Source organism: Populus nigra, chromosome 9 (genome assembly GCF_951802175.1).
Source record: "Populus nigra chromosome 9, ddPopNigr1.1, whole genome shotgun sequence".
In the NCBI taxonomy this organism is placed as follows: Eukaryota; Viridiplantae; Streptophyta; class Magnoliopsida; order Malpighiales; family Salicaceae; genus Populus; species Populus nigra.
In genome coordinates, this window is record NC_084860.1 from 12,210,233 (window position 1) to 12,282,321 (window position 72,089).

Sequence of the window (72,089 nt, forward strand, 5' to 3'; positions counted from 1 at the left end):
TTCTCAACTTTGACCTCAGATTTCTCTGTAATGTTTTGAAAGTAAATGAATAAGAAAAGGCTACAAAGCCTCGGTGGCTTAAAGAGTAAGTATTATTAAATGAAAAGGTAGAGTAGTAATTGAATAAAAAGATGATAAATATAAATAGAAAGTAAAAAAAAAAAAAAGGGATCTGAAATTTTAAGAGAGCAAACCGGCAGGAGAGAAAGGGGAAAGAAGAAAAAGAAAAGCAAAAAAAAAAATTAGAAGAGAAATAGAAAGGAATTGAAGAAAATAAGTTTAAAGGTAAGATTTAGGTTTATAAATGTATAAATGTGTTCTTTGAACTTTAAATTTCGGTTTTGATGGATGTTAGAATTTTGAAAATTTATGTTTTGAGTTTAATTGATGAATTAATTTGAATGTTATGATGTTGATTGTTGTGGGTAATTGATTATTTAGTTGATTATGAAAAATTATAGGTAAAGATAATGATTTTGAGTTACGATTTGTGTAAATGGTGAATTTTGGGTTAAAAATCTAGAAAGAACAATAGGTTTTCTGTTGAAATTCTGAGTTTGAGGTTGAAGATGACAAAATTTCGGTTTGGTCCCTTAATTTGTGAAAATTACAGGTTAGTCCCCAAACTTTGAAAAATTATAGATTGGTCCCTGGAGCATATTCCGAGATTCTAGACAGAATAAAAGATTAATTATGGGCAGAATTCCTATATAGTTATGAAATTTTAACACTTTCAATTTGGTCCTCCAAATTGACCCTAAAAATTTAGAAAAATTCCAGAATGGTCCCTGGAGCATAATGAGATATTCTGGACATAATTGAGGATTAATTATGGTCAGAATTTCAGTATAGTCATGGATTTATGATATTTTTAGTTTGGTCCTTCAATTTGATAATTTGACAAAAGTTACATTTTAACCCTTAAAAATATGATAAATTCCAGATTATTCTCTAGCTGTAATATTAGCTTTTGCATATTGGTTTGATAAATAATTGAGGGTTATTTAGTGAATTATTACCAATTTTATTATTTGTTTTATTATGTATTAGATTTCGGGAAAACCGTTTAATTTTGGGTTTTTTGAAAATAACTAGTTTAGTCTAAAAACATATAGGGTTATGGAATACACTTTAGATAAGTGTATTAAATAGGTTATATATTCTTTTAAGTCATTCTTAAATATGTCTCCTTTGTATTCAGATAATCCTGATATTCTACCGGCGGGACGTCAGTAGGATTTTCTTTGGTGTCTGCTTTTGATTTTTGTTTGCTTTCGAGTCAGGTGAGTAGATAATTTTCTATATGCATGAGAAATAGTATAAATATTTGATTTGTTAATATGAATTTGATCATGCTTCTTGATAATTGGTTCAAGATTGGTCATAATCAATTGTTGAATATGAATTCTTGACATGAACCAATATATATTTTGAATTAACTTCTGAATTGATAGAAAATATTTATCAAGAAGCATGATTCAATTGATATTAACAACTCAATTATTTATAATATTTTTCATGCATATGAAAAATTATCCACTCACCTGACTCAAAAGCAAACAGAATTCGAAAGCAGATACCGAAAGAAATCCTACTGATATCCCGCTGGTAGAATATCAGGATTATTTAAATACAAAGGAGACGTATTCAAAAACAACTCGAAAGAACATACAACCTATTTAATACATTTAACTAAGGGTCCATTCTATAACCCTATATGTTTTTTAATTCAACTAGTTATTTTTCCCAAAAACCCAAAATTCAACGGTTTTCCTGAAATCTAATCCATAATAAAACAAATAATAAGACTTGATAATAATTCACTAAATAACCCTCAATCATTCATCAAACCAATCTGCAAAAGCTAATATTATAGCTAGGGAGCAATCTAGAATTTATCATATTTTTAAGGATCAAATTGTAACTTTATCAAATTGGAGGACCAAACTAAAAATATCATAAATTCATGACTATAGTGGAATTATGTCCATAATTCTTCCTCATTTCTGTCCAAAATCTTTAATTATGCTCCAGGGACCATTCTGGAATTTTTCCAATTTTTAGGGTGAAATTGTATTTTTTGTCAAATGGAAGGACCAAATTGAAAGTGTTAAAAATTAATAACTATACTGGAATTCTGCCCATAATTAATTTTTTATTCTGTCCAGAATCTCGGAATATGCTCTAGGGACCAATCTGTAATTTTTCCAAAGTTTGAGGACTAAACCATAATTTTCACAAATTAAGGGACCAAACTGAAATTTCATCATCTTCAACCTCAAACCCAGAATTTCCACAGATTACCTACTGTTATCTCATGATTTCTAACACAAATTCACCATTCAAACAAAATCATAACTCAAAATCATCATCTTTACCTACAATCTCTCAAAATCAACTAATTAACTCATTACCCACAACAATCAACCCATAACATTGAAATTAATTCATCAAACCACCCAAAATACAATCTTCATAACCCTAACATTCATTGAAACAGAAATTTAAAACTTAAAGAACACACATTTATACATTTAAAAACCTAAATCTTACCTTTTAAACTTATTTTCTTTAACTCCCTTCTCCTTCCTTATCTTTTTTTCTTTTCTCTTCTTCTTCTTTCCCTCTCACGATTTTCTCTCTAAGAACACATTTTCTCTCTAAGAACACAGCTCTCTTTTCTTTTCTTTTTCTCTTCCTATTTATATTTATCAACTCATTGTTCAATTACTACAATGTCCCTCATTTATTTATATCTACTTCTAAGCCTCCAAGAGTTTTGTTGCCTTTTCCTACTCATTTATTTATAAACCTCACTACTTGCGTCCCTAATTGACCTGGAACTTTTAATTTTATGCAATTTCACCCCTACCAAACTTCAATATCAACCCCGAATTTCAGTGCATTTTTCATTATAATCCTTGGTTTTAGGTTTCTTCAATTTAACCTCTAATTGACCATTAAACTTTCAATTCTATTTAATTTCACTCCTGATTTCAGTCAATTAAATCCCCAGAGTTCAGTGCCTCTTTTTAAAAAGTTCTTGGTTGTGAATGTCTTTAATATAACTCCTAATTGACTATTAAACTCTCAATTCTCTTTAATTTCACTCCTAATTTAAGCCAACTAAATCTCTAGAATTCAGTGCCTCTTTTAAAAATATTATTGGCTGTGAATTTCTTCAATTTAACCTCTAATTGAATATTAAACTTTCAATTATTTTCAATTTCACTCCTGATTTCAGCCAATTAAATTCTGAGAGTTCGTGTCTCTTTTAAAAAAATTCCTAGCTGTGAATTTCTTTAATTTAACTCCTAATTGATCCTAAACTTTTAATTTTTTGCAATTTCACCAATGATTTAAATCAATTGACTTTGTAAAAATTAAGTTTGATCCTTTAAAATTCTAATCCTCTCAATAAAGCTCAAATTAGGCTTTTGAACTTAATTGTTTACCGATTAAATCCCTAATAAAATTAATTTGACTTATTTAAAGTATAATTAAATCATTACATTTAGTTAAATCTTTTAATTTGACCCAAATTAATTCTTAAGCTTTTAATTTAGCCAATAATTAAATCAAATTAGCCTATTAAAAATCTAATTATGTTCTTAGATTTAATTTTTTATGCAAATTTATTTAATAATGATTTAATTTGACCTTAAATCTATATTATCAATAAAATTTTAGATACAATGATACAATTAGACTCTCAATTTATTCAAAATCACAACTTAAACATCCTTTATATTGAAATCCTCCGTGACCTACTTTTGTCAAAATAATAGTCTTCTGAATATTATTTTTTATTTTTTATTTTTTATTTTTTTTATTTTAAAAGAATAAAAAATAAATTTTAGAGGAATAACCTAAAATTAAGTTATAACAATAAAGATATTACAAATTTAACATCAAAATCTAAAATTATATTTACATAATTTGGGGTGTGGCTCGGAGACAAACCGTTCTTCACCACGTAAATACTTCTTCTGGTCGTTTCTTTCTTTTTCTTTTTCTTTTTTCTCTGGCTTATCATCATCCGAAAACAAATCCTCTTAGCGCCAAATCATGGCCACTCATATAAACAAGTTATGGCCAGTCCACCTTAACAGACCATCACATGATAGATTGTATTATTGTAATCCACGTAAATACTTCTCAAAGGATAATTAACTTTCAATCACTCTTCATGATTTCAGTAAATAAATGAAATCGAAAATCCAAAAGGAAAACCATATCATTATCTTGATCATTTTTAACTAGTTTTAAGGAACTTGGACATTATCTGGAGCTGAAAAGGTCAATTTATAGCAGAATCGAATCAAAATCTATATAATGTCACCCTCCTTTCTATTTCAGAAAACAAAACTACATGCCAGCATGAGAGGGAAGAAGGGAAAACTATGGTTGATGCAAAAACAGTCAGGTATACACAAGTGGGGTAGGTATCATAAGGTTAAAAGCATGGTGGCTATTTACAATTCAACTAACATGATATGCGGGGGAAATCAATCAAAACTCAACACCACTATTTATCTGAACAGAAAAGGAAGGTTGGCCAACATTAGAGAGAGGAGTATCGAGTCTCACAACCAGTCCTGAGCTCCCCACATTACCATTCCACTTAGACCTGCCAATCTGCAATAGGAAACAAAAAAGAAAGGGATGTTAGGTAATGATGAATAAATAACACCCGCAGTACCATATTTACCTGCAATCATCATCGTCTATATGTCAGGATCCACGATCCATTAAACATTACCATGACAAAATGATATTATAAACAAAAATACAAACCGTTTAATTGAAAATTGAAGTACAAGTTCATTGTTTGTCTGGTTCCACAACCATATTAGTTGCAGCACATCAGTTGTTAGAACGTACTCACTAAAATTTAGCCCTTCCATCTTGATGTAGTGCAACTAATAAGTGCTGATGAGACACCAGTTATATCTATGCACTCAGCATCTATTAAAAAAGTTTTATTGTTGTCACAAAAGAAATTCATATTTTCTTATTCAATTGTTGCTTTCATAAAGTAGTCTGTATACAAGACATTTTAAGAGGTAGGAGAAGATTCCCGATATTAATGGCCTCCTGATGATATCAAATTAGAATTTGACTTGTGGGATTTCATAGATATTTCCTGAACTTTCACTCTCGTGTCAACCTGTGCCCAAATTTTTCAAAATATTACATGTCAACCTGAAAGTCTCACTTAGGAGATGACTTCAGATTGATTGCCTTCCAAAGGTAAGAAGTGTTTAATAGCTTCGGGGAAAAACTGCAAATATCAACATGAACTTTCTTTACAGGCAAAAAGAAATTCATTTTAAGGACCAAGAAGCATCTGAGGGAAGGTAGCATCTAATAGAACTCCATTAATGATTATGATGGTGTAATGAAAACAAAAAAACAAAAAAAAAGAAGCAAAACTTCAAGATCATCGTTGATTCCATCATGCAAGAGGCCAAAGGCATGCATAGCAAGACTGTAGGCAATGAAGAGAATCCCAGAATGAGGCGCATATGGCATAGATGTGAATGATAATGAGACATGCAATCCAAAAACAGAGCGTGTTTACAACTATTTTGTCCAGCAAATGCATGCATCTAACAACACAGCATAGCTCCACAGCGAAACATGGTGAAAGATGATGATAGGACAAAAATCAGAACAAGATCTCCTCCTCATTAAGGCATCCATTGTCTATTTTTCTTTTCTTGAATTCTGTTGGTGGACATTTGTGATCTCTTTCTACTATGTTCCAGAGTTGTTTCTCAGATGCAAATTGGCAACCAAAAGATTTGGGGCAATTAGATCCAGAGTATAATACTCCAATATTGCTATTTGAAATCAGAGAAAGCTTGGGGTGTTCTGGATTGCAAAGGAGATTGAATAGTACATAAATGTAGAAGATTCTGTACTTTCCAAATAAACAGGAAAATAAGAGGATGATAATTTAGGTTTGGGAAAAACTGAAGGTACTTGAGAAAAAGCATTCAAAGAAAAGGAGGTGATTTGTTTCTGATGAAAATGGTTTTGCATTTTTGCACACAAGTAACCAATTGAAAATAGCTTCTTTGTTTTTTTTTAGTTTGTGCACGAGTTCACTCCAGAGGATTATGACAAAGGACTGCCAAATATGGGAAGATTAATACTTGCACAATCAGGTGTACCAGATACAACCAGCAAAACAGGATGGTGAATTGATGGTTTGTCTTTCAGTTCATTGCTCTTACAGGGAATTCTAACGTTCTAACCTGTCAACTCTTTGATAACAGTTGGACTAGCAAACTGTACCCCTTCATTTTAATGTGGATTATCGGGTTGGAAGGGAACAGCATATTTCCAATGGCATGAAGGGTGCATGAGATTAACCAGCATTTCCTTAGATTCTTTCAGTCTCCATGAAGATAATTCCCAGTACTTTCCATTGTTATCTATATTTTGGGATTCGTTATCCTACCATTTATTTGATTTTCAAGAACAGCTAGGTGCAAACTTCCCATGTACCCATCCTGGGTCCCATTCTGTCAACTAAAAAAGAAAAGGATGGACCAAGAAACCAAAGATTCCACCAAGCAGAGATGTATAATCCAGATAAAAAGATATGGATCAACAGCAGATAATGGAACATCACAGCTTACCGATAGTGATGCAAATGCAGAAGGGTGCGTCGTTGCAGCACAGCCGCATATCAGATTCAGATGGTCATTCACTGAGTGAATCAGTTCTGCATGCAAACCAGGATTGCTTCCACCAAAAGTGGGGCACAAACTGACAAGATATCATTAAGAGAAGAAAAAGGTAATTATATTTACTTCCAGTACCATAGAAGGTGAATAAATTTGCTCGACTTAAAGATACAAAACAAGTGTGAAGTGAAAGTACAAAAGTGAAGGAAGGGAAAACAGGTTCTGCAAACATAGGACCATGTATTTGAATGATAACTGGCAAATGTATTTTGCCCTCAACAAGATCTACTTTGTTTTACCAGTATTCATGCTTTTTCCAAAGTCGAACCATTTGTGAGCATGAGATAATTGATATCAGGGTACCATCAGGTCTAGGGAATATCAACAAGTTGACTAAACCCAGTGGTCATGACCCAATAAAACAATCATGTCTTCTCATGGACGCTTAATTGTTTATGGTGGAGAAATGCTGATTAAAACAACAAAGATTGATCATAAAAAAAAAAACCAGGTCCAACCTTTGTTTGGCACCATCAAGAAATGCAGACTGGCCCTGGTTTGTGATTGTTTAACCAAGTACACACGAAATGTGTTACTTTTTTCCTGTTGACCAAATTCTTCTGATGCCACTTTATAAGAAGCAGAAAAATAATAGTTGCACTGTCAGAGTCTAATGCAGCATGTTAAATGAATGATATAGAACAAGCAACTGGGATTAGCTCTGAAGAAACGTTTTCTACTTCTTTCTGGCTTCAGTTTACTATTTTTGGATGACAACAGTGTTCAGTTATCTCTCGATGAAATTATCAATTAGTTTTGAGGGAAAACAGGTGTGCAGTTTAAATGTAACATAGCATCAAAATTACCAAATGCACCAGTTATGCTATCATTCAGATCTTCAGGCATAATGACGGCTCAAACTGGCAGTCATAAACACAGAGGACACCTTTTTTTCAGGTTCAACACTGTTGCTTCAGCAAGTCACCAATGCAGGTCATTCAGGGTTTTATTATTTCTGTTTTCCTATTCTTGTATTTCTCCTTTTTTTTTCCTTATTTATGGTTAGTTCATTGAGTTCACTGGTTTCTGTAGATTGGTCCAGAATTACATATAAACCATACCAAGCTACGAAAGGAACTGCAGGATAACCTGCAATGCAAAAGCTCACAATATAAATAGCAGGATCGGCCTCAGAAACCATGTTTGTTTTCACGGTTATTGAAGCACTTCAAAATTAAAAGGCCAGAGTCAATAATAAGGCAGCTACTCTGCTTGTATCTTCACATGTATGGCAAAACAAAGAGTGATCATAATTTTATTAAACAAATATGAACATTAAAAGTTACCTGAACTGAACAGTTGGCCTCACCATAAGACCAGATCTCTGCCATGCTAAAGAATGTGCAAAACCCAATGTAAACGATTTGTCAGGCCATTGTACCATCGGTGTAATGCGTGTTCCCCACTTATTCTGATAAATTATTCAAAACAATAGGCTTTAGTCCCCACCAAAATGAATGCAGACAAATCCACTGGTATACCCTGAAATCATCAAGTACTCGCTGACAAGTTCAAAACCTGACCTTATGAGAGAAGCTGAATCTCATTTCTCCAGGATATTGCCCCTGAGCTTGGAGAAGACCTCCGCAAAGAGGTACGATAGCACTGGTAGACAGTCCTTCACCAGATACATAGGTCAATTGCCCATTTGGAAACTGTAAATCTACAAAAGACTGCATGATGAAAGAGACAAGGAGAAAGAAGACAAGAAGAAAGGTCAATGAGAAATCAGCTCCACAAATTTTAAAGATTTAATGCAACAAAAAGACATATTGACTGCTCTTCATGCTTTCATTACAGAGGTTATTGCTTCTGCACTCAACTGGATCACCAGGCAATCGCAAAGCCATGTATAACACTTTTGGGAAAGGTTTCTGCTTGAGGACAGGAGGAGGAAGGATTGCAAGGCTGCTCGGATATTCTTAGTTTCCTTTTGAAAATAATTTCCACAAGCTATCCCGCCCCCCACCAAAAACTAAAATCTGAATTTGGGATTCAGCCTAGTTAAATAGAGAGTTAAGTTCCATTCACATCCCTGCTTTGCTCCACTTCCCCTTCCTAAGGAATTTTTACTTCATATGAAGAAGGGGAAATGGCATGATGCTAGTTGAATCTCAAGACAATGAAAAGGCTACAAATTTTCCAACTATGAAACTTTGTCCACTGATAAAAATGTTCTTTTTGGGAAAGATGAAAGAAGAAACTTTGTTAGAATGGGAAGAATTTTTAGAAGAGACATTCAATAGAAAGAACCAAAAACAAGATAATTTATAATTCTGTTGAATACCAGCAAATAACTTCTAAAATTCCTTAAAGCCTTGTAATATTAAGAGGCTAGGAACACTATCCTATCCCACAAAAGTTGTCAGATGCCTCAAAGCCAAAGCATCATGCTTACTGTTTCCCCTTCTTCATTGAATCCACAATATGTATAATACAGCCTATTGCTTTTGGCTGCCCACACTTAAGCCTCTAGATACAAATATGAAACATAGACTGATTCTGATGCCTTTCATAGCTTAGAAGGAGCTACAACTTACACAAGCTAAAGGATTGAGACAGAGCATTGACATTAACAACCACCTTCTATGCTTTGACCACACAGCTGGACACAGTGAATGCATTCCAGTCTGACAAAGATACAAGAAAAATAGTGCATTAGAAGAACAGATTAATAAAGCAGTTATAAAGAGATATCCAAATGCAAAATCTAATATAGTACAAGGGAAAACCGATTCTCAATGAAATGTTCTGTATCAAAATAACAAAAAAAAATTGACATGTCAAATAAAGGCAGGAAACCATGATCAAGAACAGAAGATGTTAGGATATGGAAGCTAGAAGATAAAGACTAGGAAGATGGGATATCAGCATATGCACCAAAAATCAACCAATGTGACAAAAAACAAATATAGAAAAAAGGTTACCATAAAGCTAACAAAATTACATAGGGAACAAAACGCAATTAATAGGAATAGCTGGAAATCAGTATAGCAGCTGGGATTGAGCAAGCAAGAAACATTTAGTGAATACATAAGTTCACTTGTCTAAAGCCCATGCCCATTTCTTGTCAAGCTTCAGGTGAAATCTAAAGGTTAAGAGCACATAAGCTTGCTGTATAGATGAGGTTTACCAAAGAATATCCAAAAGCTAGGGAGAATATTGTAACACTTCTATGACATCTATTTTCACACTTCAATTAAAATAAACAGAAAATTGGGCATACCTTCCTATCATAACCATACCAAAGCAAGTGTTGCTTTGAAAGATGCACAGGCAGAAGAAAGGTTGAATCACGCACAATCAACAGAGGTCCAAGCTGGACAAGGAACATGGATGAATTATCATTTCTTGATGTGGAACTTCCATGTGATGCCTCTACTCTCCATAAATCTCCCCTTGCAACCAAAGAACCCTCAATGTTGTGAGTTCTGCTGTCATAAGTTGAGGTAATGTTTATGGTCCCCTGCATCCAGTGGAAATGAACCATAAAAAGAATGCACAAACGGATTACAATTAAATTCATACTGAAATCCTTGAATTATGTTCACAATGGCATTAAAAAAAAATTAAAATAGTGAGACTTAATTTCCTCTCTAAGGGTTTCTTGATGTTGTTCAAGCCACGCAAAATTTCAATACCAAGGAAAATTCTGTTTTTGACACATTGTGAACCTCTCCTTCAATTGCCTACAATTTGCCTAGATCCCATCAAATAAATGTGATTGTGACCTTGCTATAGAACCATGTCCAAACAGTAATTCTATATATGATCAACCACATTATATAAGGACAACTATTATGAAGAACCAATGAAAACCACAAGGATATTATATTCCACTCTAAACTTTTCAAGTCACTCAAGACATTAACTTAAGTATACAGCACAAAACAAAAGTAGATCATTAATGAGATCACAACAAATTGAAGGTCCCTAAAATGAAAGCAAGCCAGCATTTGTAAGACAAAGCTAGCAAGGAAGTAAAAACAAAACTAAAAGAAAACACAAATATCAGGATGAGGAAATTGTGATGCAGGATTTTATTTTTATTTTTTGGGAAAATAGATATTTTCCCAAGTTAATTTTATGTTTTCCTATTTTTATTTTCTTAATTTGTATTATTATGTTTTTCTAGTTTTTTTCTCAATTTGAAGAGAATAGTTTTTCTACTTTATTTTTCTTATTCGGTATTATTAGGATTTTCTAAATTGTGTTTTCTATATAAAGGGCTTATAATAGCCTTTTGGCAAGTGAGACGTGGATGAATACAAATTAAATATTTTGGGTGTCACTCCATAGTTATGGTATTCTTAGACATTGAGGGTTTTGACTTGTAACAAACCTAGCTATCAGGTTATATCAAAACCCAATAATTCTTAGTGGTTTTGGTTGGAGGTCATAGAAAACATGTATTAGAGCTCATAAATTTTTAGTGGTTAGTTGTTGTATGTTGTTGAATAACAATGGCTAAAATAGGTCACAGAACATGATGTGTTTATTTAGGAGGGAATGAGGAGGTTCCCTTAAGAAAGAAAGAAAGAAAGAAAGAAAAAGTCCAAGAACTAGTGTGTTGTTTCAGTTGTTGTTATTGAAAATCTTAATGGTAAGACTCACGATGGGGCAGCTCATCAAAGATGTTATATTAGGGACCCATGATGGGAAGGCCAACACAAAGATGTTGGGGATCCATGATGGGGTGGCCCACACAAAAGAATGTTTGTGGTGGAAGACATTTTCTAACTAAGGTCTAAACTTGAGGGCAAGTTCCTTCCAACCTGAGGAGACTAATAAAATAAATATTTTCCTAACTTAATTTTATGTTTTTTTTTATTTTATTATTTCGCATTATTATGTTTTTCTAGTTTTTTTTCCTATTTGAAGAGAACAGTTTTCCTATTTTATTTTTTCTATTCAGTATTATTAGAGTTTTCTAGTTTTTTTTTTCTATATAAAAGGTTGTAATAGCCTTTTAGCAAGTGCAACATGGATAAATAAAAATTGAATATTTTGGGGGTCTCTCCATAGCTGTTCTTAGTCTTTGAGGATTTCGACTTATAACAAACTCCGTTATCCTTCACTACCGGCTGCGTCAAATTACTTCTAAAACGAAGCACTCTTGCCGAAGAAGAGAGATGGAAGGTGTCATCTAATCCTCTTTCTTTTAGACACAGCCCTTGCCAAACGAAATGGCACATTGCTTCAAATGCTCCACTACTAACTAGACTGGACATTGTACTTTGCATCAGCTAAGACTTCTAAAACAACACAGGCTTTCTCAAACAGAAAGTCCTGTTGCTTCAAACGCATCATCGTACTGGATAACGTCCTATATCTGTGAATTTTTTATCAAGGCTACAAAAAGTTGATAATTAACCAAAACATCTCCTCCATAAATAAGAACGAAGACTTATTCCTAGTCGAGTTCCAAAAGATAATATCACTTCCATACAAACAGTTCAATAGACAATTTAGGCTAAAAATCTGTTAGGTGGTCTATTCCTTCAATAGCATTAGAAACTATACACAAATTGCATTATTGTATGAAATGAGCACTTCTACGCTAACAAAACAAACACAACTAAATTCTTAGAACACAATAGCATATAAAAATCATTACCTGTGGTTTGCCAAGAAATCCCACTCCCTTCAAATTAAACCCACCAATTTCCTCTTTCAACAACTCATCCACTCCACGGCTGCCACCGCCACTATTATCCTCCACAAACCCAAAATCCCTCAACCTCTCTCTAACCAAACCCAACTCTCCCTCCAAACATAGCCCCATCTCACTCCTCTTACCATCCATCCTCAACCCAGCCCCCACGCTCTCCTCCTGCTTAAACGGCACTGGTAATCTCCTAAAAAACTGATGCACCAATCCATTCAAAGCCGCACCAAAATCAGCCCCAGCTTGTCCAATCCTATTTCCAATATCCAAAATAGCCGAAACCCCATCTATCCCAGAATTATCAGTTAAAACCCCAAAATCATTTTTACTAAAACCATGTCCCGGAAACTCCAGATCAAAAGGCTTCGATTTTGGAGAGTTCGGCCAAGAAAACGTAGGTGGGTATGTCATATGTGACTGTATAAGGCCTGAAAACCCTTGAGCTAGCCGGTCTGCCAGGTCCTGGCCATGCCTTTGGACCTCTTCCCATGCTTCAAATGATCTTTCTACTGACATTTGGTTTCGAAACTCAAGTATTCATGCGATTTTCACAAATGGGTATTCGACAAATTTACTAAAAACACAAATTTGAAGGTTTTGGAGATTTATTGACAGAAAAAAGGTTGAATTTTTATGTGTTAGGTGACAGTTGTAGTTGCAGAAATGTTCACATGAAATATTAATAAACTAAAAACAGCTTCGATATTGAAAGATTTTTATTCCGAAAAGGGGGAAGACATTTTCAGCTTCAACGATATCAAAAAGACAATTTAAGAAGAAAAAATAAGGAAAAAGACTGACTTTGAAGCCGAAGCTGAGGGAGAAAAGGTCCAAAGCTAGTAATTCAAAAGCTGCAAAATTTGAAGCTTGGATTTACACTTAAAAAACATAGCTTTGAGATCAAGATTTCGTTTTTTGAGCTTTAAAAGAAATGAATTTTGGGGTTTGATTTTTAAGGTTTGCTTTGCTCAACCAGAAGGAATCAAAGTGTGAAGTTAGGGATTTGAAAGAGACAATTGGGGATTTTGTGTGTTTTTTAAACATAAAAAGAGAGAGAGGACCGAAGACGGAAGTTTTAGCAAGGAAATGATAGGAAGGGGTTTTTCACCGGGGAAAATATATTTAGTGTTTATCTGGTACTTCAAAAATTTAGAGATTTATTTTTTAAAATTAATTTTTTAAAATTATTTTATTGTATTAGTATTAAAAATATTTTTTTATTTTGATATATTTTTTAATAAAAAAATATTTTAAAAATAAATCATTATTATTATCTTAAATACCCCGTAGCATTTTTTAATTTAAATTAAATATTAAATTAAAAACAAAATTAAGATATGTAATATTTTACTATTGAAGTTGCACTTTTTATAGTTAAATTTTTTTCTAAATTTTCAATTTAATTTCTGACTTTTTTTGTATTACAATTAAGTGAGTCAATCTCATTAAGAGACAGTGATAGTGAAATTGAAATACAGAGGACTAAAATAAAAAGTAGCTAGCAATTTTAAATTTCATCTAAACATTTAATCGTCTCTATTTTATTTTTTTTTGTTAATAAGTGGTTAGTCCCTCTAGTTGTAAAAAATTTAATTTGGATATCAAACTTTATTTTTTTAATTTTTTCAGTTCTTTTTTCATGAGATAAGAAAGAGACACTTTCTAGAATTCGGTGTATAAAGAAAAAGTCTTTGTTAACACCTATTTCGACTACTAAAATGATTGAAATTAGAGTCAATAGGATCCATTCAATAAAAAAAACTTAAAATTATTGTTTTGAACCTCAATATAGCTTAAAAAACCACATCTAAATTGAGAATAAAAATTTTTATTCGGGTTGATTTTGTGATTTGGATCATTTTTTTTATTAGGTTGATATATTGGTATGTTGATGTTTTAAGACTTTTGTATGGTGTTTTGGGGTTAAAATAGGTTGAAAAAAATTCATAAAAAAACCAATAGGTCCAATTTTTTAGCCATCATAGTGATGTCTGAAATCTAAACTGGCAAACAACACGTCATCTGCACAACAGGCGGCATGTTGTTTGTTTATTTTTTTTTCAAAAAATAGAGGCGGATGATAAGTTTTCTACCCTTTTAAATGAGAAAAAAATTACAGGCATAAGCATGCAAGGTTGGGTTTAAAGGCCTACGCGCCTAGGCTCTTCTTTTCACAAACCTAGGGCGTTAGCCCATGGGTTTACATTGTTGGGCTGTTTTTAAGCTCTTTTTTATTTTTTTTAGTATATTTAGGTTAATTATAGATTTATGAAAGAAATATCGAACCCGGTAAAGTCTATGACCCGGATCGTAAGTTTGACAAGTTACGCCACAACATCCAGTTTATTAATTTTTTTCTTTTTAATACCTTTTTTGTACTCAGATTTAAAAAAAAAAAAATTTCACCATTTGTTATCGATGATATATTTTATTTATTTATTTAACTTAAAAAAAAAACACAATTTGACCCTTTGTTATCAATAATTTACTTTTGTTATCTTAGTCACACACAACTCTCTTGTTTTTTTCTTTTTAAAAAAATATTTTATACAAAACAATTCTCATACGTTTTATTAACATATAAATCTATTAAGTGAAAAATAATTTATGGGATAAAAAAATTATTGAATCTGATGGCGTGCATAACTTGCATCACAAGATAAATTGGTTGACTCAAGTTCACATGTTTTTTTAATTGGTTTTTATTTTTTATCAATTTCATCTTTCAACATTGAGTTAGGTTGAAATTTAGCTTTTTAGTTTTTTTTTAAGATGATCTCCGTAAGTTTTGCAAGTCAATCTAGATGGACATAGATAGATCTAATATGTTTCCATCTAAATATTAGATAAAAATATCATTCAATATGGAGTTGATTTTAAATTAATGGTTAAAATCTATTTTTTTTAGACATGCTGGTAATACCTTGACTTTTTTTACGTTTGAAATAAATATTACTCCAACTCAGGCGTAGTGCAAGCTAATAAACTACTTACAATTAACAGAACATATAAAACGTTGCCAAAATACTATAGATTTTAGTTAGCACACAGACACAAAAGACTATTCATTGTGATAGTAAAATTATGCTTTTTTCCTTTGAAGAAAATTTCGTTTGCCTTAGTTTTGAGAGTGGTTTCATCTTTTTCAAATGTCAATTAGTCAATGAAGATTTGTTAGAGGTTATTTTCATCTTTTTATTTTTTTATAAACAGTACAAATACTTATTTACCCCTACACTAAAAAAAATTGAACAATTGGCCAATGGTATTTATGCCTTTTTGTTTTTTACAAAATTATGCATTGACTTTTATTGTTAAATCTTTTCCCAAAAAGAAATAAAAGAAATTTATTTTTAGTCCAAGAAATAAACTGGATCAAGTTAGATGAAATAAAATTAGATAAATGAAGGGGCAAAATTGGATAAAAAAATTACAAAGTATAAAGTTATTAGAGGGAAATGAGGTGGAATAAAAGATAATTAAACACAAATAGGGGCCAATGTGTAATTAATGAAAAATTAGGGTATAAATATCCATTTCTTCTCCACCCAACCAATGGTTTGCATGAGAAAGAGGGGAGAAATTGTGGTTTTTTCTTCTAAATTCTTGCAAAATTCAACCAAAAGAAGAGAGATGAGGATGTTTAAAGCTTTAAAAAGGAATTAAAAAGGGAGATTAAAGGTTTTGGGTTAGCTTTTGGAGAGTAAATTAAGGGTTAGGGTTTTGAAAAAGAAAGGGGGGAATTGAAGGGGGCTTGATTTCTTAAGCTTTCAACACTTGGAAAATCATCCATTTAAGATAAGAAATACTTTTAAATAGATTAATTGCATTGAATTTAAGTTTTTGTTAATGAATTGTGAATGTCATGTTTTTGTGAGGATGAAATTGTATTGATTATGTAATAGGTTAATGTTATTGAGATTGATTAATGATTATTAGCATGAATTAAGAATGGGTAACAATTTAACGTAAAAAAATTGAAAGAATAAATGCCTCTTTTATTGGATTAGTTTTGGCTAGGGAGAAAATTTGGGTGATTGGAAATCTTAATGCAATTAATTTAGATTGTTGGAGATTTTTTTTATTAGGTGAATATTGATGGATAGGAAAAGAGAGGAAAAATTCAAAAAAAAAAATAGATTAGTCATTAAGAATCGAAAGGCAAAAATTATATTGATTATGGGAAAGGAAATCGGTTAACTTCATGAAAAGAAAAGGAAGAGTCAATTTGGTTGGGTCAAATAATGAGGAAGTTATATAAAGTTGTACCGATTAAAAAAATAAAAATGAATAAAAAAAAGGAAATAGACATTGTTTAGAATGGGAATACTTGATACAAATTAAATGAGAATTCAAGATTTATATGAAAAATAAAATTGAGTGATATGATGGATGAATGCCAAATGATGAGTTGGTTTTATTGATATAGGCTAGGCCATAGAACCCAATCAACAGCAGGGGACCAACTCACATGCACAGACATCAAGTAGGTGTTCAACATCTTGTAGGTAATTAGTTAGTTTCTAATAATGATTTTATTATTTCTATTGAATCTTTGTCTAGAGTTGTAAATGGAAAGAGAAAGAAATTTGAGAAACTAACTCTCTGGTTAAAGAGAATAATGCCTTATTTAATGGACAATTTGAGAAACTAACCCCCTAGTTAATGGGATTAGTGCCCTATTTAATGAGCAATTCAAGAAACTAACTCTCTTGTTAATGAGATTAGTGTCTTGTTTAATGGGAAATTTGAGAAACTTACTCGCTAGTTAATAAGATTCGAGCTCTAGTTAGTAGGAGATTAAGGTAATTTACTTCCCTGATAAATGTGATTGATTCCATGATTAATGGACAATTGGAGAGACTAATCTCTCGGATAACAAAGATTAGTACATCGGTGAATGGACAATTAAGAATCATAAAATTGAATATTGGTGATGAAAAAAAGGAGGGGTGGCTAGGCTAAAAGTGAACATACTACTATTCTCTTATATCCAACATTATAATTGTACTATGTAATTTATATGTTTTATATTATGTTTTAAAATCAAGTATGTTAGTTGGAAATGTATGGCCAAATCTTAAGATCAATCTCATGTGTAACAACTCTGCGTATTTGGTATCAAAACCTATTAGAATATGGGTAGCATTGTTCATACAAAATCTCAAAAACCTAATGAGAAGAGAGAACCTTAGAATTATAGGTGATTACTACTAAATGATGTAAGTCTCGTTGAAGAGTGATGATAGGATAGTAAATTCGTATAACTTGCAGCTTATTTTCTAAATTATCCTTTTAAAACATAGATTCTATTTTTTTATAAAACAACTTCTATTTCAACTTCTACTTTTGATTCTTCTAAAAACAAAAGAATTATAAATAATGAAGAGATTACAATTGAAGATTTTACAAAAAATATAGATGATTGAAAAATTCCAAAAGTTCAAAAGAACCAAATTTACAAACTTCTTCTTTCAATCTTTTAAAAACCAACTTTACAATAGAAACTAAAGAAATGGATATTCAGCTTACTAAGCCTTTTGAAACTATCCAGCTCCGTTCCCAAAAAATTCCTACAAAAACACAAAGACAAAAACTATAAATATATTTATATTGGCCTTGTACAAGTAGGAATCAAATCTTTTACCAAAGAAGATCTAAATACTTCCATCCTAGTTGTACTTAGAGATGTTAGATTCCAAAATTTCCAAGATCCAATACTTAGTTTCATTGAGTCTGGTTTATGTAGTGTTCTTGTTTCTTTTGATTGTTATCCAAACCTAATCATTTCTCTCAAAGACAAAAACATCCTACAAAGTATAATCTTACAAATAAAAACCTATAATAACAACATGCTTGAAGGATCCATTCTTGTAGCCTTAATCTTTAAGATCCATTGCAAAGTCATATTTTCTGCTTCTATCAATAAACATAAATTCTAATATCAGAAAGGTGAAACCTTACTTCTCTAAACAAACCTTTTTAAATCAAATATAGTTGTACCCAAATCTATCCAATGAAAATATGTTATCCTATCAGAGGACTGAATCCTTAAAGGTGTCACCCAACCTGAACCTTTATAACCACCACAACCAAATATTCAACTCAAACAAATAACCCAATATAGTGATGGTAAAGTCAGATTGTCCTTTCATAGACATTCAACCAGTTCTAGAATCTCAGATGAATCTTGATTGCTCCCAACACCCCACAAATCAATAACAATTCTCAAATCTCCACAAGCCATATAAACACTATTCAAAATTATCAAACCCAGGCCTCTAATGAATAAACATTTCAAGAATAAACTTCTAAAATCAATAAACTTGCCTGGAGAAATCTTACTCCTAAAACAATCATTGCCCCTCATATAGCCATTCATAATGAACCAACCATTATAAACCAATATAGATTCAATGCATCTTCCCTCTATGAATAGAAAATAGATGGAATGTCCGAATATAATATCCTAAACATCTTGCAACAAATGACCATCGTTGTCAATGCTTACAAAACCCAAACTGAAACCCCATACAAAGCTATAGTTGAATTCCTTATAACTGATTTTTCTAGCTAGTTAAAACGATGATGGGATTATCATCTCATTGAAACCTAACACCTTGAAATCTTTAACTCCATCCAAATGACTGAAGACCAAATACTTATCATTAACTCAGATAGAAACATCATCCAAGATACAGTCTCAACCTTTATTTTAACCATTTCTCTATATTTTGTTAAAGATCGTTCCCATCTTAAAGATAAAAATGTTGAACTTTTTTCCAACCTTAGATGTAAAAAAAACTTAATGACTTCCAATGGTATAAAACCATTTTTCTTCCCTATGTCATGCCCTGAGAAGATTTAAACCAACCTTTATGAAAAGATAAATTTCTTGCTGGTCTGCCAACCCTTCTAGGAGATACAGTTAGGAATAAGATCAAAGAGATTTTTTTGTCTCTAAAACAATAATTTGTGACTAACTAACATATGATGAGCTTGTTAGTTTTACCGGAAAAAAAAGGTTTTAAGATTTGTCAAAACCTTAAATTTTAAAAACACATTAAGTGGGAGATGAGAAGAACTACATAAAAATTAGGTAGTTTTTATCAACAATTTGACCTATCCATACCAAAGCCAACCTGTAGTAGTTCATGCTCCAAACCCACCACCTTAAAGCCTAATAAACCACCTCACAAAAAATAAGCCCATAAATACAGAAAACGTTTCTATACTAAAACTAAGCCTTACTACAAAAAGACCTTACAAAGCCCACAAAACCTTTTAAGTTAAAATCAAAATCCAAGCCCAAATTTGACCCTAAAAACATTACTTATTATAAATGTGTTAGAAAAATCATACCTCTAGATTTTATCGAATCAATATAAAGCTACATGAACTCCAATTAGAAGAAGAAAAAGAAGTAATTTACCATATCTAAAACCTCTTGATTGAAGCATTTGAGATTGAATCCAACCCATTAGACATTTCTAAAGGACCTTTCCAAATTTATAAGTTAGCACCATCCAGTTCTAGCTTAGATACATCAAACCATACCACTTCAGAACAAATAAATATCTTAATCCAAGATTGAGAATTTATTCTTGAAGCTATTAAAAGACTTAATGATCCTTAATTACAAAAACAATTTATCTAGACAAACTTATGAGTTCCTTTGATAAACCAAAGACACCACACCCTATTCAAAGACAATCACTATTGCCATCAACCAATACAAATACTTATGACGTTACCAAAATTCTCAACAGAAAGAAGAAATCTAAACATTTTGCTATTATCCTAGAACTACAATCTAAAATCAAAACCCTTAAGACTAAACTACAAAACTTCAAACAAGCCCAACAAAAAGACTTTGCTATTTTCCAACACCTTCTTACAAAGTTAGAGAACCAGTCTAATTCTGAACCAAAATTAAAAGATCAAACCCTAGAGAATCATGCATTTTCAAATATTAAGCATGTCCCTAAAGATTTTCTGCATGTTTTAACTCAAATTACTTCAAAAAAGTACATCATAAAAATTACATTAATTTTTTCAAATGATTTTAAAATAGATATTATTGTCTTGTTTGATACATGTGCAAATTTGTATTATATTAAAAAATAAATAGTTCCAAAATAATTTTTACAAAGCACTTCCAAAAAACTTTATGCGACAAATTATACTAAATTAGTCATTAAATAAAAAACTTAAGCATCAGTTTTTAATAATAAGTTTTATCTTAAAGATTCTTTGTTGTTATAAATGATATTAATCATACTATTATTCTTGGCACTCATTTCATTGATATGATTACTCCTTACAAATTTAATGATGAAAGTATTATTTCAAAAATCAATGATTTGAAACTTGTTTTTCCTTTTCTTAGAAAAACAAAAAACTAGGAATTTAAATATGATCAAAGCATGTTCTATTCATACTCATAATATTAATACATTGATTCGAGGAAAGCAAGCTCATCTCATGCATCTTAGACAAGATACCTTTTATAAAAAAAATAAGCAGTAGTTACAAAATTTTATTTTACAAAAAAGAATTTCAAAATTTCAAAGCAAGATAGAAAAAGATATTTGTTATGATCTACCAAATGCCTTTTGGAAGAGAAAACATATTGTTAATCTTCTTTATGATGATAATTTTAATGAGAAATACATTTCTATAAAAACAAGACATATTCAAATGAATGCTAAATTAGAATAACATTATTGACTCGAAATCAAAGATTTAGAGTCTAAAGGTCTTATACAAAAGTCTAGCTCACCTTAGTCATGTGCTGTCTTTTATGTTAACAAAAATTCTGAGATTGAACGAGGCACACCAAGGCTTGTTATAAATTATAAACATTTGAACAAAGCTTTGAAATGGATTAGATATCTAATTACGAACAAAAACAATTTGTTGCAAAAATTACATTCTGCATTCATTTTTCAAAGTTTCATATAAAGTTAGGATTTTGGCAAATTCAAATTCATCCAAAAGATCGTTACAAAATTGCATTTATAGTTCCATTTGATCAATAAGAGTGGAATGTCATTCCATTTGGATAAAAAAAATGCTCATTCTAAATTTCAAAGAATCATGAATGATACTTTCAATGCATATTCAAAATTATGCATAATATACATTAATGATGTTTTTATCTTGTTAAATTCAATAGAACAACATTTTAAACATTTTAAATATTCTTTTATGTCGCAAAGAAAAATGGTTTAGTTATTCCAAAAATAAAGATTTCTCTTTTCCAAACTTGTATTCATTTTCTTCATCATTATATCTCCCAATGAACCATTACACTTATTTAGAGACCCCTTACATTTGCTAATAAATTTCTTGACAGATTCTAGATAAAACCTAGCTATAAAAGTTTATAGAAAGTCTAAATTATGTTCTAGATTTTTATCCCAATATGAGTAGAATAGTAAAACCGATTGAGAAAGAACCATGTTACATGGTTTGATAAACATGCTAGGATTGTTTGATAAATTAAAAAAACAAGTTCAAAAAATTTCTTGCTTACGTATTGACAATCCCTTAGCTCCTAAAATAGTTAAGATAAATGCTTTTGAGTTGGGATATGGGGGTATTCTTAAACAAGTACAAAATAACAAAGAATAAATTCTTCAGTTTACATCTGCGCATTGAAATGATTGTCAAAAGAATTATTCTACTATAAAAAAAAAATTCTTTATATTGTATTATGCATTACAAAATTTGAAAGTGATTTATTAAATCATAAATTCCTTTTACATATTTATTGCAAATTTATTAAAGATTTTTTATAGAAAGATATTTAAAATATTGCTTTTAAAACAGATTTTTACCTGATGACAAGCTGTATTAGGTATTTTATATATATATATATATATATATATATATATATATATATATATATATAAAAGGAGATATAAATTTCATTCTTGATTTCCTAAACAAAGATGTCCTCCAAAACAGGTCCCGATGCCTCCCAAATCCAAAACCAAATACAAAGGCAAAGTCATACAAATAAAGTTTGAATCTCCAAAATCTCAAAAATCACAAAACCTTACAAAACTTTTTGCTTCAACCATTTCTTCTGCAAAACAAATTAAATCCTGGTATGAAGCAATAATTGAAGATGAGAAAGTAGATCGCTCTTTACAGGTACAAAATTGGGTAGAATTCCTATCCAATTCATCAGAATTGCTTATGGCCTTATAAACTATTAGCTAGAAGTCCTCTAAGAAGAAAAATCTTCTTAGGCAGGTAAATCCCTCAAACTAATTTCCAAAATAGAAGCAAGTTCTTCTTCACAAATACCCCTACTTTCTTTTAATCTAAATTCCCCATTTGAACCATCTTAAAAGTTTTCAAAAGAAAAATCTGATTGCATTGAAAAACTAAAATTTCAAAATATTTTAACTATTAAAAATGAATTTTTCCATTCTGACCCTTTCATTGTAGCTACTTAAGTCTTCCCTCCAAATTGGTATTTTAAACCAAGAGATTTATCCAAACCCTAGTCTTACTATATAATAATACTTGAGATAACAGGTTCCACCAGATTCAACACATTTCAAACTTCAACAGAACCTTAATCTCTTGTAAGTCTAAGTTTTGACAACCTTTGATGAATAACACTTCTAAACTTTTCAGTTTAACGTGTGAGAGAGATTCTTGCATTCTTTGGTTCTTGAACGAACTGAATTCGACTTATCAAAGATTAAATGACTTCATGGCGTTTTCGACTTTATTTCAATAGTGTTGATGTCTTGGGACAAGTTTTTATTGTGTCATACTCCTATCAAATTTCTTTCGACTTTCCGGGATCAAATCTCAATCTTGATTATTAATTACATGATCACATGAACACGAGATTTGCATGATTTTTTATATATTTTTTTAAGATACTATTAGGAAGTGGATTTTTTTTCTTTCGGCTATAAGAGCTAAAATCTAGGTCATTTGAAAAATAGCTTAAAAGGCAGGAAGAACAAGAGCAACCAAATGGATCAAAACAATTTATATGTCCATCACTGATTATGCTTTATAAACAAGATGACCATCAGATATAAAATGTCGAATAGAAATTAAAAAAATAGGTGAGAAGCTTATTTATTAATTATATATTTATTAATATTTTTTTTTATGTTGAAGCCTTTAAATCTTTTGAGAAAGAAATTTGGATGACATAAACATTAAGTTAGAATTTTGCATGTGTTAAATAGTGTTATGAAACTCTTCATAATTATAACCCAAGAGTTTAGTAGAAGTTGAATAAGCTCATCTCTAGTAAGTCATTGAGGGACTAAAGTATATGTTAGAGTTTGTCATACTTCAACATTTAGCAAAAAGTAGTCTTTTATTGGAAAAAGAGTCAACAAGATAAGAGCATGATTTTAGACCCAATAAGAAAATTAAGTAAGAAAAGTGTCTAAGTGTTGGTTATCATGTGGGCACCAATGATCTAAACTTGTGCCTTAATGGCTATAATAAGACTAGGACATGAAAGAGGAATGTAGTAATTTAAAGAAAGTGTTTAAAACACATTCCTACATTTAATGTTATTAAGAGAGTAGCTAGATAAGCTTGGTAATATTCGACAAAGCAAGAGTCGCAAGCTGAGTGACTGTTATAAGTCTTTTTCTACCATGAAAGGATAAAGAAAGATGTATAGCTTCAATATGGATATGAGTGTAGTCTTGAGCGATCTATTCAGAGATAAACTCTTATAGAAAGAAAAAAAATAAATTATAGATGAAGATGAGATTAAATATCTATTGAATTTGAAAGATTATACAAATTCTTTTACGCGGGGGGGCTTATGTTTAACTATTGTTGTTTTTCTCAAATATTTTATAATGATTTACAAGGAGAATGTCAATAATGAGATACATAATTCTTGATGTAAGTAAGACACTTCATAAAAATAATATAGTTTACATGTTGAGCTAGATTTAAAAAAAGTGAAGGGGAAGATGATGGTACACGTGTCGATAAATTAGAGAACATGATTAATAGATATTTATAACTTAACTATGGTTATTTCATAAATATTACAAGGGAAGATAGCGAGACGAAAGACTACCAGGCGTTTAATGCTCAAGCAAATTTTATAATCGCGCCTCTTGGACCAATTGAAAAAACTTAGAAAGCAACAAATCTTAATAATAATCTTTCTTCTCTGATTGGGTAATGGGTGCTTGTTGAGAGGTTGATCGGGTTACTGGCTCTCGTACCGGGAGGAGTTGAAAGAACAAACCGGGCCTAACTCGGAAGGGCTCAAAACGGTTTGGTTCGGTTCTGTGACTTTATTCTCTGTGAAACTTTATCATCTAAAGAAGGAGCTTTTGTTCTTTTATTAAGGTATTTTACATAAAAAAAGAATGGAGGGACATATACAATACCCTAAAATCCAATTAGATGATTACCAGCCTCAATCTCTCTCTCACTTGGTAAGTCTAACTTGCTCTGTCACTTGTTTTAATTCTTCTCTGTTTGTTTGCTAAGAAACCACAAGAAAGTTTTGAGATTTTTGTATAGAATATTAGATTCTGTATGTTAAATATTGGACTGGGGGTCCTCCATGTTTGGTTGTCAAATCTGAAAATTCACTGAATTTTGTTAATTGAATTTTAGTATATTAAGCAAAGGATTAAGCTTTACCGTCACTGTTAGTGAATATGCTTTCTATAGTTTGAATGGATTAACTGCCAGATGAGCTGTGCTTTTGGAGTGATGCAAACCAATCTAATCAAGGTAACTAAGATGTGATTGATGGTAAAACATTTTAAATCAAAAGGGATTGTTCTAATTGTATCTGGTAAATGTTAATCAGGGAAGATAGAGAAGTTTTCTGCGTCCCTATTAACTGGATATGTGTATTTTTGTTTTAGAAAAACAAATAGAAGAAAGGGTGCGCTTTGGCCTTCTTAGGGAGGTTCTAATGCTTTAAGAAACTGTGTTAGAATGCTAAGATGATTTGTTTTGATGATGAAGCCATCCCTTTTTGCTGTTTCTACATGCAATTCGATGCTTCAATTGGTTCAAGGGCTATGTAATATGCAGGTTGAAGCAAAACAGATTTTGAAGAGTGTGATTCATTAAACTGGAATTTGTTTATGTTCTTGTTTTTTGTTTTTTTTTAAGGGTTTAATTTGTGTCCTTCAGACATTTCTACTCATGGTCTTTTAAGGATGACGGATTTTTATTGAACTTTTTTTGTTCAAATCATTTTCTTGTTGGTGTTGGCACGGAAATAATGTGCTTAAAATATACTTTGTATGGTTATGAAGGAAGTGTTTACCAATATTCCTTTAGGGTGCATTAATCTGGATTACATTAGTAATGTGTTAGTTTGAGCAAGATAAATCAATGGTGACCAATGCTCTTTACTTTATATTATAAAATATCATTTTCTAGATGGTTTTTCATTATCAGGTGAGATGTGTTTCTAGTATACTGTATTTGACTTTGTGCAATTGTTTACCTTTTGATAATAAGTGTTGATTTGTGCAAAATAAAACAATGTGAAAACTTTTTTTCTTTTATTTTTTTCCCTTGCTTCTCATTTCTTGTGTACCTAGATGATTAAAAAATTAGTTTGAGGTCTTTGTTTTGTCGGTAGATTTCTGAAGAGATGGAGGACCATAGATGTAAAAGCAATATAATACCAAAAAATGCTGTTGCACAAGAAGATAGGACACCGCTCAGAAAATGTGAAAGTGAAGCGTCTCAACCTGACACGGCTGACAATGGTGTGGAAAATGTTTCAAAGACCTGCCATTCAAAGCAGGGTAAAGTTTTTTTTTATGATACACCACACTCTGAAGAAACTGGAGTTTGGATACCTGTCTCTGTTCCACCAATGTCAGAAAGTGAACATCAAGAATGGAGTAGAGGTCTCCCTCTTAATGGGGGATGCTTCCCTGATGAAGATCTAGATTGGAATCAGCTCCTTGAGAAAAATAAGGAGCTGACCATGTGGGATGTGGTTGCTGAGATGTTGGTAGCAGCTCGAGGAAAAGTGAGTTCCATTGCTTCTGGAGATGTCCACAGATGTGGAATTTCCTGGATATCAGATCATCTTCTTGAGCAAGCTTGGAGTGAGATGGCCCAAACTCTTACAGAGGCTAATTTTGGCAACAGCTGGGAGATTCTTGAAGCCAAGCCTCCAAAGTGGTTGGCTGATAGTTCTGCTTCTGCTTGCATGTTGTGTAATGCAAGATTCCATCCTATCATGTGCTCCAGGCATCACTGCCGTTTTTGTGGTGGAATATTTTGTAATGAATGCTCAAAGGGGAGAAGCTTGTTGCCCAAAAATTTCCGCACCAGAAACCCGCAACGTGTTTGTGATGTGTGCTGTGTGCGGCTTGAGTCAGTGCAATCATACTTGAAGGACCATGAAAGTCGCGCTGCTCAGTTGCCAACACAAGATCTAACTGACCTCAGTACTTTGAGATCATGGCTCAATTTCCCATGGGGCCAGTCCATGGAGTATGAGATTTACAAGGCCACGAACACTATTCAGGGTTATGCTAAGGTAACAGTGACATCTTTAGCTATCATCTGAATTCAGTTTAAATGATTGATGATGCTGTTTGAGTCATCGCATCATTGTTGAGATCTTAAAAGGTGAATAAATAAATAGAAATAAGAGTCTAGAAAAAAAAGCACTTAAAGCTTCGTCAAATGCAAACCTCTTGTTGGAGTAGTGTGCAAAGAAATCTTATTCCTTTTATGTAATGTATAGAGGTGCTTTAATTATACTGATTGTTATGATTAAATTTTGGCCTATTGAAACTTTTACTGAGTTCAATGATGATGGCTTCCCTGTTGAGCCTTTCCTATCATAAAGTTGTTTTTGTAGTATCATTAATTAATGAGAGTGTGGCATTAATGTGAGAACTCATGTTGATGATTAGTTTTATACCTTCAGTTTTCACATTGCTCAGGTTGGTTCTCTACTGCCTGAGAAGTCCATACCGGATTCTATTTTGAAACAAGCAAAAGGCCTTGCAATCCTTACAATTGCAAAGGTTGGTGTAATGGTGACCTACAACATTGGGACGGGACTAGTTGTTTCTCGTAGAGAGGATGGATCCTGGTCTCCACCATCAGCCATTTCTTCCTTTGGCATGGGCTGGGGAGCTCAGGTAAATATAGCAATTATCTGTTACATCTATAACTGTCTATCTCCTCGAATATTGCATGAAAATTGTATTTCTCCCTCAGAGTTCCATAAGCACCTAAAACATGATCCATAGTTAAGCTAATCTCAGAACAATAATGAAAATTAAATTCATTGATTTATTTTTTGTTCAAGAAAATTACAGATTTCGTAGTTGAATGTATGACATCATAGACTTCATTTTGGACCTTTGACATCCCTGTCAACATTACAGGATACAGGTATATTTATGAAATCTGAGTCTGAACTATTGCTGACTTTTGGATGCAATTTTTGCTCAACTGCTTTGCTTCAGATTGAGGGGTTTGGGGATTGATTGCATCTAAAATCCAGCAATAATTCGACTCTTATTTTATGAATTATGAGTCTGAGTTGTGTCTGCATTTTAGATTCAATGTTGCTCGACTGCTTTGCCTTAAATCAAGGGATTTTGAGATTGATTGCACTTTGGAGCATGTAGCCATTGAAGCAGCAGCAATGGAAATTGGAATTGTTCCATTCTTATTCCTCAGGCTTCAATTTCTTGAATTGTTGACCACATGTGACATAAGCTAGCTGACAGTTACATGTTATTTTGTATAGATAGAGAGGCTATACACCAGTGGAGCAGTGTTGCTTAAGCACTAAGCTATGGTGTAGTCCCTCTGCTAAGTTGAATGTTGGTGGAAGGATGAAAAATAGAGATGGAAAGAGTAATTGGGAGTGTCGGAGAGGAGAATGATTAAGCAATCCTTCTCTCTAGCTGTTTGGTCGGGGCAGGAGAGAGCAGATCAAACCAATGAATGAAAGGTGAAATAGAAGAAATTGTTTCCTTTCCCTTACAATTGGAATTGTGAGCCTAGAAGAAATGGATGCATCCTTATTTCCCGCCAAGTATATGTCTGCCCGCCCAAACAAGGCGAATACCTTGTCCATCACTTCTTTGCATTTTGTAAACATCCTTCCTTCAACCAGAAAAAAAAACTGTAGCTATATTCTATGATTAATACTTGTAAGTGCCAAAGAAGTACCTTGTCCATAAAGTGGGAAATAGCTGAGATGAGATTGTGATGATGCGAATGTCAGCAGAAAAAAAAAAGATTGGATAAAGAATGAGTGCATTTGTAATGAGGGTAAAATTATATGGCTTGGCCATGTTAATGTCAAGGAAATGGAGCATCCATTGAGGACAAGTTAATGAATTATTGTCAAAGGTGGCCATGTTCTATGTGAGGCTATGAATGTGCCATTGCAGAGTAGTAATTATATCAAATAAATTAAATGAGGCAAATAGAAGGTGGTATGAGCTGAATTAGTTAGAATGGTTTTTACCAAAGAACTTCCACATAAATTTTGGTCCAAAATACAAAATGGAGGAAAAGGTTTTATGCAACAAACCCCAACTAGTATGGTAGAAATTCCTTATAATATAGAACTTTGTTTTCGAAGCATTGGCTGATCCAGTCTCTCAAGTTTGTCTTCTTCCTCTCCTTTTTTTTTGTGTTTTGTTTTTTTGGGATACAGTGAACCAGACCATTGCCTTGCTCCATTTTTATAATTGATTATTGAGAGTTCACGTGAATCCTTTCGCAGATTAAATGGCACACATCACAAGATCACCTTTTGTTTTCTTTTGCAATTTTTAACAGGTTGGAGGGGAATTTACTGATTTCATAATTGTGCTGAGAACTTTGGGTGCTGTTAAAACATTCAGTGGAAATCTGCACTTCTCAGTTGGAGCTGGTTTGAGTGCAGCTGTTGGCATTGTTGGACGGGCTGCTGAAGCTGATTTAAGGGGTGGTGATGGTGGTTTGGCTACCTGTTACACTTATAGCTGCAGTAAAGGTAATATGACTTATTTCACGGTGATGGTGGTTTGGCTTTTTTTTTTTTTTTTTGGATAAACCTCAGACTACTATTATATCAACAATGTTTCTACTTTCATATTATAGCTGCTGTCTTGACTGAAAAATATGACTTCTTTCATGGCCATGCATACTTACCCTCTTGATTGTTTCAAGTATGATACTGAAATTGCTGTTGCATTGTTTGAGATGGTTTGGTACTGTGGTTCAAGTGATTTTTGAAGTGTGTTGGGGTTGAAAAGGCACCAAATTGTTGCTTTTTGGGATGTTTTTCCGATGGTTTTGAAAGATGTCAAAAATCTGAAAACAATAATCTAAAAAGCATCAATTTGGTGCTTTTTCAGATGAAAATCACTTCCAACCCACTTTATCAAACACACTCAATCCAGTATGAATGATATACTAGCTTTCTTTACGTTTCCTTGAACATGTCAAGAATTTGTGGTCCATGTCAGATGGATATATATTTTTTAATTTACTCCTTCAGCAAGACTAGCACTCCAACACATGTTCTTCCCATCCCATAAACGCATATCTTTTGTTTGTTCTGCTTGTCTTGATTTTCATGTTTAAGGCCACCATATAGTTTTTGATTTTTTAAATGACAAACCATACTGATTTTAACTGTTCGATTTATTTTAATTATCTAATGTGGTAGAATCTGCTTAACCCTTAATTGTTATTATTTTTCCTTTCTTGAGAAAGAAATCAATTTTAATGTTCTAATTAGACTCTAATCAACAATGCAGGTGCATTTGTTGGATGTTCACTTGAAGGAAGTATACTTGCAACTCGAACACAGGAAAATGCAAGATTTTATGGTGCATCCATGAATGCATCAGATATTCTTCTGGGGTCACTGCCCGGGCCTCCTGCTGCTTCCATGCTTTACCATGCTCTCTCGAATCTTTTTGGTAAGCTTGAGAGGTGATCAAATGAATTTAGTGTCTGAAAAAGTATATAAATTTAGTGCTTGGGAGGTGGCCTGAATAATTTGAAGTTTCCACGCTTATTCGTTGTTTCCCATGAAGCAATGGTTTGTGAGTGATTGTACAGTTCACAAAATCTTGGCACACATACATTGTGCTGCTATAATTTATATTGCTATTACAATTCCTGCCCTATAATTCATTGCTGATGAACACAGCATTAACGATTGTATGTGAGAGTCTCTCTCCCTCCCTCCCTCTCCCCCTACAAATACAAAAGCTGAGAAGCATTTTCCACCACGAACATGCTTTAGGTGGACATCAAAACTTTTGTAAATTCCCAAGTCAAACAACAAACGCGACAAGGAATGTACCCTGGCTGGCAAAGAATGGACCAGGTTTATATAAAAAAAAAGACTTGATTGAAAACAAACGTAGAGAAATGGTTAATTGAAGGGGCCTAGCTCACAATGGAGGCATGCTGCACGGTCTTTAACAAATGAAACTCCTGGTCAGATCTCAGATGGGCCCCTGAACGATCAGGTCACTCGAGGTTTCGGCCAAAAGATATATGATATATTCCATCCTAACATCTCGAATTCAGGTGATAAGGTGGTAGAGATCTGGTCCACGACAATCATAATCTCCTATAAAGTGGCCCCTCTATGATATGCCTTCCATCTGCTTGCACTAAAAGGCTTGAGTTTACCCATCTCTCTCTATTTTTCTTTTAGAAAGAGCATAAAAGGTAATAAAACAAGAAAGAGCTAAAAAGGAATGCAAATGATAATATGAACAATACATATTAATGCCAAGAATGCACAAAAAGGTTTGGCCCTTGAATTACAATTCCACTCACTTGAGCGTTACTTTTCAATGGCAAACCAGAAACTGAAGGCTGGCAACCCGTAGTAGGAGTTCTTCAATGGAACTAACCAAGTGGAAGGGTTCTGAAACCAATTCTCACCTTGAAGCCCTGTCCACCTGCCTACATGTTGTCTAGAAATAAGTACACAGGAAACAGGGAAAAGAAAATAAATAAGAAGGGAGCATGTGCTAATACTCACCAAGATCCCATCTATAACTCTATTTTCAGTAGTACAACCATGAAATGAAAGTTCATGTAAGGAGATCACTTGGATGTTTTCATTTCTGCCATTGGTGATCTGAATCCCAACATGGGTCCAGTAAAATGACAGTAGAGTTAATCTATTTGATCAAATATCATCCCAGCTCACCTGGTTCTTGAGTTCCCAAGTGTAAGCTCTAGATCATCTGATCCACACTCTTCATGGATCCTCTCCCCTTCCCATGGCTTCACTAGCCCAGTTGCATTGCATCGGAATGCAAACTCGTCCGAGATCACCTCAGCCATGGGAATATCAGCTGTATGGTCAGAGCCAGCTGCAATGGCAGGTGAACACGTACCACTTTGACCAGGAGTCCACATGCGGGACCCACCACCAGCTAAAGCCTCTTCCTTGAAGCCAAACGGATTGGAGGCAACCAGGCTGAATGTGGGAGAAGTTGGACCACCTTGTGGCAATCGAATCCCAGCAAACCATCCTGGATCAGGAATAATTTGACGGCCAGGGCTTGGTGGAGTTGAAGATGGCAAGTAGTGCTGCCCACACCAGCCTGGGTGGGTTGGTTGGTCTTCCCAGCCAGTTTTTATTCGGGGGGTTCTAGCAGTTGGAGAGCTCAAGGGAGGAGTAACAGGGGCACTTATGGAGCCACCATGGATGTATAGATGGGGAAGCTTAGAAGAGGAAGCCGATGAGAGGTTTTTGAGCCACGGGAGGAGGGAATTGTCATCCACATTGGCATTAGCAGCATAGGAGGATGAAACTGGACTGGGAAAGGAAGAGGATCCAGGACTTGGGTTATAGGAAGCACAGGGGCTAGGGAGGTATGAGGAGCATGGGCTTGCTGTAGCAGAACCACCAATAATGTCCATGTGCTCCGCAGGTTTGCATCCCTACAGAGAATTATGAGGATAAAGAATTATTTTGTAATAAAAACCTCATCACAGATCACTTGATGAAGCGGCACTCCTAACGCTATGGCAAAGTTATGCCAAACAACAACAAAAATGAGAACATTATTTTGATGGAAAATCATACTTTCCAGCCTTACAAGCAGAGCCTTCAGTTTTCAACCATGCCAGTAACAGGGACGAGGAAGTTTCTAATGCCATTTAGCATAACAGTATCAGGATAGAAACATGCCCATAACAAGGCATAAAAAGACCAAGCAGCTGAAAAACATTGTCTGGGATTGAAAGCAAATTGTGGCTGCAGCAGGCTTTAGAGAAATGACCCAGCAAGTTCACATGGAAATAAATAACTAAAACCTAAAGGGGGAGGAAGGTAAAATATCCCCATTTTTGAAAAAAATCTAAGAAAATTATTTACTTCCTAAAATGTATAATAATGGGAAGACATGGTCGATCTAGTGTCCCAAATGATGATCCTTTGTCCATAAAACTCGATATATTTCTGTGGAACGTGCAACTCACTGTTATGTCCCCACCGGTCATTTCTTCCCAAGATACAAACATTACTCTCAACAATCACCATAAACTTCCTCTACAATCAACTACAGCATCCTTCCCAGTGCTTCATTCCTCTAAATTATATCTTAAACAGGGAGATGATTTTGCAGTCTTGAGCTATCCTTGGTAGCTCAATCCACTTGATCATTTACTCATATTCAATTTCTTTTCCCTGAACTTCAAACATCCAACATCTGGATGGATAAGATTCTTAGCTCAGAACTAGCCTTATTCTCAAACTTCTCAAGCTTTTGCATATGGAGTGTAGTTCATTGTGTTCTAAAACACTTGAAAGTATTTCAACCACCAACAGAACCATCAACTTGTGATCTGATCTCCATCAGTGGATTGGTCATTGGTGACTTTAAACAACTCATATACCAAATAAGACAAGTATTTTAACAATCTCCAAGCCCGATAGAAATCATTTACTTAACTTAGTTCAAATTATTTTTGACTCTATGAACAATAATTCAACTCCAGTGCAGCTCCACAAAAGAAGCAGCAGCACAATCACGAACACAACCAAAGCAAATACACCTCCCTCCCTAATGGGAGACTGAACAGAACTGAAAAAAGGGTCTGTATTTCTGCTGCCAATGAGCTAAAAGCAACTCAACCAAATCCATGAAAGAGAGTCCAACATTACTATTAACCTTTTACCACCATCCACATGCTACAGTCAATATCGTGTTGTTTTCGAGGTCAATTTGGTCTTTTTAGGACCTCTGTGCTGCTGCTTCATGTTCTCTCTAACAGACCAAAGTGAGTCCAAAGTTGTTAGCAAAAGAAAGACAAGAGAGAATCTTGTGGTTCACGAGAAAGAAAAACTGACATCACTAAACTAAAACTGAAAAAGGAAACAAGATCGCTTAAACAGCGCTGGCCAGATCTAACGTACGCCGGTGACACCTCACACACAAAAGAAAAAAAAAAAGAAGCAGCCAATAAAGCATGGGGCTGACGATCTAACGTGAGCCGGAGAGATAAACCCCAGAAAGACCAAAGAGAAAAAAAAAAAAAGCAAACGAATCCAACCCCACTGATCACACCAGCTTTAGAAAGAAGAAAAATACCTCAGCAACGCCACCACTACCGCTATGGAAATCCAACATTTTAGCATGCAATAGTATAATTCTGCTAACATGCACCATAATCAGCCTCACAAAGCTAGCTTTAGGCAGAATTCAGCAAGGATCATGAATTGCAGGAACTGGTTTCACAAATTTCTGTCATTTCTAATGCTTATCGTCATATACAGAGGAGTCATGAATGATACTAAATATACACAAGAGAGGCACCTAGCTAATGCCACTAAACAGACAAAACTAATCAAAATTAGAAGTAACCCAAAATTAATGTCCAGGGAATAAGCAAATTGATAACGAAACTTGAACACCAAAACTGCGGATTTTTTCAAGTTTTGCTTCCTAAAGCGTAAAACTAAAGTCAAGCAGAAATAAAATACAGACGGTGAGTGTGTGAGTAAAGTACCTTGCGGTAAGTGGTGCCATCGGGCTCGACGGCCCAACCAGCCTCATTGCAGAGGGCTTTAAGGACTTCATTATTGTCACAGTGCTTTGGAAGCTTGAAGTTGCCATACATTCGTAGCCCAGAAAAGATCTTTGCTGCAATGGCTCTTCTTCTCCTTTCTCTTCTCTTGTTGTTCTCTCTTTCTTTCCATGTTGGTAGTCTCGTACCTGAAGTCATACCTCTGGTCTCTAGCAAAGTGGCTGCATCAGTAGGAAGTGATCAATGGTTGTTTCTTGGATAACTAGACAAGAAATAGTAAAGCTGAACGTTTTCTGGCAGAAGTCTAATTGTTCATAAAAAGAAAGTGCGATGGAGGATGATAACCACAAAAGTGACTGGATCAGTAGCTTTCAGAAATCAGCGAAAGCTACAGTTGTTTGGGATCGAAAAATACAGAAACTTGGGTTTAAATGGGAGCGATTGGAGTTGAAATCGGTCAGATCAGATCTGTACAGAGGTTGAAGGTGGAGACGAGCACTGAAACTGGAGGTGGTCTTTTTTGGTTTGGTTGAACCCGGGAAGAAGTAAAACCTGAGAAAATCGCAAGGGAGAACGGTCACCTAAGTATGTTGGAGGGTGCCCATTGCCTTTTTTTTTTTTTAATATTATTATTATTATTAATTTACGAATTTGACACTCACAGTTGATGGAATAATAAATAAATAAATAAGTTATGATTATAAATAAATGGACAAGTCTCCCATGTCTCGCCACTCATGATTTATGCACGAATAAGAGATAAAGTATAAGTAACACTATGTATCCATGTATTTCATGGGTTTTTTTTATTGGATTTAGGTTGTAAATTAATCCAAGTTTTTGATTGTGTTAAATTAAATTAATTATTTTTTTATTTTTTATAATTTAAATCAGTTTAAATTCTGAATCAGTCGAGTCTTAGATTATCCATGTAACTAGAGTTGAAACCGCTACATTATATATATATATATATATATATATATATATAAAACTTGTATTATATAAGACAAATTGGTACTTACTGCTAAAAACTTTTGAGGAATCTAATTTTTTATTTTTTATTTTCCAAAGATAGATTTGATTTTATTAATAAGAAAAAATAAAAACAATAGGCTTGATTATTTACATCATCTTAAATTAAAAGGTTTTAGTTACTGCTAAATTGTTAAATTAGCCATTCAAGATTTACAATTGTCTTCAAGCATGATTGAAATCATTAACATTAATTTGATAATACAATCATATATTAATTAATTAGGAATTTATTATTTAAGGATCTTAAAAAAAAAACAATTGATACATAATTTAGTGTAATCTTGCTTAATTATGAGGATTGATAAATTTATGATCATAAAAAATAAGTATCACCTCAGAATTCAGATTTTATTTTCTTGTTAGGTTTAGATGAGAAAAAAAAAACCCATATTGGTTACAAATTAATATTAAAAAATTAAAAAATAAATGAATTTGATGAAACAAAATAATCCCATAAATAAGAACACAAATCATTATAGAGGAAAAAACTAAATAACTACAAATCTAAATAATTAAAGAAACAATCAGTAATTTTTTATTTTGAAATTAGTTGACTAAACCTATCGTATGGGTGAGTAAAAAAACTGAAAAACCGATTAAACCGAGAAAACAGGAAAAAAGTAACCGAAACGCGAAATAAAACCGCTTAGAATTTTGCAAAAACCAACTGGTTCGGTTCGGTTTTATAAGCCTGAAAAAAAAAAAACAAACAGAACCGAACCCAAACCGAAAAAAAAAAAAAAACAAGCCAAACAGAAAAAACCGAACCAAACTGGAAAAAACCGAGCCAAAACCAAAAAAACCGAGTTAAATCTGTTTGAATCAGTTTTTGTTCTAAAAAACCGAACCGAACTAAAACCGGTCAATTTGAACCGGTTTCTATTTTTTTAATTCAGTTTAATTATTTTTTTATATAAAAATCAAACCAAACAAAAAATAATTACCCCTAACCTATAGCTCAATGCTTATGTGTACCTAATTTAAAGTTTCTGGAACCTATCACAAAAATATATAAAATTCTTAGATTAAAATACTTAAATTATACACTCTTAAATTAACAAATAAAAATGGTTAATTTAATGGTAAATTGGTAAACCATTTATATGAGAATTACAATTATTGTTTAGCATGATTTTAACCAGTAATGTTAATGATATAATAAATATATATATTAATTAGATATTGATATTAAATTTATTATTTTTTAGCATGACAACAATTGATTCTCTGTGCCACGTGGTAGTTGATTTGTTATGGTTGCGTAACTGTCTCTGTCCAAAAACCATCCAATGAGAGGCAAAACCGCTTTCGCTCGTGTCAGTATTCGGCGCGCGTGTCAAGGCCGAGGCCCTTATGCCTCATGAGATGTTAATCCTGGTGTGCATGCGCCTGCAGTGGAAGATGATGCGGACGCGGACCTCTCTCTTCACGTGACCAGATGGGTTTTGGCGTGATCAAAGTGGGGCCCTTCTGTCAACAGATTGTAGAACAACGCGCATAAAAAGAAGAGTGAAAAAATAACTCGCAAATCATGAGTCTGTTGAGCTCAGCTGTACATCGACAGCACAAGAATTTAACCATGGTAATATATAGTAGTAGTAATGGATGATGGGTAATCATTGCTTCAGCAATCATTACTGCTTCAAAAATCTTTAATTACTTTTGTTTCGGGACCATAACAGGAAAATTCCATCGGCCAACATGCCCACAATTCAATACCTAATTAAATGGTTTCTCTGAGTTTTTCTTTCTCTTTTTTTGCACATTGAATTTTTTTTTCCTAAGAAAACATGGTGAAGTATGTTTTTACATCCCCTCCCCCTCTCTCTCGCTTACTAGTGATCTCATTATTTTTCCTTTTCTCACCGTAAAACACTTCCAAAATATCATGAGATTACCCTTTCTCTAACATGAGATCGCCACCCTCTTTCTCTTTCCATCTCAGGTCAAGTTTTTTTCAGCCAAAACCATCACCACTGATCACTATTACGATCCATATTTTATATTTAGAGGTATATTCAACACTTTTTTTTATTAATTTGATGTAATTTATGCTAATGTGTGTCAATTTGATTTTAAAAAGTTAGGGTTTAGAATTAAAGATTTTTTGAAAGATTTAGAGTTTTTTTTTGTAATCAGGCTAATTAGATATAATTTGAGTTGATAATCATGTTATTTTATAAAATAATAAATGATTTTGAGTTATTGTTGATTGTGAATTAAGGTTAGAGTTAGTGTTTATTTAGGTTAAATCATGGATTATACTGAATTAAGTATAAAATAAGATAATTAACAATGAAATACATTAATTGAGTTGATATTTTGTTATGATAACAAAATTCAATGAATTTAGGTGTTCACCAATTAATTTGATGAATTTAGGTTTTGACCGATTATGTTATTGTTATGGTTTTGTTGATAAATTATATACTTTTACTAACCTCACAATATTAATAAATTAGACTTGTGTTTTGTTTTGTTGTGTTGCTTGATAGAATGTCTGGTAATTTAGGAATATTATGCTTTCATGGTGGTACCATTACACCAGTGTTTTAAGACCCGGCCCGGCCCGGCCCGACGGGTCGACCCGTGACCCGGGCGACCCGGGTCTGTGGCCGGGCCGGGTCCAAGCAAAAAACAGGCTGGGAATTGGCTCGGCCAGACCCGGTCGATCCGGAGGGTCGACCCGGGAACCGGCCGGCCCGGCCAAACCCGGCTGAGACCTGGGTATATTTTTTTTTTATATCCTCATGCCCGAAACGACGTCGTTTTAGCCTTTACAATTAAAAAGCCAAAACGACAACAGCAGAGGGACGAAAGCATTGCAATTTACAGAGCACCGAACTGCAGAAGTGAGAAGAAGACCTAATTAATTTCAAGAAATTTTCAAACCCATTTCACTCTCAGTCGCGAAGAAGAGCAGATGAGCAGAAGACTCTTGAATCCTTGATCGCCGTTTCAATTCTGAGCATAAGGTTAGATGAGCTTTTACTGGTTTATTTCTTCTTTCGCCTTTCGCTATCCTCTATTTCATCTTCTTCCCTCTCGGTTGAACTTGCAGGAGAGTATAACAGTGGCATCGGTTCTTCCCTCTGTTGACCCATCAATTCTTCCCATCGATTGACCTAACGATTCTTCCCACAGGTATGTATCTCGTTTTCTCTGTTCTTTTATTTTTCTGCGATTTCAAAGCCTCGGTCGGAGACCTTTACAGTCACCTCCTTTATCTTTATAGTTAGTGGTTCTATCTTAGTTTCTTTCCATTTTCGTTTTAGATTATTATTTTGTGTTTTCGACAGTACTGGATTGTGAAAACTGAAATGTGAATATTTCGTTCTTTAATTTTTGTAGCTGTGAATATTCTGCAAGTAGCTGTGAATATTGTTGTTAATTTTTGGCCGTCCCTGTTCGTTTACTTCTGCTTAAGTTGATATTGGTTGACTGTTCGTTTGCTTCAGCTTCAGCTTCTGCTTCTGCTTCTGCTTCCGTGATGTTGATATATTGATTTTATGAATGGTGTTGGCCATTTCAGTTTTCTGTGATGTTGATATAATGGTTGGCCGTTTAACTGAATTTGTGAGAATTAGTTATTAGTTATTGTTGAATTGAACTTGTTGAGTTCTAAGATAAGACAGGATGAAGTATTGTGTGCAGTAGCATGAAATCAGAATTTTGTTATAGAAATGAATTGAAACTTTAATTATGGTAGTAATTAGTAATCTCGTTGAAAGAATTTTCCAATGATATCTTATAAATTATGCCAGGTCCTTAAAATGTCTTCACATGATGGTAGTACTCCAAGTAGTGATCCTTCAACGGCCCAATCATCTCAACCTTCAATTTCCATGTCAAGTGGTAGTAGAGGAAGAACAGATTTGGCATGGGGTCATTGTAGAGAAGCTCCTGAACTTAGTGTTGGATGTAAAAAAACTAAATTAGTATGTTTATATTGTGCTAAAGTATTTGCGGGTGGTGGCATTAATCGATTTAAGCAACACTTAGCTGGAGCTAAAGGAGAAGTTGAACAATGTCGCAAATATCCTCCTGATGTTCGACATCAAATGCTTTTGAACCTTAAAGGAAATGTTGAAAAAAAAAAAAGAGTTAGAGAAATGCAAGCAAATTTCAATCCATTTAATGCACAACAAAGAGAGCATGAAGAGATGATGATTAGGCAATTAGAAGATGATGGTGATGATGATGATGAGGAGGAGGATGATGAGGATGTCAATACTAAAAAACATATGTTACCACCGAAGGTTGCAAAAAAGAAAAAGATTCAAAGCACCAGCACTGTAAAACAATCAACTACAAGTTATGGAAAGCAGAAGAAATCTGCAACATTAGGGACATATTTCATGCTGAGAACAACTTCTGGTGCTCAAAAGTCTCTTCAGAATTGTTGGCAAAGGAAAGAAGCAGTTGAACGGTGTGATCTTGCTTTAGCGAAGTGGATGTTTGATGCATGTGTGCCATTTAATGCTGTTAACTCTGTGTATTATCAGCATGCCATAGATGCTGTAACAACCATGGGTCCTAGTTATAAAGGACCAAATTTGCATGCTATCCGTGGTTATTACTTGGCAAAAACGGTTGATGAAGTGAAGATTTATGTTGAGAGTTATCGAGAGATTTGGAAGAAGACTGGTTGCACATTAATGGCTGATGGATGGACTGATCAGAAGAGGAGGACTTTAATTAACTTCTTAGTATATTGTCCTAAAGGAACAGTTTTTTTGAAAACCGTGGATGTATCAGATGTCTCAAAGACTGCTAGATTGTTGTATCAGTTGTTTAGAGAGGTTGTTTTATATGTTGGGGTAGAAAACATTGTGCATATGGTGACTGATAATGCTGCAAATTATGTTGCTGCTGGCAGGTTATTGATGGAAGAATTTCCTTCAATATTGTGGTCTCCTTGTGCTGCTCATTGCATCAACCTCATACTCCAGGACATTGGTAAATTGCAGTCAGTTTGTTGTGTTGTTGAGCATGCTTCTGGTATCACAAAGTACATTTATAATCATTGTTATCCATTGTATTTGATGAGGAAGTTCACTAGAGGAAAAGAAATACTTCGTCCAGCTCCTACTCGTTTTGCCACCAATTTCATTGCATTGCAAAGCATTTTAGCTCATAAAGATGAGTTGAGAGCTATGGTGACATCTAGGGAATGGGTCTCATCTGCTTATGCTAAAGATATCAAAGGAAAAAAATTTGTTGACAGTGTGCTAGACTCTTTGTTTTGGGAAGAATGTGTAATAATTGTGCGAATGAGTGAACCTTTAGTTCGAGTTCTACGATTGGTTGATGGTGATGATAGACCTTCGATGGGATATTTGTATGATGCTATTCATCATGCAAAAGAAGAAATGATGAGGAGATTTCAAAAGAGAAAGCCTAGAGTGAAACCTTTCATAGACATTATCAATAATCGGTGGGATGGACAATTTTATAGAAATCTTTTTGCAGCGGCATTTTGGTTGAATCCTCGATTTCAATATGATGCAAATATAATGGATAAACATATGAGAACCATTTCTGGACTTCTAGATGTTCTTGAGAAGTATGCACATGGAAATCTACCATTGCAAAGTAAGATTACAAGTGAGATGAAGTTTTTTAGGAATGCTGAACATGACTTTGGCCGAGCGTCTGCAATAAATAATCGCACCCTTATGCCTCCAGGTATATAATTTTTATATTTAAAAATATTATTTGACATAGTCTTTCACAATTGACATAGTTTTACATTACTCATTATTTTTTTGTATAGATGAATGGTGGATGACATATGGAACCAGCGCTCCAAATCTACAACAATTGGCTATACGAGTGTTAAGTCAAACTTGTAGTTCTTCAGGATGTGAGAGAAATTGGAGTATGTTTGAACATATTCATTCCAAGAAGAGAAATAGATTGGAGCACCAAAGGCTTAATGACCTTGTTTACGTCCACTGCAATCTAAGATTGAAGCAAAAGTATTTTTCTTTTCTCTAATTCCTTAAATATTATTTTATCTTGTTTAGTAGCATTATTAATACTTATATTGTGTTTACCTTCACTTTTAATATATAGGAATTATTGGAAAGGAAGAAATTATGATCCAATTAATGTTGAGACAATTTTTGACATTGAAAATTGGGTAGTCGAAGATGACCCATCAATCTTGACAACGGAAGAAGTAGAGAGTTTTCACCAAGCTCTATCAACTATGACCATACAAGATACTTTAGATGATGGTAATTAATGATTGATTATTTAGTGATAAATATTATTTAAAATAAAGTATTGTTTAACACATAATATTTATTTGTTAATTATGTTTGAAATGTAGATGTCATAAATGTTAATGAGATTGAAGATGATTGTGATGATGAAGTTTCAAAGGAGCATGCTGATGATTTATTAGGTGTTGACAAGATTGGCTCATTTCCATCGACATTTGATCCAAATTTTGCTGCCATAGACACAGAAGAACTTAATGTGTTCATTCAACAAAAGTGAATGTGTTGTTGATTTAGAATTTATGTTGTTGGATGTTTTGTTTAAAATATTTTAGAATTTAATTTATGTTGTTGGATGTTTTGTTTAAAATATTTTAGAATTTTATATTTGGTTTGTGTTTTGGATATTGAATTAAATTTATGTTGTTGGTTTAAAATTTAAATTTGGTTTATGTAAGTGTTGCATTGTAAATTTGTAACTAGTTAGGTGTTTTATATATGTGGTTTTTTTTTTTTGGGTTGACCCGGGTCAACCCGGGTGAACCCATCTGACCCGTGACCCGATCATTGGACCGGGTCGATGACCGGGTCGGGTTTTAAAACTATGCATTACACTATCGAGAATGGTAACATTTATAATGGAGAAAGCCATGAGTTCCTAACTGTTGTATCAAATATGTCTTCTAACGAGTTATCTAGAATGTTAAGTGATCGACTTGGTTGGAATATGCTTGAAATAAAACTCGAAATCACTTAGAGGATGTTGTGAACTAGGATCAGTTAAGATCGTTATGTCGATGTATCAATCTACAATGACATAACTGTGAGTTTGATATTTGGGTTTGCTCGAATTAATAAGATTAAAATGCTAGAACTCTACTTGAATAGTAAACTTAAACAAGGAAACTCTTCTAGTATTGAGTTGACTCGGATTCTAAATAACTCTAAGAGAACCACACAAACATCACAAGCAGCTGGTCTGTCTAGGTTAAGTGGTAATGCAAGGAGACAAATATTGGTACATGAAATTATTAATATAAAACCTCAATTGGGTATGACATCTACTTCATAATGTTATGGAGAATCTAAACTAAGTAATGATGAAGATGACCACCACATTGATAGAGTTAAGGTTAAGGAGAAAACATGACACCTCCTACTCTTGAATTTGAGGTTGTGAATGGGGATGACTAATATGGATGCAATGGCTAGGCTAATAGTAGCATGCATTCGGGCTTATTAGTTGATGAATTAGACGTTGAAAAAAATTCAAAAACAAGTTTAAATATATTAATGCAGTTAAGCGATGGTATATTAAAAGTTCATTGCAGTACAAAGTATATTGTTCAACTAAAACTTATGCTTAGTTGCAATGCGTTTAGGAACTAAGATGTAGATGGTATTTATGTGGAACATATCACTAGAGGTCTAATTTATGGAAAATTTCAAAATTAAAAGGGCTACACACATATTGAAACCCCCTTGTTTTGCAACTATATCGTTAGATTAACTCAGATCTCATTATTGAAGTAATGTCAATAATTATGAAAAAAGATATAAGTACAAGTGTTGTAATGATTCAAGGTATGTGGAGAGGGATTACGAGCATGGCGTCTCATATTGGAAGGCATGGATGTGTATGTGAAAAATATTAAATATAGTTACATGATATGTTATGAGAATTATGAATAGATGTATACTTAGGTTAATTGTAATAAAATGTTATATTATGTTAATTGTCTATATACTTTTATTAATTAGGATTGAAGATGTTATGTGAATTGTGTTTTAAGGCTCGAAAACTAGTTATTTAAATTTTACAAATTATGGTTTTTTTGGGTAGAGAGTTAATGCATGAAAATTTTTTTTCTAGTTGTGTCTCATCATTAAGTCGTAGATATTATGTGTGACTTGTATGTCACATATATTATACGCGGCTCACGTGTTGTAGCTGATATTTGTGACTCGATTAAATGAGTTAGATCTCTAAATGTGTTTTTTTTTCCTTTCATGTATTAAAAAAAAACATTTTTTTTTGTTACTGTTCGTACCAGTTCTTGTCAAAAATATTTAAAATGCTTTCTCTACATAACTAGGGCATCATGCTACTGGTTAAAGAAACAGCAATGGCAGCACAACTAATTCCCCGTAGTAAAATAAAATAAAATTAGAGAATTACACTAATTTCTCGTAATAGTAGTGATAGTGACAACTACTTCTATTTTAAAAAAAATAATTTAATTAATAATAATACTAATAAGATTATTATTATTATTATTATTATCATTCCCCTTCTCATTGGACGGCTCTAGTTTCTCACTAATTCACATTTCTTTCACCTGGTGGAAGGAGCACTCATTTCCTCCTTGCCCTCTATTCGTTACTTTTGGTTTTATTGTGTTCTTGTCCTGTTGCGGAGGCAATAGTACTTTTTTTTTTTTGAGTTCCTCGTTAACACGGTTAAAATAACATTTCTTTAAAATTTATAATTTTTTATTTAAATTTATTTATGTTTTTAAATTATTTTGATTTGAATATATATATATATATATATATATTCACAAGTTGTTGTACTTCAGGTCTTTTTAAATAATAACATTGCAATTTATCTATAATTATTATGGATTGATCATGTTGTAATGCTCTAAGTTGTTGGTTGATATTTGAACCCGTTTACTCTAAAATGTCGGCTTTTATCTATATACGTACTCATTAGCCCGTCAAGAGTGGGTTTAATATTTATTTATTTTTAGTTAAGATATTTCTATCATTTAACTTTACCATATTGTATTTGTATTTTTTTCTATAAAAATTAAACGTTTTAATTTAATTTAATTTTTCTACAAAGGATTTACGTCTAAAATTAGTACAAATATCCATATCTAGTTTATTTTTTATTAAGATTATTATTAAATAATAGGGAGTTTTTTTTTTTTCTAAGTTTCTCTATAATTTAAATATGTAATGTTAGAGCTAAAGAATCGTAGCTTTTAACCTCGCTAAACATCATGTCATGAAGGTTTGCTGGCTTCAAGCATGGCATGTAAAAGGCCAACGTGACTAGATTCCAATAAGAGGAACGAAGACAGAAAGGCTATGATGGTTGGAGGCGAGAGAAGAGAGGAAAAGGAAAAGAAAATAAAGAAGAAGAAATGATGAACGAAAGTGATGTTTAATAACAGTGATCTCATCAATGAACATCGTCTTCTTATTTTAATTATGATATGATTTAGTGGGAAATAATATCTAACGTGAAAAGTAACAATTGACTCCATAATATTAATCTTCCTAGAGTGATTGCCAGTGGCCTGAGTCTCCGGAGCTGAAGTCTCATCCCTTTTTACGGTCCTTAATTTTCTTCAGCAGCATTGAAGCCAACTGGAGCAGTGGCTTCCTCTCCGACAGCAACCTCCGTCCTCTTGGCATGCCCGTGGGAGCCATGGATTTTTGGTCCACTTCCTTCGCTGATTTGCCTCACGTTTTCTGCTGCTTGTCTTGTGCTCCAAAAGAACACCAAAGGATTGTTAGCCATATATATATAGTTGACCACAGTAAAAAAACTAAGCTGCAAGTGAAAAGCAGTCATTATAACTGAAAGATGCAACGGTTTGTCAAAGACTAAGTACGTTTCGGATCAAAATGCTCATAACAAATGCTCATAGACACTCCTTACATGGGCACAGCCGCCTTCTGATAGTAGTAATTGAAGTAGGGAAAGAGCTGCATGGTCTTCCGCATGAAACCAGAACCCAGCACTAGAGCCATGATGAAGGTTAAATGAGAGTTTCCCACTGATTTTCTCCAGGGAACTCTGGATTCAGTGGCTCCTTTTTGTGCTCCAACTGAGCTCTGATGCAAGATTTATATGCAGTAACTTCACCAGATGCTGGCCAGTCTGAATGGTCAGTACTGAAATCCAAACGGAAAAAAACAAAGACAACTCACTTACCTCATATTTGAATCTTCCCACGAAGTTTAATTTTCAACACATGCATGTTTACGTCGTTATTGTACCAAGATGCAGAGGGTTACGTTAATCACTGATTTTTAAACCAACAGGCGTCGATTAGTACTCTAACAACCTCTATTATTTGGTCTTCGCCTTCATTTCCTTAGGAGTCAATAGAGTCCACGCCTTCATTTCTTTTCTTTTTTTTCTATTTTTTTATTAATGATCCATGTGTTATAAAATTATATAAATTATATATATTAAGATTTTACCTAACAACTTAAACTATAGAATTGAGATAGTTTTTGAAAGAAGTATTATTAAAAATAATTATAATTTATTTTAATTATATTTTTAATTTCATTTAACAATTTAAATTTCTACATCGAGATAGTTTTTCAATCCAAATATTATACTAGTATTTATTTTAATTAGTTGAGGTGGACCATTAACTCCATCATTTTATCTTAAGAACTTGACTAATTACATCAAGTTTGCCGTCAACTATTGAAAATTTTAATTTAAGGTGTGTCTACACTTATAAAATTTGACAATGTATAAATAATTTTGACTCGGTCAAGTTCTCACAAGTGTCTTACCCTACTTATCAATTAATCTAACCTCCCACTCATTTCGAGGAGGAATTGTCATGAAACGTACTTATTGCGGATCAATAATCTAATAATTGAATCTACAATATATTCAAGAAATATACTTCCTAGTTTTTCTTTAAGAGCTATTATCTACAAAAATCTCCAGTTTGGTCTTGGGATTTTAGAGCATAACAATCTTTAAAATTACTAGAGGAATCTTGTTAAATATATCTATATAAATCTTCGTCAACTTTTTAGACTATATCTATATCTACATAAATAATTATTCTAAGATCCCAAATGGATTGGAAAACAGACATCCGTATCTTTCCATCAATATATGGTAGGCTTACTAATTCATTTGGACGAAAAAAAATAACATGTTTGAAGTCAAGACTGAAATCCGCTAGGAATACGCGAGAATTGAAGAAAGATTATTTCCTTATGTATTGTGGATTTCAATCAATACAAGGATTTCTTAATGCTCTTGAAAACATGCGTGGTAGATATTGTCTTACCTATTCTACAAGTATTTCATGTCAAACAATAAGATATTTATGACAACAACTAATATCCATAGTTTGCAAGGTTTTTATATTTATTATGGAATGTATGTGGTGGTAAGGAGACTTAGAATTATTTTGTTGATCTTTTTCTTATTGAAAAGGGAGATAATGGGAGGCTATTTGAAAGATATATTTCAACCACTTTCTTTTTTATTTTTTAGAGTATATTTTTGGCTAAACAAAGGAAGAAACTTCAACATTTAAGATATCTTTCAAGCAAGGAAAGATGATTAATGGACAACATAAAGGGACACTCATTATTCTATATTATTTTAAAAAATATTGTGTATGCAACTTTTCCCTTCAATGGACACATTTTTGTTTTCTCAAAGATCAATTTCTTCTTAGCAAGAATATAATGTTTTTAAAAAATATTTGTATAAAACATAAAAAAAACAATTATAGATAAATTAGAATAATCTTTTTAAAGCATTAAATACATATAAAATAATTTCTTAAAAAATTATTATTGAAAAAGAATAAATAAACAATGTAAGAAATTAGAGAGAATGAGTATTAATTTAAATATAAATAAAAAACTTATTTAGAAAACATAAAGTGGATGCAACTTTTTCCTTTATTGCACATATTTGTTTTTTTTTTATCTCAAAGGTCACCTTTTTTAACTAAGAATAAATAATTTTTATTTTTAAAAATAAATCTTATTTATATAAAATATAAAAAGAATTGTACATGAATTATAATAATCTATGCAAAATATTAAATACATATAAAATAAATAAATAAAATCACTATTTAAAAAAAAAATTAAATAAACAATCTAAAAAGTTATAGAGAAGGGGTAATGATTTAAATATAAATAAAAAAAATTTCAAAAAAAAAAAAAACATACAAACAAAAAAACAAAAATATAAAAACAAAAAGAGATCAAACGCTATTGGGCCTGGTAAGTCAAGTCCGAACGCCTTATCCATTTTTAAAAAGGCACTCACATGGCCCTACAAGGTTAGACCCACACACGAGAGCCTTTTTTTGTTTAATGGTTCAAACGACATGTTATCTACTTTAAAATATTTTGAAAAAAACAAAAGCAAGCAAAGTTTTGCTTGTTTTTTCCTAGATTATAGTCCTAGTGGTGTAAAAAAAAGAGGTTGATGATTTCTTGATCTAGAAATTCATTTTCATCTATTTTTGACTCAAAAACATCTATAAAACATCCTAAATATAGTGATAAACTCGTATATGATCTCAAACAACAAAAAAAATCTACCAAGAAAACAAAATCAATCCAAAATAAAAATAAAATAAAATTATTGAGTTTAGATTTACCATTTCAAGCAAGTTTATAGGCAAAAAATACATGACTAAACTCCCTTTATTAATGAAATTCATTAACACAAAAATTGATATTTTTGTTGAAAAAATTAGTGTTAATCGAAACTTTTTTTCTCTTTTACTAAAATTCAATCATTTTTTTAATCTTAAATCAAAGACTAAAATGTAAGGAAAATAAAGATTTGAACTAAAATTGAGTTTATTAAAAAAAAAAAGAGAGGAATCTAAAGTGTATAGTTTGAAAAGCAGACTGAAGGACAAATATTGAAAAAACATTACAAAATCGTCATCTACAGTGCAGTGAAACACTGTTACAGTCTTTGTATAATATAATGCTAATATTGTTATTCCATTGACCCGTTCAAAACGAGGACAGCATTGGCATAATAAATTATTATGATTACAAAAATATTGACATACTCGCGAGGCGTTGACCACTCGACACGCGTTCTCCACTTTGGTTTTTTATCCCTCAAATTAGGCAGAACTTGACTTTGAAAGAGGTGTCAGAGAATGTCCGACTTGACTTTTAATGAGGGACAGAGAATATATTATTTTTTATTTAAAAATATATTAAAATAAAAAACAGACCACATAAACGTGGAACTTGAATAGGAGAAATTGGAGGTCCAGGGGGGTAGGGTTTTGTTTTTTCAGATTGATTATGGCTGATAAACGTGGAACTTGAATTTAAGCCCCCGCCCCTCTTGATTTTCCAGTATCAATCAACAGACTAGAAACCCATTTACAGGGGAATCTCATATATATATATATATATATATATATAAGATAAAAAGTCCAGAGAATGGCATGGAAAGTTTCTTTTCCAAAACTCCTTGAATGATAATGCTGCAAATCCCCCCTGCCCTTGTCAAAACAAGGCATTTTTACGCACTGATACTCATCATTACAATACAACTCCTGTACAACAGGAAATGCAAAAGCTCAGCTGGCCTGTATTGTAATGACGCCAAAGGCTGCCATGCTCGCGTTTCAATTTCCCAAAGAGAAGATAAGTTAGCCTCTAATAGATGTAACTACGTGTACCGTGGAATGTATCACCATCATTGCAAAACCACAACTGGATGCTGGAAAGAGAGCTCCTGCGGGATTAGCCTCACTTTTCTCACTTTCCCAAGTGAGTTAATATCCTGCTGATCAAAACTTCCTTCTTCCCTGTAACTGGAAGATTGTGCGCTGTCAAGTAATACTTCAGCTCTGTTACTGTCAAGTCCTTCAACTGCAAAACAGATCCATGAAAAGGGGGATTGTTATCCTTTAATTTAGTAACCTATATTCGATTTCCTTGTTCATTTGTTACAGTAAGATATTATATATAATTTAAACAAACTATAAGCAAATAATTTCCACCAACCAATTTTATTTAGCTCAAGGTGCTATTGACATTTTTGTCCAACTTCGAGTGAATATGCTATAATCTCCAAGTATCTCTAGTTAACATTCAAATAGAAACAACATAGCTTCCGATATTTTTCTAGATCACTTGTTTTTTGATAATGACTTTAAAAACGCTTAAAAGGAATCAGTTCTTCTGTTCCCTTTTCATCTTCCTAAATGATTTATTAACTTGTTTGGATGGTGCGATCCCAGAGGGAAAAAAATCATTAACTTGTTTGGATCAATAAAATAACTTTATAGCCCCCCATACATAAAACAGCGATTACTTTTATTTGGATTGCGACTTTTTTCGAGGAAACCTTTTTCTGTAGGTATTTCTGTTCATTGAACAAACGAAGCCTGCAGTTTTTTATTGATCTCGAGAAATGTTTAAAAGAAGGCTTTGTTTACTCAAACCAATTGTCTATATTGATGGTTAAGCCAACTTTGTGCACTTGATTAAGACAAACACCATCATACCTGGCCAGTTGTCAGCAAGATCAGGCCAGTTGTAGCTCGCAGACTCCTTAGCTGCATTTTCAGCAGCTGTTTTCTGTTTTTTGGAGGCGTCGCTTGCTTTTCCATTGCCCATGTCACTTTTCTCATCATAATTTTCTCCATAGACAGAAAGCTTGAACTCTTCTACTGCTTTAACAACTCCTGGTGTGCATGCGGTATCATAAATGTGAACTTTTGTCAGGTTAACAAAAATGATTGTGAAGATCCACATGAAGGGCAGGGAATGAAAGAATGGTGGGTGCAGCAAAGGATAGGAAGATACGAGTTGATCTTACCTGGCCATGCCTTCTTCATCAGGAAGATGATCATCACATATTGTTATGGAGAATCTAACTTGAGTAATAACAAAGATGATCATAACATTGATAGAGTTGAGGTTAAGGAGAAAGATGAGGAAGATATGAAATTATGAGGATGTTGAGTTAGTTGAGCATATAAATCAATACATGACACCTTATACTCTTGAATTTAAGGTTGTGAGTTGAGATGACCAATATAGATGCAATGACTAGGATAATAATAGCATGCATTCGGGCTTATTAGTTGACGAATTGGAGGTTGGAAAAAAATTCAAAGACAAGCCTAAATGTATTAATACAGTTAAGCAATGCATTACCAAAATTCATTACAATATAAGGTCCATCGTTCAACTAAAACTTATGCTTAGTTGTAATGCGTTTAGGAACTAAAATATAGATGGTATTTACATGGAGGATATCATTAGAGATCTAATTCATGAGAAATTTCAAAATTAAAAGGGATACACACATGTCATAACTCTCTTGTTCTGTAGCTTTATCGTCAGATTGACTCAGATTTCATTGTTGAAGTGATGTCCATAATTATTAAAAAGGATATAAGTACAAGTGTTGCAACGATTCAAGGTATGTAGAGAGGGATTATGAGCATGACATCGCATATTGGAAGGTGTGGATGACTAAGTAGAAAATATTGAAACGGTTGTTTGGTACATACAAAAAGTTATTTCAAAACCTACGTAGAATGCTACTAGCCATTAAATACCCAAATCCAAGAACGATTATCATTTGGGATTATAAAATGATTATTGACAATAAGACAATATCTTGGAGAGCATTTTAGGCATTTGGTACTTCAATCGATGAGTTTAAATAATGTTGTCCTGTAATTAATATTGAGTTGTTGGTTACACGTGCTTATGATGCAAATAATAGAGTTTCTTCGTTGTATTTTGCTATTATCAAAGAAGAGACAAACAATAATTAAAATTGGTTTTTAAATTTGCTTTGTCGATATTTAATTGGTGGTCACACCAGGTTATGTATTATATCAGATAGACATGCAATGATTAAGAATTCCATGGAACAAATTATTTCCAATCCTATTAGATATCATCAATTTTATTCACAATACTTTGTGAGTAACTTCAAAGGGATCTAAAATTTGGTTAGCATAAGTCTCGTTGCACTACTTCAATATTGTTGAGATGCATTGCCCAAATCAGGTAATGCGATAATTTTATCTATCTCAGCACATATCAAATTATATTGATATCGGTGATGAGCTGCATGATAAGAGTCATTAGAATAAGCACGATGAAGACTAGTTGGTGATTCATGCTCTTGTTTAAAGTTTTAATATGGTAGAACGGATCCTGTTTTTTAGGAGCGATATCTAATTGTTGATGTGGATACCTATATAAGATGGTATCTGACCATTATACATTATTTTATTACACATACCTAGTCCTGTTTCTCGAGGTGCCTATGTAATGCGATGCATTATGCATCCTGATATCCGAGACATAATTAATTGGTATGCAATACTACTTTACATACAAAATTTAGTAAATATTTTTCATGTTATTATATGCAACAGCCCGACCCAACATGCTGTATATTATCTGCTTTGAGCCTTACTGCCCTCACGGTTTTGTTCTTGATGACGCGAGCCAACTTTGAAACCTGATGCCCCAAAACGCGTACAACATGTTAGCAACTAGCACTACTAATAAGATGCTGGCTCTGGATGCTCGCTACTGATATGGGATATCACAATCCTTCCACCTTAAGACGAGTCATGCTCGACTCTGATACCAAATGTAATAGCCTGACCCAATCTGCCATATATTATCCGTTTTGGGCCTTACCGCCCTCACGGTTTTATTCCTGGTGACGCGAGCTCACTTTTAAACCTGACGCCCCAAAACATGTATGACAAGTTGCAACCGACACTCTTAATAAGACTAGCTACCACACCTTCACTCGCCAATATGAGATATTACAATCCACCCCCCTTAAGGAGCCCGATGATCCCATCAGCACAATCGGACAGCCAATGAGGTCGGCCCAACATGCTGTATATTGTCCGTTTTGGGGCTTACCGCCCTCACGGCTTTGTTCTTAGTGACGCGAGCCCACTTTTGAGTCTAACGCCCCAAAACACGTACAACATATTAGCAACCAACACTTCAAATAAGACCCTGGCTCTAAACACTCGCTTCCGATATGGGAAATCACAATCCCCCCCACCTTAAGACGAGTCGTCCTCGGATCTGATACTAAATGTAACAGCCCGGCCCAACATGTTGTATATTGTTCGCTTTGGGCCTTACCGCCCTCACGGTTTTGTTCTTGGTGACGCGAGTTCATTTTTTAGCATGACGTCCTAAACTGCGTACAACATGTTAGCAACTGGCACTACTAATAAGGCCCTAGCTCTGGACACTCGCTTCCGATATGGGATATTACATTATAAATGATGAGTACTAATGAATTTTTAATATATGCATGTGGATTCATTACTTAGTACGAGAGATTTAGAATGCAACAAGAACTATCTATCAAGACGTCAATGAGATTGGACATATTATAGCTAACACTACACTGAATTTGTGTCGTGGTGAACTTTAAAGTTTAGGGAGTCTGAGCATCTTGAAGCGACATCAACGGAGTATGAGATTGTTTATTATGGGAGTGTTAGGGATGGTGGTTTGTCCATGAACGTCGTAGGCTCGTCTAGGAGCTGGGGTGATATTGATGTTGACACCTACATAAACATGTCCTCGAGTTGGACTAATTGGGGTAGTGGTGCAAATCCACTCACGAGCATCTAAGTTCTGTCCATAAGATGTGGTGATACTGGTACTCTTTACCCCTACATTGATGCTATAAACTCATCCTCGAGTTGGAAAAGTTGGGGTGGTACTCCATACCCATCCATGAAAGGCGGTAATTATTAAATATAGTTATATTATATGTTATGAGAATTATGAATAGATGTATACTTAGGTTAATTGTAATACAATGTTATATTATGTTAATCATCTGTATAATTTTGTTAATTAGGATTGAAGATGTTATATGAATTGTGTTTTAAGGCTGGAAAACTAATTATTTGAATTTTGCAAGTTATGGTTTTTTTGGGCACAGACTTAATGCATGAAGAAATTTTTTCTAGTTGTATCTCATCATTAAGTCGTAGATGTTATGTGTGACTCATATGTCACATATATTATATGCGGCTCGCGTGTCGCAGCTACTATTTATGTCAAGACTCGAATTCCAGGTCCATTACCGGCAACGCAGGAGCGGTGTCGAAAGGACACTCCACCTTCGCTAAGCCTTAAACGGATATATGAAAAGAATAATTTATTCAAAAATACGCAGCATTTTAACTTAGGTTGGGTTTGGGCTGACTTGGGCTTAGGTTTGGGCCAAAAGTTTGGGTCTTACAATTTGTGACTCGATTAAATGTGTTAGATCTCTAAATATTTTTTGAACTATGCTAAAATCCCTAAAAATTCTGGTTTATAGCTGTAATCCTCATATTTATCAATCCTAAGAAAAATATAAATTATTGTTTTTGTTGGAATTATGTTTTTCAAGAAATAAAAAATAATAAAGAGTTATTATTAAATAACTAAGATGGTTAATTGCATGCTTCAATTTATATTAATGTTAATTATGAATTAATTTTACCTGAAAACCAATTATTTCCAGAAAAATGTGTTTTTTCTCTCATGTATTTTTTTAAAAAAGCTTTTTTTTTGTTACTATTCGTACCAGATCTTGTCAAAAAATTTTAAAATGTTTTCTCTACGTAACTAGGGCAGCATGCTACTGGTCAAAGAAGCATCAATGACAACGCAACTACTTTCCTATAGTAAAATAAAATAAAAGTATAAACTAAGGAGAGTTGGCAAAGAGAATTATACACATTCCTCGTACTAGTAGTGACTAGTGACAACTACCCCTATTTTAAGAAAAATAATTTAATAAATAATAATCCTAATAAGATTATTATTATTATTATTATCATCATCATCATTATCATCATCATCATCATTATCATTCTTCTTCTCATTTAATTTTATTTTTTTTATTATCGAATTCTCTAGTCACTTTTATAGCATGTAAAAATTATATCAATAGGATCCTTAGATCATTAGCAAGTCTATGAAAGTAGCTAGGCTTGCATGATTTGTGATTTGTGATATATCATGGAAGTTATAGCAAAATTAAGATTTTGAAAAGAAAAAAAAAAGATCTATTAGCAACTTTAAGGTGTAGGCTTACATTAGGTTTTTTTATATATAATGACGGGTTTGTTTAGTTTTTTGAATTATTTTGATAATATAAAATGAATATTTAAATTTTGAACTTAAATTAAAAAAATATAATTTCATTTAATATCAATACTAAGAATTTGAATTTGAATTTGAATTTTTTTATAAATTTATTTAGTTCAGATTTTATTATTATGCTTTTTTATTTTAATTATCAAAGTAATAACTAATAAAGAATTTTGAAAAAATATAATTGTTTTTCAAGAAAATAAAACAGATTCAGTCGATATTTACCAATAAATGTTTTTTAACGAGAAACGTTTTTATACAATTTTTTTGTCAGAAATTCCATCAAAAAATTATTTTCTAAAATAACTTCTTAGTATTTGTAATGAAATATTTTGTGTCACAAGTTATTGGACTTGAGGTCTTTCAAGTAATGACATCGTACCTAATTTATCATCACTATTTTCAAGCATGGCATGTAAAAGGCCAACGAGACTAGATTCCAATTAGAGGAACGAAGACAGAAGGCGATGATGGTTGGTGGCGAGAGAAGAGAGGAAAAGGAAAAGAAAATAAAGAAGAAGAAATTGAGAGATTTTTTTTTATTTTGTTTTACAGAATGATAAACAAAAGTGATATTTAATAACAGTGATCTCATCAATGAACATCGGCATCTAATTTTAATTATGATATGATTTAGTGGGAAATATCTAACGTGAAAAGTAACAATCGACGCCATAGCATTAACCTTCCTAGAGTAATTGCCAGGGGCCTGAGTCGCTGGAGCTGAAGTATCATCCTCTTTACTGTCCTTAATTTTCTTCAGCAGCATTGAAGCCAACTGGAGCAGTGGCTTTCTCTCCGACAGCAACCTCCGTCCTCTTGGCAAGCCCGTGGAAGCCATTGATCTTTGGTCCACTTCCTTCGCTGATTTGCCTCACGTTTTCTGCTGCTTGTCTTGTGCACCAAAAGAACACGAAAGGAATGTTAGCCATATATATATAGTTGAGACCAAAGTAAAAAACTAAGCTGCAAGTGAAAAGCAGTCATTATAACTGAAAGATGCAACGGTGTGTCAAAGACTAAGTACGTTTCGGATCAAAATGCTCATAAAAAATGCTCATAGACACTCCTTACATGGGCACAGCCGACTTCAGATAGTAGTAATTGAAGTAGGGAAAGAGCTGCGTGGTCTTCCGCAAGAAACCAGAACCCAGCACTAGAGCCATGATCATCAATGTTAGGTGAAGAGTTTCCTGCTGATTTTCTCCAGGGAAGTCTGGATTCAGTGGCTCCTTTTTGTGCTCCAACTGAGCTCTGATGCAAGATTTATATGCAGTAACTAATTCACCAGATGCTGGCCAGTCTGAATGGTCACTGAAATCCAAACGGAAAAAAACAAAGACCACTCCCTTACCTCATATTTGAACCTTCCCACGAAGTTGAATTTTCAACACGTGCATGTTTACGTCGTTCTTGTATTGTACCAAGTTGCAGAGGGTTACGTTAATTATTGATTTTTAAACAAACCTGCGGAGATTAGTACTCTATCTAACAACCTCTATTATTTGGTCCTGTAGTCAATAGAGTCCACGTACCTGATTTATTCAGGTAGAAAACATATAAATATTAATTTGCCCTTAACTTTTGTTTTGATTGTCTTCTGAACCTGCATAGATTTATAGATTTTTCCTTTATGTTTTTAATTATAATAGAGTGGAGTTAGAAAATTATATAAATTATATTTTAAAACTCGTTTAACAATTTAAATTATTAAATTAAAATAATATTTTGACACAAATATTACCAGTACTGATGACTAAGATTTATTTTAATTTTATTTTGAATTTCATCTAATAATTTAAATTATTGGGTTACGATAATTTTAAAGATTAATAATCTAATAATTGAATGTACAATATATTCAAGAAATATACTTCCTGGTTTTTATTTTAAGAACTATATATTATCTACAAAAATCTCCAGTTTAATTGGTCTTGGGATTTTAGAGCATAACAATCTCTAAATATATTGAAATTGTCTCTATCAAGTTGCTCTAAATAAGCTGATAATTGGGTTTTCTAAAACACATATATATAGTGAAAATATTAAGTTTAGGATTTTTGGAAGTGAGAATTAATGAAAGAGCCAATTTTCCTTGTATATATCTCGTGTGGTAAAGGGTTTTGCTATATTAGGGTGTCCAAAGAGCTAGCACTCACTCGTTAAGAATCTTGGAAAATTCATCCTTCAGTGAAGAGTCCGAACTTCGTCAACGGACTACCTGAAACAAAAACAAAATGTTTTGGAAAATAATTCAGTTTTTTTTTTTCACTATAAATATTGAAATTAATGATATTATAATTAATAGTTCTAATTATAAAACTTGAAATAACCTAGCAAGTCGACCTAGGATTTGACAGACATAATACTTTGACAAATTCAAGTTTAAAAAGAAATAGAAGAAGGGTTGATTAGACTTGACCCAATCAACCCGAGATAAAACACGAGTAAAAAAATTCATTGATTTAATTATTTTAGTCGGAACAAGGTTGCTTTGATTTTGTTTTTTTTTTAAAATAGGTCAACTAGAGTTGGCCCTCCAACCCTTAACAATAATTTTTATTTTAAAAAATAAATCTTATTTAGATAAAAAAAATTATACATGAATCATAATAATCTATTCAAAATATTAAATACATACAAAATAATTAAAAAAACTATCACTATTTTAAAAAAAGTTAAATAAACAATTTAAAAAATTAGAGAGAAGGGGTATTAATTTAAATATAAATAAAAAATATTTCAAAAAAGATAAATATTAAAAAATTTATAAGTTAAAAAACAAAAAAAAAAAGGTCAGACGCTATTGGGCCTAGTAACCTAGGTCCGAATGCCTTGCCCATTTTGAGAAGGGCATTAACATGGACCTACAAGGTCAGACATGTATATAAGAGCTTTTTTTATTAATAGTTCTAACGATATGTTGTTTACCCTAAAATGTTTTGAAAAAAATAGAAGTAAGCAAAGTTTTACTTGCTTTTTCCCTAGATTATAGTCATAGTGGTGACTGGAAAAAAAATTAATGATTTTTTGATATAGAAAATATTTGTAACATATTTTTAGCTCAAAAATACTTATAAAACATCATAAACACATCAATAAACTCGTATATGGCCTTAAACAACCAAAAAAATCCATTAAGAAAACAAAATCAACCCAAAAAAAAAAATTCTTGAGTTCAGATCTACCATTTCAACCAAATTTACATGGTAAAAATACACAAGCTAAACTCCTCAATGAATGGAACTCAATGACACAAAAATTAATATTTTTTGTACAAAAAATTAATGTTAATCGAGTCTTTCTTTTTCTATCACTGGAATCTAACCACTTTCTCACCCCTATCTCAAATCAAAGTCTAAATCATAAGAAAAATAAATATTTGAATCAAAGTTGAGTTTATAAAAAATTGAGGGATCTAAAGTGTATAGTTTGAAGAGTAGACTAAATGACAAATATTAAAAAAAAAATTACAAAATCATCATCTACAGTGCAGTGAAACACTCAGGTACAAGCTGAAAAATAAAATTAAAAGGGGAAAAATTAGAAGAATTATTCTAAAAAAACTAAAATATCAGTTGTTTTAGTATTAAAATTATAAATAATGTTAAGAAAGGAAACACTGTTACAGTCTTTGTATAATATAATGCTAATATTGTTATTCCATTGATCCGTTCAAAACGAGGACAACATTGGCATAATAAATTATTATGATTACAAAAATATTTACATACTCGCGAGGCGTTGACCACTCGACACGCGTTCTCCACTTTGGTTTCTTATCCCTCAAATTAGGCAGAACTTGACTTTGAAAGAGGTGTCAGAGAATGTCCGACTTGACTTTTAATGAGGGACAGAGAATATATTATTTTTTATTTAATAATATATGAAAATAAAAAACATGCCTGATAAACGCGGAACTTGAGTAGGAGATATTGTTTTTTCAGGTTGATTATGAGCTGATAAACGTGGAACTTGAATTTAAGCCCCCGCCCCTCTTGGTTTTCCAGTATCAATCAACAGACTAGAAACCCATTTACAGGGGAATCTCATTTTATACACACACACACACACACACACACACACACACACACAAAAAGAAGATAAAAAGTCCAGAGCATGGCATGGAAAAAGTCTTTTGCAAAACTCCTTGAATGATAATGCTGCAAATCCCTCCTGCTCTTGTCAAAACAAGGCATTTTTAGGCACTGATACTCATCATTACAATACAACTCCTGTACAAAAGGAAATGCAAAAGCTCAGCTGGCCTGTATTGTAACGACGCCAAAGGCTGCCATGCTCGCGTTTCAATTTCCCAAAGAGCAGATAAGTTAGCCTCTAAAAGATGCAACTGGTGTACCGTGTTTAAGAGAGGGCTTTGTTTACTCAAACCAATTGTCTATATTGATGGTTAAGCCAACTTTGTGCATTTGATTAAGACAAACACCATCATACCTGGCCAGTTGTCAGCAAGATCAGGCCAGTTGTAGTTCGAAGACTCCTTAGCTGCATTTTCAGCAGCTGTTTTCCGTTTTTTGGAGGCGTCGCTTGCTTTTCCATTGCCCATGTCACTTTCCTCATCATAATTTTCTCCATAGAGTACAGAAAGCTTGAACTCTTCTACTGCTTTAACAACTCCTGGTCTGTGGTATCATAAATGTGAACTTTTGTCAGGTCAACAAAAATGATTGTGAAGATCCACATGAAGGCCAGGGAATGAAACAATGGTGGGTGCAGGAAAGGATAGGAAGCTACGAGTTGATATTACCTGGCCATGCCTTCTTCATCAGGAAGTGTTTCATCATTGATTTCTGGCATGTCATCTTCATCCAGAGCTAGGGCCTGCAGAACTGCATAGTGTCTCTGCAAACCTGTAAGAAAATGTATTGGAAATTGATGATGAGGAGAATCCAGCGAAGATTTAAAGAAAAAGAAAATTTAAATGATTTCCTCATAGTTCACATAAATCAATGTCCTCCAATAATTGCATATATCACAGCAAAGTAATATTATGGAATGTGCTATATCCATGATGCACGGAAATTGTGATCCACGTGAATTCAGATTTTATAACTTTGGGTTTGCTAGGATTAACGAGATTAATATGCTAGAATTCTATTTGAATAGTAAACCTGGACAAGAAAACTTTTTTAGTATTAAGTTGACTTGGGTTTGAAATAACTCTTAGAGAACTACACAGACATAACAAGCAGCTAGTCCATCTAGATTAAGTGGTAATGCAAGAAGACAAATATTGGTACATGAAATTATTAATATGAAACTTTAATTGAGTATGATATCTACTTCATATTTTTATGAAGAATCTAAACTAAATAATAATGAAAATGACCATCACATTGATAGAGTTGAGGTTAAGGAGAAAGATGAGGATGTTGAGTTAGTTGAGCTTATAAATCAATACATGACACCTCTTACTCTTGAATTTAAGGTTGTGAGTGGGGATGACCAATATAGATGCAATGACTAGGCTAATAATAGCATGCATTCGGGGTTATCAGTTGATGAATTGGAGGTTGGAAAAAAAATTCAAAGACAAGTCTGAATGTATTAATGCAGTTAAGCAATGCTATATCAAAATTCATTGCAGTATAAGGTCCATCGTTCAACTAAAACTTATATTAGTTGCAATGCGTTCAGGAACTAAGATGTTGACGGTATTTACATAGAGCATATCACTAGAGGTCTAATTCATGAGAAATTTCAAAATTAAAAGGGATACACACATGTCATAACCCTCTTGTTCTGTAGCTTCATCGTCAAATTGACTCAGATCTCATTGTTGAAGTGATGTCGATAATTATGAAAAAGGATATAAGTATGAGTGTTGCAACGATTCAAGGTATGTAAAGAGGGATTATGAGCATGGCATCACATATTGGAATGCGTGGATGACTAAGTAGAAAATATTGAAGCGGTTGTTTGGTACATATGAAAAGTCATTTTAAAACCTACTTAGAATGCTACTAGCCATCAAATACTCAAATCCGAGAATGATTATCATTTGGGATTATAAAATGATTATTGACTATAAGACAATGTCTAGGAGAGCATTTTAGGCATTTGGTACTTCAATTGATGAGTTTCAATAATGTTATCCTCTAATTAATATTGAGTTGTTAGTTGCAGTTGTTTATGATGTGAATAATAGAGTCTTTTCGTTGTGTTTTACTATTATCGAAGAAGAGAGAAACAATAATTAAAATTGATTTTTAGATTTGCTGTGTCAATATTTAATTGGTGATCACACCAGGTTTTGTATTATATCAGATAGACATGCGACTGTTAAGAATTCTATGAAACATATTTTTTCCAAGCCTATTAGATATTGTCGCACCCTTGCTGCGGAGCGCGGCGTCGTGGCGATCCTCGATTGATTTCGGTTTTTTTGGTTTTTTATGCATAAGGGAGTCGCAACCTAGTATTTTGGTCACTAGGAAACCTAACTGGTCTTTCAGAGATTCTAAGGCAAGGAACTGGTTGTGTAAAGGAAAAGTATTAGCACCCCTAGTACGCCCTACATAAGGTAAGTTACTGCTTGGTGTTTAGTTTGCTTTATATTTGCTATGGCGTTGGTGTTTTCTAATCCCATCAGTTTTCCTAGGTTTGATTCAAATTAAATTTATTAAGATAGAAATCTAAGGAGATTCCATATGCTTTAAAAGCTCATTTTTCCCTTGGTATTTCAAGAGTTTGCGACTCGTAAATCGCAAGGAGGAGGGATAAAAATTTAGAAATCTAGGGCACTTAAAAGCCTATTTTTGCCTTAGTGTTTTATACTCTCACGGCTCGTAAACCGTGGAGTAAAAAATTGAAATGTCCTCAATTATAATCGAAGCTTCTTTCAATGATGTGTAATGACTTATTATTCCTAGAAAATAATTTTGGATATTTACCACTTAGGGTTTCTTTATCCAAATATTAACAGTGAATAATAACAAATTATTCTCAATAATATTTTGGATATTCATCCCTTAGGGATTTTTTTATCCAAATATTACTGGTGAATAATAGATGAATTTCCCCAAAATAAGATTTTTATATTTTTGGAATATTGGTCAATACCCTTTAGAGTTTTACAAACATGTTGTAAAATCTAGAAACGCAAGAAAATAATAATTGTTGTGTTTAAGAAATCTATGCAAAAACACATTTTCAAAACTTTCAATATTTTTTGTAGAAAAAAAGAGTGTTCAAAACATGTTAGGGTATTGGCCGTATGCAACACACAAGAAAACATTTTTTATATTTTTATCGAAACGCAAACATCACAATTAGACGTAAACATCAAAATGAAAAGTAGCAAGCCATCATACATATTATAAGAATTACAAGAAGCTTGAAACAATTCGTAACAAAAACCCTTCAAAGCCAAATCAACTTAAAATTTTGTAACTGAAAAGGAATAAACCCATATGCATGAGGGAGCCACAGTTTTAAAACTGAAATTTTGAAATCAAACCCCTATGTCCGTGCCTCACAACCCCATTATTTCCTCACCTTAAAAACGAACTGCCTTATTCATTTCACAACACCAACAGAGAGAAACAAAACAGAAACTGGGAAAGCATGCTTTATTACACACAAAAAGACAAAGTCATGGCCGGCTAACCTTTCCTCCAGCAGGTGTAAGAAGAGAAAAGAACATGAGGGTCCCTAAAGTTCTCACAGCTGGAGCACTAGGGAAGAAACACCTGCAGATCCTGTTTTGCAGGAAATGAAACAAAAGACCACGAAAAACAGCTCATGCGTGCCTCCTGACGGACGAAAACAATGACGTTGAAGCTGTGATGTGTTGGTGGAGTCTGTTCTCTTGCTCTTTCTTGTTTTTCTTGCGGCGTGCCTCTCCTTTTCTCCTTCTTTTTATTTTCTCTTTTCCTCCTTTTTTCTCTTCTTTCTCTTCTACTGTCAATCTTCCCAACCTCATAGTAACACTGGCGAATAAAAAAAACTCTTTATTCTGTGTTTTTCTCTTCTGTTTTTGTCTGTTTTTTTTATTTTCTCTTCGTTTTTCTCCTCTTTTATGCTTTTTTTTTCTTTTTTTTGTTAGGTCATTAGAAGGGCTTATATATATATCTAGACATATCTCTATTTAGGAAAGATTCAATGCATTAATTTTAGGATGCAAATCCCTATTGATTTGGAGTAAAAAAAATACAAAAATGAAACTTAAATATTCTGATTTTGATGTCTAATTTCTTTCCAGTTTTTTAGAGGATGGTGTGGCTTCTTTCTTTCCTTCCATAGGGTCAGTTGCTCCCTTTGAAAGAGGCAATAAAAGCATGGTTGTAGCTCCAAAAATCAGGCGTGATGATAAAGGAAAAACAACAGGAATTTGCAAAGTCTTATTTTCCTTATTTGATGTGGTAAAAATCTTGTCATTTATGATTATCCAGCCCTCCTCTCCAGCTTTCAATATCCTTCTTCAATTCAATCCCTCATTTTAGCACTTTTTGATTCAGTCGTTGGTCAAAAAAAAAATCCTTCGAATCAGTCCCGTGAACTTAGGCAAAAAATCCTTCTTGCAGCAGGAATCCCTGCTTTCACACTTGATATTCAAATGGGAATATCTTGAGCTTCTGATATCGAAATCAAGCAATTCAAAATCTCAAGTTTATCTACGCGTCTAAAACTACAACTTGGATGAAGGAGTCGAAGCGAGATAAAATCGTTTTAAAGAATAGAATCTGGCAGTAATCTAGTTGATCAAAAAAGGTCTCGTGATCTAATTTAGAAACTGATAATGCTGAGAATCCCGATATGACTGAGAGTATGACCTAAGAACAAATCATCATAATTTTTGACGGAAATAGAGTTTTTAGTGCAAAAATCGGGTCGGGATCCTTCTCGCAGCAGGAATCCCTGCTTTCACACTAGATATTCAAATGGGAATATCTTGAGCTTCTGATATCGAAATCAAACGATTCAAAAGCCCATATTTATCTACGCGTCTAAGACTACAACTTTGATGGAGGATTCAAATTGAGATAAAATCGTTTTAAAGAATAGAATCTGGCAATAATCTCATTGGTCAAAAAGGTTCTTGATTTGACAATGTCATGCATCCAAATCTGACTAAGAGTCTACCCTAAGATCAGTGATCCCTAGGACCCAATAAAGGCATAGATAAATTTTTCAACATGTCATGAGTGATAGAATATAGCTAGTATGATAAGATATCGTACGAAACCAAGTTAGAATCAGAGCCTAATTTCGAAAAAAAAATTATGATAGCAACAAAATTAGTTTTTTTTTGTGCAAAATTTAAGGGATTTATCCAACCTTAAAAAACAAGATAACGAAGGAACGAATTTAGCATTATGAAGACCCCTAGTTAGTCAAAGAAAACCTGATGATTTTGGCAGCAAATGGGAAGGATAAAGAGAGCAGAAAATAGCTCAAACAGAGTTTCGAAAAAAATTATTTCTTTCTCTACTTTTGTCAATTCTCCAACAAACATGAGTTGAACTCCTACACTCAGTTCAAAAGAAGTATACACCATCTCCAGCACGTGGGGTCCAAAAATGAGTAACAACAGATATCATTAATTTTATTTACAATACTTTGTGAGTAACTTCAAAGGGATCTAAACTTTAGTTAGCACAACTCTCGTTGCACTACTTCAATATTGTTGAGATGCATTGCCCAAATCGGGTAACGCGATAATTTTATCTATATCAGCACATATCAAATTATATTGATATCGGTGATGAGCTGCATGATATGAGTCATCAGAATAAGAGTGATGAAGACTAGTTGGTGATTCATGCTCTTATCTAAATTTTTAATATGGTAGAAGGGATCATGTTTTTTAGGAGTGATATCTAATTATTAATGCAGATACCTACATGAGATGGTATCTGACCATTATACGTTATTTTATTACACCTACATGGTCCTGTTTTTCAAGACGCCTATGTAATCCGATGCATTATGCGTCCTGATATCCGAGATATAATCGATTGGTATGCAATACTACTTTACATACAACATTTAGTGAATTATGTTTAATGTTATTATAGATAATGAGTATTAATGACTTTTTAATATATGCATATAGATTCATTACTTAGTACGAGAGACTTAGAAAGCAACAAGAACTATCTATCAAGGCGTCAATGAGATTGGATGTATTGTGGCTAACACTACATTCAATTTGTGTCGTAGTGGACTTCAAAGGTTGGGGAGGCGGAGCATCTTTAAGCGACATCAACAGAATATAAGATTGTTTATTATGGGAGTGTTGGTGATAGTGATCTGTCCATGAACATCTTAAGCCCGTGTTCGAGCTGGGGTGATATTGATGTTGACACCTATATAGATAGTGAAAGGAATATGAAATTTCTTATTAATTTTATTTTTTTTTACTATCGAATTCCAGTCACTTTTATAGCAAGTATAAATTATATCAATAGGATCCTTAGATCATTAACAAGTCTATGAAAGTAGGTTTGCATGATTTGTGATATATCATGGAAGTTATAGCAAAATTAAGATTTTGAAAGAAAAAAATTATAATGATAACTAATTTAATGTTTAAGAAAGTAGGCTTTCTAGTGAGATATTTCATCTAAAATTTATGCATTCTTATTACAATATATTGTTAGCTATTCAATTTGATATATTATTCTTAAGAGTTATGATTAATGAAAGTTTCCAAAAATTCTGGATTTTTGAAAGGTTTGGATTTATTTAAGTACACTCTCAATTAATTGAAGATTTTAGATCACCCTAGATATTATACAACCCAAAATTGCAAATTATCATTTAATATAAAAGACAGTTATCTTACATTAGTTTTTTTTTTATAATGACAGGTTTGTTTAGTTTTTTGAATTATTTTGATAATATAAAATTAATATTTAAATTTTGAACTTAAATTAAAAAAAATATAATTTCATTTAATATCAATACTAAGAATTTTTATTTTTATTTTTATTATAAATTTATTTAGTTCAGATTTTATTATTATGCTTTTTTTGTAATTGTCAAAGAAATTACTAATAAAAAGTTTTAATAAAAGTATAATTGCTTTTCAAGAAAATAAAAAAGATTCAGTTGATATTTACCAATAAATTTTGTTTAACCAGAAACATTTTTGTACAATTTGTTTTGTCAGAAATTCCATCAAAAACTTATTTTTTAAAATAACTTCTTAGTATTTGTAATGAAATAATTTGTACAAGAATTATGATTTTTTTTCTTTTTGTTGTTACAATTGTTTTATTATTTCTTAAATTACATTCTCACGAGTTATTGGTCTTGAGATCTTTTAAGTAACGACATCGTAATTTATGTACCATTATTTTAAATTGGTCATGTCACGATACTCTAACTCTCTAACTCGTTGGTTGATATTTAGACCAATTTACTTCAAAGTGTCGGTTTTTAGCTATACATGTACTCATTGTCTAGAGTGGGTTTAATATTATTATTTTTTTAGGTAAGAGGTCACTCTCATTTAATTTTACCATATTGTGTTTTTTTTTATAAAAATTAAAAGTTTTAATTTAATTAGTATTTTATTATTTAAAAATTATAATACTAGATAGATTCTATTAATTAAATAAGTTTTAATTAAAAAACAATTTTTACAAAAGATACTAGGTCTAAAATTAGTATAAATATCCATACCTAGTTCATTTTTTATTAAGATTATTAATATTCGAATTTTAATAAAATATGAAGGAACTGTTTTCTAAATTTCTTTAACGTTTAAATATATAACGTTAGAGATTGAGAATCGTTGTTTTTAACCTCGCTAAACGTCATGTCATGAAGGCCAGCAATGTAAAAGGCCGACGAGACTAGATTCCAATTAGAGGAATGAAGACAGAAGGCTATGATGGTTGGTGGCGAGAGAAGAGAGGAAAAGGAAAAGAAAATAAAGAAGAAGAAGAAATGGAGAGATTTTTTTTTACAGAATGATAAACGAAAGTGATATTTAATAACAGTGATCTCAGCAATGAACATCGGCATCTTATTTTAATTATGATATGATTTAGTGGGAAATAATATCTAACGTGAAAAGTAACAATCGACGCCATAGCATTAACCTTCCTAGAGTAATTGCCAGTGGCCGGAGTCTCTGGAGCTGAAGTATCATCCTCTTTACTGTCCTTAATTTTCTTCAGCTAGCAGCATTGAAGCCAACTGGAGCAGTGGCTTCCTCTCCGACAGCAACCTCCGTCCTCTTGGCAAGCCCGTGGAAGCCATTGATCTTTGGTCCTCTTCCTTCGCTGATTTGCCTCACGTTTTCTGCTGCTTGTCTTGTGCTCCAAAAGAACACGAAAGGAATGTTAGCCATATATATATAGTTGAGACCAAAGTAAAAAACTAAGCTGCAAGTGAAAAGCAGTCATTATAACTGAAAGATGCAACGGTGTGTCAAAGACTAAGTTTCGGATCAAACTGCTCATAACAAATGCTCATAGACACTCCTTACATGGGCACAGCCTCCTTCTGATAGTAGTAATTGAAGTAGGGAAAGAGCTGCATGGTCTTCCGCATGAAACCAGAACCCAGCACTAGAGCCATGATCAAGGTTAAGTGAAGAGTTTCCTGCTGATTTTCTCCAGGGAAGTCTGGATTCAGTGGCTCCTTTTTGTGCTCCAACTGAGCTCTGATGCAAGATTTATATGCAGTAACTAATTCACCAGATGCTGGCCAGTCTGAATGGTCACTGAAATCCAAACGGAAAAAAACAAAGACCACTCCCTTACCTCATATTTGAACCTTCCCACGAAGTTGAATTTTCAACACGTGCATGTTTACGTCGTTCTTGTATTGTACCAAGTTGCAGAGGGTTACGTTAATTATTGATTTTTAAACAAACCTGCGGAGATTAGTACTCTAACAACCTCTATTATTTGGTCTTCGCCTTCATTTCCTTAGTAGTCAATAGAGTCCACGTGCCTGATTTATTCAGGTAGAAAACATATAAATATTAATTTGCCCTTAACTTTTGTTTTGATTGTCTTTTGAACCTGCATAGATTTATAGATTTTTTCTTTTTGTTTTTAATTATAATGGAATGGAGTGTTAGAAAATTATATAAATTATATTTTAAAGTTTGTTTAATAACTTAAATTATTGAATGAAAATAATATTTTAACATAAATATTACCAGTATTGATGACTAAGATTTATTTTAATTTTATTTTAAATTTTATTTAATAATTTAAATTATTGGGTTAAGATGATTTTGAAAATTAATAATCTAATAATTAAATGTACAATATATCTAAATAAGCTGATAATTAAGTTTAGGATTTTTGGAAGTGAGAATTAATGAAAGAGCCAATTTTCCTTGTATATATCTCGTGTGGTAAAGGGTTTTGCTATATTAGGGTGTCCAAAGAGCTAGCACTCACTCGTTAAGAATCTTGGAAAATTCATCCTTCAGTGAAGAGTCCGAACTTCGTCAACGAACTACCTGAAACAAAAACAAAATGTTTTGGAAAATAATTCAGTTTTTTTTTCACTATAAATATTGAAATTAATGATATTATAATTAATAGTTCTAATTATAAAACTTGAAATAACCTAGCAAGTCGACCTAGGATTTGACAGACATAATACTTTGACAAATTCAAGTTTAAAAAGAAATAGAAGAAGGGTTGATCGATTCACTACGCCATTATACAGTTTTACCGACGGATTAATTCCGTCGATATAAGAAACACAAACCGTTGGTAACATTATTACCGACGGTATCTCCGACGAAATAAATCTGTCGGAGTCATGAGCGTCGTTAATTCTAATTCCGTCGCCATTTCTGTCGGTAATTAAAAAAACAATACCGATGGACATTCCGACGGAAATACAGACGGATCAGCGCACCAAAAAAAATTCCCTCCACCAAGTTACCGACGGAATATTTCCGTCTGTAAAATTCAACGGTAATTACCGACGGATATTCCGTCAGTAAAAGACACGATAATTCCGACGGAATTTCCGTCGGTGATGCCGTCGGAAATTGTGGCACAAGCTCGTAATTTTTTTCAAACTCTCTGTGAAATACCGACGGCACTATTCCGTCGGAAATTGTGGCACGACCGTAAATATTGTAAACGATACTACAATACTGACGGACACATTCTCTCTGTAAATCTGTCGGTATAAATTTAAAATATTTTTAAAAAAATTATTTATTGACAATTAAAAAACTTATAACCAAATAAATTTTCATTAGACATTAAAAATGTAAAATTAATGTTAAATAATATTCATCGAAATATTCATTACAAATTTAATGTTTTAAAAAAACAAAATTAAACTAATTAAAATAGCAGCGGAGTTGGAGGAGGAAGCTGATTGTTGCCAGGACCATACGACCAAAAAGAAGCAGCACATGGATCATCACCCATCTTTGATCTAATCTCCATGACCATTTGATGGAGCTAAGCATAATATGTCGAGAGGCGTTCATATTGTTGTTTCAAGGCTAAAAACTCCTTTGACTGGGTGCTCGATATTTTGATGGAGAGCTCCCAACGGTTGAGGCACTACGGGTCGACCGTAATTTTTCGGTCGTCGTGTTGGAGAGCCTGTAGACCCGATTTTTATCGGGTTCACCAAACAATCCGACCTCCATCCACAAATCTGGATCGAAATCTGGTTGGGTCAAAAGATCGTCCCCATATCTCTCTCTGAACCGGCTATTATAGGTCTCCTGAATTTTTTTTTAAAATCTTCATATTCAATTCAAGAAAATAATAACTTACAAAATAATTTGATTGATCGAACATACCACAAAATGCTGAGAATGGTTGTCCACGTACTGTTGCACCCCCTTTTGGCGGTCTTGACTCCGCACGTGCGTCTCTACAAATAGCTCCATTGGTCTCGGCTCACGTCTCTACAAAGACGTCGTTTACGTTGCGATGTCTAGCTTTTGAGTTGATTTCAACGAGACCATAGTGAGGATCTACTCTGATTCCTCTGTCAGTTGTGTCATACCAATAGCATTTAAATAAAAACACTCTATTCTGCTCGCTATGATATTACAGTTCCATGACTTCTTCCAATCTACCGTAGTAGTCAACTTCAAACTCACTAGAAGTCAATCCCTTAATACAAACACCAATGTTGTATGTCTTTCTTCCATGCCCATATTCTTCAGTATAAAAGATATATCCATTGACAAAATACCCGTTATAGCACTTGACTTTTCTTTCAGGGCTCATGCTTAGTAAAGACAGTGAAATAGTAGCACTAACTCCCATTTGATAAACCTTGTATATTAAATACAACAATAATCAATAAACAAATATTATCTAATATATATTTACGTACAGTGAATTACATTGTAAGAGATTATGAGTTTGTGATAGGACTTACATGTGTTCTAAACCATGTGGCAAATTGTTCATCTTGTAATTGAAAGATCTGGGATTTGGTCAGCTGTGAGTTATTGGACAGTAAGTATCGTCGATGTTGCCTGCAAGGTTGTTTCAAATTATACGAGTTTATGGTATCACAAAACATAAATAATACACTCTTGACAAAGTCTATGTCGAACATCTACTTACTTAATAAAAGGTCTCAGCTCATCACAATTAAATAGGATATAATTGTGTGCTTGTCTGAACTCTATTTCAGACAAATATCTTCTCCTCATAATATTTTTAGGTGTGGGTCATCCAGGATTAGAGAATATTGACAAGTTCCCACTTGAAAGCACTTCACCACCATTATCATGCCGTGAAACACGGTTGATCCTCGTTCTCAAATGAGGTTCGAAATAGTATGAGATAAATGTTGAGATCTCCTCAACAATATAGGCCTCACAAATTGACGCCTCAACATGCGCCTTGTTCTTAACCTTTTTTTTTAAGATCGAACAAGTACCTGCATATATATATATATATATATATATATATATAGAATTAATCAAAAATTATAATAAAAAAATAAAAAAAACATTTAATTACGAATTACATAGCAACTGTAATATCTAACCTCTCGAATGGATACATCCATCTGTACTGGACCGGTCCTCCAACTTTTACCTCAAACGGTAAATGTACGGGTAGATGCTCCATTGAGTCAAAAAATGATGGAGGGAATATCATCTCAATTTTGCATATTGTCTCCACGATATTCGTTTCAACCCTCTCAATGTGATCAACATTCAACTTGCTGAAGCATATATCTTTAAAGAAATGACTGATCTCCGTTAGTGCATCCCATATCCCCTTTGGCAACAAATCATGAAAAGCTAATGGGATGAGTGTTTGCATAAACACATGGCAGTCATGACTCTTCATTCCATATAATCTGCATTCCTCGGTATTAACCAGCCATGATATGTTCGAGGCATGTCCATCGGAAAAATGCAGACTCTTAAGCCATTTATAGACTAGTAGTTGTGCATTTTTCTCTAGCACGAAGCTTGCTCTTGGTTTTGTGACTCGTGACCCATCACAAACCAACTTCATATTTTTACGGTTACAGAACAACGCTACATCCAATCTAGCCTTGATGTTGTCTTTTGTCTTCCCCTTCACATCTATGTTGAAAATGTTCTCAAACACGTTATTTTCAATGTGCATGACGTCAAGGTTATGATGGAGAAGATTGGTCTTCCAATAAGAAAGTTCCCAAAATATACTTCGCTTCACCCAGTTATGGGTCAAACCAAAACCAGGAAACTTCTGCTTACCTGAGTGGAGACCAAACACAATGTCACCATACTCTGAAACAACATCAAGTAATTCTTCACCGGAAAAACATGGGGGTGCAACATCCTTTTCAACTCTGCCAACAAAGAAATCCTTCCTGTTATTTCTGTACCTGTGATTCAGCGGCAAGAAGCGACAGTGACAGTAAAAAAAAGAAGCTTTACCCCTGTTTGTTAGCGTGAATGCCTTGTTGTTCTCCATATAATATGGACATGCTAGCTTTCCATGCGTGCTCCAACCAGAAACCATTCCATAAGCTGAGAAATCATTGATAGTCCACATCAAAGCTACTCTCATAACAAAATTATGTTTCCTCGAGATGTCATAAGTCAAAGCTCTAGAGGACCACAATTGCGTCAACTCATCAATCAACGGACGAAGACAAACATCTATATTCCGACCCGGACTGCTCGGACCTGGTATGACCATAGATAGAAACATGAACTCCGACTTCATACACATCCCCGGTGGCAAGTTATAAACCGTCAGTGTGATCGGCCAACAAGAATAAGGAGCAGCAAATGACCCGAATGGGTTGAATCTGTCTGTACACAACCCAAGACGCACGTTTCTTGATTCAGCTGAAAAGTGAGGATGCACACTGTTAAAGTGTTTCCAGGCTTCACCGTCAAAAGGATGCACCATCACTCCATCAACCGCATGATGTGATTGGTGCCATGTCATGTGCTCAGCAGTCCTTGGTGACATGAATAACCTCTGCAGTCTAGGTGTGATT

The 72,089-nt window shown here is 33.2% G+C and overlaps 4 protein-coding genes across 9 annotated transcripts; 2 read left to right on the forward strand and 2 right to left on the reverse strand.

Moving 5' to 3' along the window:
* Positions 1–4,329: 4,329 nt before the first annotated feature.
* On the reverse strand, positions 4,330–13,524 carry LOC133703497 (uncharacterized). Of its 3 annotated transcripts, XM_062128061.1 has the most exons (8): positions 12,376–13,524; positions 9,985–10,224; positions 9,299–9,388; positions 8,282–8,431; positions 8,045–8,169; positions 7,820–7,847; positions 7,217–7,327; positions 6,712–6,780 (listed from the first exon to the last, which is right to left on the reverse strand). In XM_062128061.1, the coding sequence occupies exons 1-7, from the start codon at positions 12,940–12,942 to the stop codon at positions 7,232–7,234; spliced, it is 1,296 nt and encodes a 431-aa protein (XP_061984045.1). In that variant the 5' UTR covers positions 12,943–13,524; the 3' UTR covers positions 6,712–6,780; positions 7,217–7,231. The 3 variants fall into 3 exon arrangements, 2 of the variants coding, with proteins under 2 accessions (XP_061984044.1, XP_061984045.1); XM_062128060.1 differs by lacking the exons at positions 7,217–7,327; positions 7,820–7,847 and adding an exon at positions 4,330–4,638 and having other exon boundaries at positions 6,651–6,780; positions 12,376–13,522; XR_009843892.1 differs by lacking the exon at positions 7,820–7,847 and having other exon boundaries at positions 12,376–13,523.
* Positions 13,525–24,502: 10,978 nt separating this feature from the next.
* LOC133703493 (uncharacterized) lies at positions 24,503–30,621 on the forward strand. Its single transcript, XM_062128054.1, has 5 exons — positions 24,503–24,878; positions 26,051–26,965; positions 27,378–27,578; positions 29,242–29,437; positions 30,207–30,621. Exons 1-5 carry the CDS (start codon positions 24,810–24,812, stop codon positions 30,386–30,388), a joined length of 1,563 nt encoding a protein of 520 aa, XP_061984038.1. The 5' UTR covers positions 24,503–24,809; the 3' UTR covers positions 30,389–30,621.
* Positions 30,495–35,042, reverse strand: LOC133703494 (BES1/BZR1 homolog protein 4-like). Of its 4 annotated transcripts, XR_009843888.1 has the most exons (4): positions 34,435–35,042; positions 31,625–32,364; positions 31,246–31,374; positions 30,495–31,067 (listed from the first exon to the last, which is right to left on the reverse strand). XR_009843888.1 is itself a non-coding variant. In XM_062128055.1 (3 exons), exons 1-3 carry the CDS (start codon positions 34,648–34,650, stop codon positions 31,350–31,352), a joined length of 981 nt encoding a protein of 326 aa, XP_061984039.1. In that variant the 5' UTR covers positions 34,651–35,042; the 3' UTR covers positions 31,171–31,349. The 4 variants fall into 4 exon arrangements, 2 of the variants coding, with proteins under 2 accessions (XP_061984039.1, XP_061984040.1); XR_009843889.1 differs by lacking the exon at positions 30,495–31,067 and having other exon boundaries at positions 31,171–31,374; positions 31,454–32,364; XM_062128055.1 differs by lacking the exon at positions 30,495–31,067 and having other exon boundaries at positions 31,171–31,374.
* A 4,608-nt stretch (positions 35,043–39,650) lies between these two features.
* Positions 39,651–41,994, forward strand: LOC133702760 (uncharacterized). Its single transcript, XM_062127081.1, has 4 exons — positions 39,651–41,175; positions 41,264–41,368; positions 41,637–41,729; positions 41,825–41,994. The coding sequence occupies exons 1-4, from the start codon at positions 39,651–39,653 to the stop codon at positions 41,992–41,994; spliced, it is 1,893 nt and encodes a 630-aa protein (XP_061983065.1).
* The last annotated feature ends 30,095 nt before the right edge of the window (positions 41,995–72,089 follow it).

Bases quoted from the DNA above. Each gene is read 5' to 3' on its own strand.
- LOC133703497 (XM_062128060.1), bottom strand. From the start codon at position 12,942: ATGTCAGTAGAAAGATCATTTGAAGCATGGGAAGAGGTCCAAAGGCAT. The intron at 8,432-9,298 runs GTAAGTTGTAGC...TTCATCATGCAG, and splicing joins GTCTCAATCCTTTAGCTTGT to TCTTTTGTAGATTTACAGTT. The intron at 4,639-6,650 runs GTAAGCTGTGAT...TTCCTATTGCAG, and splicing joins CTGCATTTGCATCACTATCG to ATTGGCAGGTCTAAGTGGAA.
- LOC133703493 (XM_062128054.1), top strand. From the start codon at position 24,810: ATGGAGGGACATATACAATACCCTAAAATCCAATTAGATGATTACCAG. The intron at 24,879-26,050 runs GTAAGTCTAACT...TTTTGTCGGTAG, and splicing joins CTCAATCTCTCTCTCACTTG to ATTTCTGAAGAGATGGAGGA. The intron at 27,579-29,241 runs GTAAATATAGCA...AATTTTTAACAG, and splicing joins GCATGGGCTGGGGAGCTCAG to GTTGGAGGGGAATTTACTGA.
- LOC133703494 (XM_062128055.1), bottom strand. From the start codon at position 34,650: ATGACTTCAGGTACGAGACTACCAACATGGAAAGAAAGAGAGAACAAC. The intron at 32,365-34,434 runs GTACTTTACTCA...AATTCTCTGTAG, and splicing joins ATGGCACCACTTACCGCAAG to GGATGCAAACCTGCGGAGCA. The intron at 31,375-31,624 runs GTGAGCTGGGAT...GACAACATGTAG, and splicing joins CTTGGGAACTCAAGAACCAG to GCAGGTGGACAGGGCTTCAA.
- LOC133702760 (XM_062127081.1), top strand. From the start codon at position 39,651: ATGATGATTAGGCAATTAGAAGATGATGGTGATGATGATGATGAGGAG. The intron at 41,176-41,263 runs GTATATAATTTT...TTTTTTGTATAG, and splicing joins TCGCACCCTTATGCCTCCAG to ATGAATGGTGGATGACATAT. The intron at 41,369-41,636 runs GTATGTTTGAAC...AAAATTGGGTAG, and splicing joins AGGATGTGAGAGAAATTGGA to TCGAAGATGACCCATCAATC.